This window comes from Oncorhynchus mykiss, unplaced genomic scaffold (assembly GCF_013265735.2).
Source record: "Oncorhynchus mykiss isolate Arlee unplaced genomic scaffold, USDA_OmykA_1.1 un_scaffold_235, whole genome shotgun sequence".
In the NCBI taxonomy this organism is placed as follows: Eukaryota; Metazoa; Chordata; class Actinopteri; order Salmoniformes; family Salmonidae; genus Oncorhynchus; species Oncorhynchus mykiss.
The window spans coordinates 9,602-81,690 of record NW_023493701.1 but is presented as its reverse complement, the minus strand read 5'-3'; the positions used below and the strand labels follow the sequence as shown (position 1 = coordinate 81,690).

General features: G+C 47.7%; 1 protein-coding gene across 1 annotated transcript; it reads right to left on the bottom strand.

Annotated features, from left to right (window-relative positions):
- Positions 1-33,456: 33,456 nt before the first annotated feature.
- On the bottom strand, positions 33,457-69,209 carry LOC118948632 (heparan sulfate glucosamine 3-O-sulfotransferase 3B1-like). The gene is made up of 2 exons (XM_036973367.1): positions 68,158-69,209; positions 33,457-34,517 (listed from the first exon to the last, which is right to left on the bottom strand). Exons 1-2 carry the CDS (start codon positions 68,742-68,744, stop codon positions 33,890-33,892), a joined length of 1,215 nt encoding a protein of 404 aa, XP_036829262.1. The 5' UTR covers positions 68,745-69,209; the 3' UTR covers positions 33,457-33,889.
- Positions 69,210-72,089: the final 2,880 nt, after the last annotated feature.

The window sequence follows — 72,089 nt, the reverse complement described above, 5'->3', positions numbered from 1 at the left end:
GTCATTATAGAAGCATGTCACAGGGCATTGAAGAGGACTACAGCTCCAGAGTAATAATGTCATTATAGAGGTATGTCACAGGGCTCTGAAGAGGACTACATCCCCAGAGTAATAATGTCATTATAGAGGCATGTCACAGGGCTCTGAAGAGGACTATAGCACCAGAGTAATAATGGCATTATAGAAGCATGTCACAGGGCTCTGAAGAGGACTACAGCCCCAGAGTAATAATGTCATTATAGAGGCATGTCACAGGGCTCTGAAGAGGACTACAGCCCCAGAGTAATAATGTAATTATAGAGGCATGTCACAGGGCTCTGAAGAGGACTACAGCCCCAGAGTAATAATGTCATTATAGAGGCATGTCACAGGACTCTGAAGAGGACTACAGCCCCAGAGTAATAATGTCATTATAGAGGCATGTCACAGGGCTCTGAAGAGGACCATAGCCCCAGAGTAATAATGTCATTATAGAGGCATGTCACAGGGCTCTGAAGAGGACTACAGCCCCAGAGTAATAATGTTGTTATAGAGGCATGTCACAGGACTCTGAAGAGGACTACAGCCCCAGAGTAATAATGTAATTATAGAGGCATGTCACAGGGCTCTGAAGAGGACTACAGCCCCAGAGTAATAATGTCATTATAGAGGCATGTCACAGGGCTCTGAAGAGGACTACAACCCCAGAGTAATAATGTCATTATAGAGGCATGTCACAGGGCTCTGAAGAGGACTACTGCCCCAGAGCAATAATGTCATTATAGATGCATGTCACAGGGCTCTGAAGAGGACCACAGCCCCAGAGTAATAATGGCATTATAGAGGCATGTAACAGGGCATTGAAGAGGACTACAGCTCCAGAGTAATAATGTCATTATAGAAGCATGTCACAGGGCTCTGAAGAGGACTACAGCCCCAGAGTAATAATGTCATTATAGAGGCATGTCACAGGGCTCTGAAGAGGACTACAGCCCCAGAGTAATAATGTCATTATAGAGGCATGTCACAGGGCTCTCAAGAGGACTACAGCCCCAGAGTAATAATGTTATTATAGAGGCATGTCACAGGGCTCTGAAGAGGACTACAGCCCCAGAGTAATAATGTCATTATAGAGGCATGTCACAGGGCTCTGAAGAGGACTACAACCCCAGAGTAATAATGTCATTATAGAGGCATGTCACAGGGCTCTGAAGAGGACTACAGCCCCAGAGCAATAATGTCATTATAGATGCATGTCACAGGGCTCTGAAGAGGACCACAGCCCCAGAGTAATAATGGCATTATAGAGGCATGTAACAGGGCATTGAAGAGGACTACAGCTCCAGAGTAATAATGTCATTATAGAAGCATGTCACAGGGATCTGAAGAGGACTACAGCCCCAGAGTAATAATGTCATTATAGAGGCATGTCACAGGGCTCTGAAGAGGACTACAGCCCCAGAGTAATAATGTCATTATAGAGGCATGTCACAGGGCTCTCAAGAGGACTACAGCCCCAGAGTAATAATGTTATTATAGAGGCATGTCACAGGGCTCTGAAGAGGACTACAGCCCCAGAGTAATAATGTAATTATAGAGGCATGTCACAGGGCTCTGAAGAGGACTACAGCCCCAGAGTAATAATGTCATTATAGAGGCATGTCACAGGGCTCTGAAGAGGACTACAGCCCCAGAGTAATAATGTAATTATAGAGGCATGTCACAGGGCTCTGAAGAGGACTACAGCCCCAGAGTAATAATGTCATTATAGAGGCATGTCACAGGGCTCTGAAGAGGACTACAGCCCCAGAGTAATAATGTCATTATAGAGGCATGTCACAGGGCTCTGAAGAGGACCACAGCCCCAGAGTAATAATGTCATTATAGAGGCATGTCACAGGGCTCTGAAGAGGACTACAGCCCCAGAGTAATAATGTTATTATAGAGGCATGTCACAGGGCTCTGAAGAGGACTACAGCCCCAGAGTAATAATGTAATTATAGAGGCATGTCACAGGGCTCTGAAGAGGACTACATCCCCAGAGTAATAATGTCATTATAGAGGCATGTCACAGGGCTCTGAAGAGGACTACAGCCCCAGAGTAATAATGTCATTATAGAGGCATGTCACAGGGCTCTGAAGAGGACTACAGCCCCAGAGCAATAATGTCATTATAGATGCATGTCACAGGGCTCTGAAGAGGACCACAGCCCCAGAGTAATAATGGCATTATAGAGGCATGTAACAGGGCATTGAAGAGGACTACAGCTCCAGAGTAATAATGTCATTATAGAAGCATGTCACAGGGCTCTGAAGAGGACTACAGCCCCAGAGCAATAATGTCATTATAGAAGCATGTCACAGGGCTCTGAAGAGGACTACAGCCCCAGAGTAATAATGTCATTATATAAGCATGTCACAGGGCATTGAAGAGGACTACAGCTCCAGAGTAATAATGTCATTATAGAGGCATGTCACAGGGCTCTGAAGAGGACTACAGCCCCAGAGTAATAATGTCATTATAGAAGCATGTCACAGGGCTCTGAAGGAGACTACAGCCCCAGAGTAATAATGTCATTATAGAGGCATGTCACAGGGCTCTGAAGAGGACTACAGCCCCAGAGCAATAATGTCATTATAGAAGCATGTCACAGGGCTCTGAAGAGGACTACAGCCCCAGAGCAATAATGTCATTATAGAGGCATGTCACAGGGCTCTGAAGAGGACCACAGCCCCAGAGTAATAATGTCATTTTAGAGGCATGTAACAGGGCATTGAAGAGGACTACAGCTCCAGAGTAATAATGTCATTATAGAAGCATGTCACAGGGCTCTGAAGAGGAATACAGCCCCAGAGTAATAATGTCATTATAGAAGCATGTCACAGGGCTCTGAAGAGGACTACAGCCCCAGAGTAATAATGTCATTATAGAAGCATGTCACAGGGCATTGAAGAGGACTACAGCTCCAGAGTAATAATGTCATTATAGAGGCATGTCACAGGGCACTGAAGAGGACTACAGCCCCAGAGTAATAATGTAATTATAGAGCCATGTCACAGGGCACTGAAGAGGACTACAGCCCCAGAGTAATAATGTAATTATAGAGGCATGTCACAGGGCTCTGAAGAGGACAACAGCCCCAGAGTAATAATGTCATTATAGAGGAATGTCACAGGGCTCTGAAGAGGACTACAGCCCCAGAGTAATAATGTCATTATAGAGGCATGTCACAGGGCTCTGAAGAGGACTACAGCCCCAGAGCAATAATGTCATTATAGATGCATGTCACAGGGCTCTGAAGAGGACCACAGCCCCAGAGTAATAATGTCATTATAGAGGCATGTAACAGGGCATTGAAGAGGACTACAGCTCCAGAGAAATAATGTCATTATAGAAGCATGTCACAGGGCTCTGAAGAGGACCACAGCCCCAGAGTAATAATGTCATTATAGAGGCATGTAACAGGGCATTGAAGAGGACTACAGCTCCAGAGTAATAATGTCATTATATAAGCATGTCAGAGGACTCTTAAGAGGACTACAGTCCCAGAGTAATAATGTCATTATAGAAGCATGTCACAGGGCATTGAAGATGACTACAGCTCCAGAGTAATAATGTCATTATAGAAGCATGTCACAGGGCTCTGAAGAGGACCACAGCCCCAGAGTAATAATGTCATTATAGAGGCATGTCACAGGGCTCTGAAGAGGACTACAGCCTCAGAGTAATAATGTCATTATAGAAGCATGTCACAGGGCATTGAAGAGGACTACAGCTCCAGAGTAATAATGTCATTATAGAGGCATGTCACAGGGCCCTGAAGAGGACTACAGCCCCAGAGTAATAATGTCATTATAGAGGCATGTCACAGGGCTCTGAAGAGGACTATAGCCCCAGAGTAATAATGTCATTATAGAAGCTTGTCACAGAGCTCTGAAGAGGACTACAGCCCCAGAGTAATAATGTAATTATAGAGGCATGTCACAGGGCTCTGAAGAGGACTACAGCCCCAGAGTAATAATGTCATTATAGAGGCATGTCACAGGGCTCTGAAGAGGACTACAGCCCCAGAGTAATAATGTCATTATAGAGGCATGTCACAGGGCTCTGAAGAGGACCACAGCCCCAGAGTAATAATGTCATTATAGAGGCATGTCACAGGGCTCTGAAGAGGACTACAGCCCCAGAGTAATAATGTTATTATAGAGGCATGTCACAGGGCTCTGAAGAGGACTACAGCCCCAGAGTAATAATGTAATTATAGAGGCATGTCACAGGGCTCTGAAGAGGACTACATCCCCAGAGTAATAATGTCATTATAGAGGCATGTCACAGGGCTCTGAAGAGGACTACAGCCCCAGAGTAATAATGTCATTATAGAGGCATGTCACAGGGCTCTGAAGAGGACTACAGCCCCAGAGCAATAATGTCATTATAGATGCATGTCACAGGGCTCTGAAGAGGACCACAGCCCCAGAGTAATAATGGCATTATAGAGGCATGTAACAGGGCATTGAAGAGGACTACAGCTCCAGAGTAATAATGTCATTATAGAAGCATGTCACAGGGCTCTGAAGAGGACTACAGCCCCAGAGCAATAATGTCATTATAGAAGCATGTCACAGGGCTCTGAAGAGGACTACAGCCCCAGAGTAATAATGTCATTATATAAGCATGTCACAGGGCATTGAAGAGGACTACAGCTCCAGAGTAATAATGTCATTATAGAGGCATGTCACAGGGCTCTGAAGAGGACTACAGCCCCAGAGTAATAATGTCATTATAGAGGCATGTCACAGGGCTCTGAAGAGGACTACAGCCCCAGAGCAATAATGTCATTATAGATGCATGTCACAGGGCTCTGAAGAGGACCACAGCCCCAGAGTAATAATGGCATTATAGAGGCATGTAACAGGGCATTGAAGAGGACTACAGCTCCAGAGTAATAATGTCATTATAGAAGCATGTCACAGGGCTCTGAAGAGGACTACAGCCCCAGAGCAATAATGTCATTATAGAAGCATGTCACAGGGCTCTGAAGAGGACTACAGCCCCAGAGTAATAATGTCATTATATAAGCATGTCACAGGGCATTGAAGAGGACTACATCCCCAGAGTAATAATGTCATTATAGAGGCATGTCACAGGGCTCTGAAGAGGACTACAGCCCCAGAGTAATAATGTCATTATAGAGGCATGTCACAGGGCTCTGAAGAGGACTACAGCCCCAGAGCAATAATGTCATTATAGATGCATGTCACAGGGCTCTGAAGAGGACCACAGCCCCAGAGTAATAATGGCATTATAGAGGCATGTAACAGGGCATTGAAGAGGACTACAGCTCCAGAGTAATAATGTCATTATAGAAGCATGTCACAGGGCTCTGAAGAGGACTACAGCCCCAGAGCAATAATGTCATTATAGAAGCATGTCACAGGGCTCTGAAGAGGACTACAGCCCCAGAGTAATAATGTCATTATATAAGCATGTCACAGGGCATTGAAGAGGACTACAGCTCCAGAGTAATAATGTCATTATAGAGGCATGTCACAGGGCTCTGAAGAGGACTACAGCCCCAGAGTAATAATGTCATTATAGAAGCATGTCACAGGGCTCTGAAGGAGACTACAGCCCCAGAGTAATAATGTCATTATAGAGGCATGTCACAGGGCTCTGAAGAGGACTACAGCCCCAGAGCAATAATGTCATTATAGAAGCATGTCACAGGGCTCTGAAGAGGACTACAGCCCCAGAGCAATAATGTCATTATAGAGGCATGTCACAGGGCTCTGAAGAGGACCACAGCCCCAGAGTAATAATGTCATTTTAGAGGCATGTAACAGGGCATTGAAGAGGACTACAGCTCCAGAGTAATAATGTCATTATAGAAGCATGTCACAGGGCTCTGAAGAGGAATACAGCCCCAGAGTAATAATGTCATTATAGAAGCATGTCACAGGGCTCTGAAGAGGACTACAGCCCCAGAGTAATAATGTCATTATAGAAGCATGTCACAGGGCATTGAAGAGGACTACAGCTCCAGAGTAATAATGTCATTATAGAGGCATGTCACAGGGCACTGAAGAGGACTACAGCCCCAGAGTAATAATGTCATTATAGAGCCATGTCACAGGGCACTGAAGAGGACTACAGCCCCAGAGTAATAATGTAATTATAGAGGCATGTCACAGGGCTCTGAAGAGGACAACAGCCCCAGAGTAATAATGTCATTATAGAGGAATGTCACAGGGCTCTGAAGAGGACTACAGCCCCAGAGTAATAATGTCATTATAGAGGCATGTCACAGGGCTCTGAAGAGGACTACAGCCCCAGAGCAATAATGTCATTATAGATGCATGTCACAGGGCTCTGAAGAGGACCACAGCCCCAGAGTAATAATGTCATTATAGAGGCATGTAACAGGGCATTGAAGAGGACTACAGCTCCAGAGTAATAATGTCATTATAGAAGCATGTCACAGGGCTCTGAAGAGGACCACAGCCCCAGAGTAATAATGTCATTATAGAGGCATGTAACAGGGCATTGAAGAGGACTACAGCTCCAGAGTAATAATGTCATTATATAAGCATGTCAGAGGACTCTTAAGAGGACTACAGTCCCAGAGTAATAATGTCATTATAGAAGCATGTCACAGGGCATTGAAGATGACTACAGCTCCAGAGTAATAATGTCATTATAGAGGCATGTCACAGGGCTCTGAAGAGGACTATAGTCCCAGAGTAATAATGTTATTATAGAGGCATGTCACAGGGCTCTGAAGAGGACTACAGCCTCAGAGTAATAATGTCATTATAGAAGCATGTCACAGGGCATTGAAGAGGACTACAGCTCCAGAGTAATAATGTCATTATAGAGGCATGTCACAGGGCCCTGAAGAGGACTACAGCCCCAGAGTAATAATGTCATTATAGAGGCATGTCACAGGGCTCTGAAGAGGACTATAGCCCCAGAGTAATAATGTCATTATAGAAGCTTGTCACAGAGCTCTGAAGAGGACTACAGCCCCAGAGTAATAATGTCATTATAGAGGCATGTCACAGGGCTCTGAAGAGGACTACAGCCCCAGAGTAATAATGTCATTATAGAGGCATGTCACAGGGCTCTGAAGAGGACTACATCTCCAGAGTAATAATGTCATTATAGAGGCATGTCACAGGGCTCTGAAGAGGACTACAGCCCCAGAGTAATAATGTTTTTATAGAGGCATGTCACAGGGCTCTGAAGAGGACTACAGCCCCAGAGTAATAGTGTAATTATAGAGGCATGTCACAGGGCTCTGAAGAGGACTACAGCCCCAGAGTAATAATGTCATTATAGAGGCATGTCACAGGGCTCTTAAGAGGACTACAGCCCCAGAGTAATAATGTCATTATAGAGGCATGTCACAGGGCTCTGAAGAGGACTACAGCCCCAGAGTAATAATGTCATTATAGAGGCATGTCACAGGGCTCTGAAGAGGACCACAGCTCCAGATTAATAATGTCATTATAGAGGCATGTCACAGGGCTCTGAAGAGGACTATAGCCCCAGAGTAATAATGTCATTATAGAAGCATGTCACAGGGCTCTGAAGAGGACTACAGCGTCAGAGTAATAATGTCATTATAGAAGCATGTCACAGGGCATTGAAGAGGACTACAGCTCCAGAGTAATAATGTCATTATAGAGGCATGTCACAGGGCACTGAAGAGGACTACAGTCCCAGAGTAATAATGTCATTATAGAGCCATGTCACAGGGCACTGAAGAGGACTACAGCCCCAGAGTAATAATGTAATTATAGAGGCATGTCACAGGGCTCTGAAGAGGACAACAGCCCCAGAGTAATAATGTCATTATAGAGGCATGTCACAGGGCTCTGAAGAGGACTACAGCCCCAGAGTAATAATGTCATTATAGAGGCATGTCACAGGGCTCTGAAGAGGACTACAGCCCCAGAGCAATAATGTCATTATAGATGCATGTCACAGGTCTCTGAAGAGGACCACAGCCCCAGAGTAATAATGTCATTATAGAGGCATGTAACAGGGCATTGAAGAGGACTACAGCTCCAGAGTAATAATGTCATTATAGAAGCATGTCACAGGGCTCTGAAGAGGACCACAGCCCCAGAGTAATAATGTCATTATAGAGGCATGTAACAGGGCATTGAAGAGGACTACAGCTCCAGAGTAATAATGTCATTATATAAGCATGTCAGAGGACTCTTAAGAGGACTACAGTCCCAGAGTAATAATGTCATTATAGAAGCATGTCACAGGGCATTGAAGATGACTACAGCTCCAGAGTAATAATGTCATTATAGAGGCATGTCACAGGGCTCTGAAGAGGACTATAGTCCCAGAGTAATAATGTCATTATAGAGGCATGTCACAGGGCTCTGAAGAGGACTACAGCCTCAGAGTAATAATGTCATTATAGAAGCATGTCACAGGGCATTGAAGAGGACTACAGCTCCAGAGTAATAATGTCATTATAGAGGCATGTCACAGGGCCCTGAAGAGGACTACAGCCCCAGAGTAATAATGTCATTATAGAGGCATGTCACAGGGCATTGAAGAGGACTACAGCTCCAGAGTAATAATGTCATTATAGAGGCATGTCACAGGGCTCTGAAGAGGACTACAGTCCCAGAGTAATAATGTCATTATAGAAGCATGTCACAGGGCTCTGACGAGGACTACAGCCCCAGAGTAATAATGTCATTATAGAAGCATGTCACAGGGCATTGAAGAGGACTACAGCTCCAGAGTAATAATGTCATTATAGAGGCATGTCACAGGGCTCTGAAGAGGACTACAGTCCCAGAGTAATAATGTCATTATAGAAGCATGTCAAAGTGCATCGAAGAGGACTACAGCTCCAGAGTAATGATGTCATTATAGAGGCATGTCACAGGGCTCTGAAGAGGACTACAGCCCCAGAGTAATAATGTCATTATAGAAGCATGTCACAGGGCTCTGAAGAGGACTACAGCCTCAGAGTAATAATGTCATTATAGAAGTATGTCACAGGGCATTGAAGAGGACTACAGCTCCAGAGTAATAATGTCATTATAGAGGCATGTCACAGGGCTCTGAAGAGGACTACAGCCCCAGAGTAATAATGTCATTATAGAAGCATGTCATAGGGCTCTGAAGAGGACTACAGCCTTCAGAGTAATAATGTCATTATAGAAGCATGTCACAGGGCATTGAAGAGGACTGCAGCTCCAGAGTAATAATGTCATTATAGAGGCATGTCACAGGGCTCTGAAGAGGACTACAGCCCCAGAGTAATAATGTCATTATAGAGGCATGTCACAGGGCTCTGAAGAGGACTACAGCCCCAGAGTAATAATGTCATTATAGAAGCATGTCAAAGGGCTCTGAAGAGGACTACAGCCCCAGAGTAATAATGTCATTATAGAGGCATGTCACAGGGCTCTGAAGAGGAATACATCTCCAGAGTAATAATGTCATTATAGAGGCATGTCACAGGGCTCTGAAGAGGACTACAGCCCCAGAGTAATAATGTTATTATAGAGGCATGTCACAGGGCTCTGAAGAGGACTACAGCCCCAGAGTAATAGTGTAATTATAGAGGCATGTCACAGGGCTCTGAAGAGGACTACAGCCCCAGAGTAATAATGTCATTATAGAGGCATGTCACAGGGCTCTTAAGAGGACTACAGCCCCAGAGTAATAATGTCATTATAGAGGCATGTCACAGGGCTCTGAAGAGGACTACAGCCCCAGAGTAATAATGTCATTATAGAGGCATGTCACAGGGCTCTGAAGAGGACCACAGCTCCAGATTAATAATGTCATTATAGAGGCATGTCACAGGGCTCTGAAGAGGACTATAGCCCCAGAGTAATAATGTCATTATAGAAGCATGTCACAGGGCTCTGAAGAGGACTACAGCGTCAGAGTAATAATGTCATTATAGAAGCATGTCACAACACATTGAAGAGGACTACAGCTCCAGAGTAATAATGTCATTATAGAGGCATGTCACAGGGCTCTGAAGAGGACTACAGCCCCAGAGTAATAATGTCATTATAGAGGCATGTCACAGGGCTCTGAAGAGGACTACAGCCCCAGAGTAATAATGTCATTATAGAAGCATGTCACAGGGCTCTGAAGAGGACTACAGCCTCAGAGTAATAATGTCATTATAGAAGCATGTCACAGGGCATTGAAGAGGACTACAGCTCCAGAGTAATAATGTCATTATAGAGGCATGTCACAGGGCTCTGAAGAGGACTACAGCCCCAGAGTAATAATGTCATTATAGAAGCATGTCATAGGGCTCTGAAGAGGACTACATCCTTCAGAGTAATAATGTCATTATAGAAGCATGTCACAGGGCATTGAAGAGGACTGCAGCTCCAGAGTAATAATGTCATTATAGAGGCATGTCACAGGGCTCTGAAGAGGACTACAGCCCCAGAGTAATAATGTCATTATAGAGGCATGTCACAGGGCTCTGAAGAGGACTACAGCCCCAGAGTAATAATGTCATTATAGAAGCATGTCAAAGGGCTCTGAAGAGGACTACAGCCCCAGAGTAATAATGTCATTATAGAGGCATGTCACAGGGCTCTGAAGAGGAATACATCTCCAGAGTAATAATGTCATTATAGAGGCATGTCACAGGGCTCTGAAGAGGACTACAGCCCCAGAGTAATAATGTTATTATAGAGGCATGTCACAGGGCTCTGAAGAGGACTACAGCCCCAGAGTAATAGTGTAATTATAGAGGCATGTCACAGGGCTCTGAAGAGGACTACAGCCCCAGAGTAATAATGTCATTATAGAGGCATGTCACAGGGCTCTTAAGAGGACTACAGCCCCAGAGTAATAATGTCATTATAGAGGCATGTCACAGGGCTCTGAAGAGGACTACAGCCCCAGAGTAATAATGTCATTATAGAGGCATGTCACAGGGCTCTGAAGAGGACCACAGCTCCAGATTAATAATGTCATTATAGAGGCATGTCACAGGGCTCTGAAGAGGACTATAGCCCCAGAGTAATAATGTCATTATAGAAGCATGTCACAGGGCTCTGAAGAGGACTACAGCGTCAGAGTAATAATGTCATTATAGAAGCATGTCACAGGGCTCTGAAGAGGACTACAGCCCCACCCCAGAGAAATAATGCCATTATAGAAGCATGTCACAGGGCTCTGAAGAGGAATACAGCCCCAGAGTAATAATGTCATTATAGAAGCATGTCACAGGGCTCTGAAGAGGACTACAGCCCCAGAGTAATAATGTCATTATAGAAGCATGTCACAGGGCATTGAAGAGGACTACAGCTCCAGAGTAATAATGTCATTATAGAGGCATGTCACAGGGCTCTGAAGAGGACTACAGCCTCAGAGTAATAATGTCATTATAGAAGCATGTCACAGGGCATTGAAGAGGACTACAGCTCCAGAGTAATAATGTCATTATAGAGGCATCTCACAGGGCTCTGAAGAGGACTACAGTCCCAGAGTAATAATGTCATTATAGAAGCATGTCAAAGGGCATTGAAGAGGACTACAGCTCCAGAGTAATAATGTCATTATAGAGGCATGTCACAGGGCTCTGAAGAGGACTACAGCCCCAGAGTAATAATGTCATTATCGAAGCATGTCACAGTGCTCTGAAGAGGACTACAGCCTCAGAGTAATAATGTCATTATAGAAGCATGTCACAGGGCATTGAAGAGGACTACAGCTCCAGAGTAATAATGTCATTATAAAGGCATGTCACAGGGCTCTGAAGAGGACTACAGCCCCAGAGTAATAATGTCATTATAGAAGCATGTCACAGGGCTCTGAAGAGGACTACAGCCTCAGAGTAATAATGTCATTATAGAAGCATGTCACAGGGCATTGAAGAGGACTACAGCTCCAGAGTAATAATGTCATTATAGAGGCATGTCACAGGGCTCTGAAGAGGACTACAGCCCCAGAGTAATACTGTCATTATAGAGGCATGTCACAGGGCTCTGAAGAGGACTACAGCCTCAGAGTAATAATGTCATTATAGAAGCATGTCACAGGGCATTGAAGAGGACTACAGCTCCAGAGTAATAATGTCATTATAGAGGCATGTCACAGGGCTCTGAAGAGGACTACAGTCCCAGAGTAATAATGTCATTATAGAAGCATGTCAAAGGGCATTGAAGAGGACTACAGCTCCAGAGTAATAATGTCATTATAGAGGCATGTCACAGGGCTCTGAAGAGGACTACAGCCCCAAAGTAATAATGTCATTATAGAAGCATGTCACAGGGCTCTGAAGAGGACTACAGCCTCAGAGTAATAATGTCATTATAGAAGCATGTCACATGGCATTGAAGAGGACTACAGCTCCAGAGTAATAATGTCATTATAAAGGCATGTCACAGGGCTCTGAAGAGGACTACAGCCCCAGAGTAATAATGTCATTATAGAAGCATGTCACAGGGCTCTGAAGAGGACTACAGCCTCAGAGTAATAATGTCATTATAGAAGCATGTCACAGGGCATTGAAGAGGACTACAGCTCCAGAGTAATAATGTCATTATAGAGGCATGTCACAGGGCTCTGAAGAGGACTACAGCCCCAGAGTAATAATGTCATTATAGAGGCATGTCACAGGGCTCTGAAGAGGACTATAGCCCAAGAGTAATAATGTCATTATAGAAGCATATCACAGGGCTCTGAAGAGGACTACAGCCCCACCCCAGAGAAATAATGCCATTATAGAAGCATGTCACAGGGCTCTGAAGAGGAATACAGCCCCAGAGTAATAATGTCATTATAGAAGCATGTCACAGGGCTCTGAAGAGGACTACAGCCCCAGAGTAATAATGTCATTATAGAAGCATGTCACAGGGCATTGAAGAGGACTACAGCTCCAGAGTAATAATGTCATTATAGAGGCATGTCACAGGGCTCTGAAGAGGACTACAGCCTCAGAGTAATAATGTCATTATAGAAGCATGTCACAGGGCATTGAAGAGGACTACAGCTCCAGAGTAATAATGTCATTATAGAGGCATCTCACAGGGCTCTGAAGAGGACTACAGTCCCAGAGTAATAATGTCATTATAGAAGCATGTCAAAGGGCATTGAAGAGGACTACAGCTCCAGAGTAATAATGTCATTATAGAGGCATGTCACAGGGCTCTGAAGAGGACTACAGCCCCAGAGTAATAATGTCATTATCGAAGCATGTCACAGTGCTCTGAAGAGGACTACAGCCTCAGAGTAATAATGTCATTATAGAAGCATGTCACAGGGCATTGAAGAGGACTACAGCTCCAGAGTAATAATGTCATTATAAAGGCATGTCACAGGGCTCTGAAGAGGACTACAGCCCCAGAGTAATAATGTCATTATAGAAGCATGTCACAGGGCTCTGAAGAGGACTACAGCCTCAGAGTAATAATGTCATTATAGAAGCATGTCACAGGGCATTGAAGAGGACTACAGCTCCAGAGTAATAATGTCATTATAGAGGCATGTCACAGGGCTCTGAAGAGGACTACAGCCCCAGAGTAATAATGTCATTATAGAGGCATGTCACAGGGCTCTGAAGAGGAATATAGCCCCAGAGTAATAATGTCATTATAGAAGCATGTCACAGGGCCCTGAAGAGGACTACAGCCCAGAGTAATAACGTCATTATAGAGGCATGTCACAGGGCTCTGAAGAGGACTACAGACCCAGAGTAATAATGTCATTATAGAGGCATGTCACAGGGCTCTGAAGAGGACTACAGCCCCAGAGCAATAATGTCATTATAGATGCATGTCACAGGGCTCTGAAGAGGACCACAGTCCCAGAGTAATAATGTCATTATAGAGGCATGTAACAGGGCATTGAAGAGGACTACAGCTCCAGAGTAATAATGTCATTATAGAAGCATGTCACAGGGCTCTGAAGAGGACTACACCCCCAGAGTAATAATGTCATTATAGAAGCATGTCACAGGGCTCTGAAGAGGACTACAGCCCCAGAGTAATAATGTCATTATAGAGGCATGTCACAGGACTCTGAAGAGGACTACAGCCCCAGAGTAATAATGTCATTATAGAGGCATGTCACGGGGCTCTGAAGAGGACTACAGCCCCAGAGTAATAATGTCATTATAGAGGCATGTCACAGGGCTCTGAAGAGAACTACAGCCCCAGAGTAATAATGTCATTATAGAGGCATGTCACAGGGCTCTGAAGAGGACTACAGCCCCCGAGTAATAATGTAATTATAGAGGCATGTCACAGGACTCTGAAGAGGACTACAGCCCCAGAGTAATAATGTCATTATAGAGGCATGTCACGGAGCTCTGAAGAGGACTACAGCCCCAGAGTAATAATGTCATTATAGAGGCATGTCACAGGGCTCTGAAGAGGACTACAGCCCAAGAGTAATAATGTCATTATAGAGTTATGTAACAGGGCATTGAAGAGGACTACAGCTCCAGAGTAATAATGTCATTATAGAGGCATGTCACAGGGCTCTGAAGAGGACTACAGCCCCAGAGTAATAATGTCATTATAGAGGCATGTCACAGGACTCTGAAGAGGACTACAGCCCCAGAGTAATAATGTCATTATAGAGGCATGTCACGGGGCTCTGAAGAGGACTACAGCCCCAGAGTAATAATGTCATTATAGAGGAATTTCACAGGGCTCTGAAGAGGACTACAGCCCCAGAGTAATAATGTCATTATAGAGGCATGTCACGGGGCTCTGAAGAGGACTACAGCCCCAGAGTAATAATGTCATTATAGAGGCATGTCACAGGGCTCTGAAGAGGACTACAGCCCAAGATAATGGTGACATACTGTAAGACAACAGAGGTACAAGGCAGGCGGGTCACGCCAGCAAACAGTCATGGTGGTTGTGGGACTGAGAACACAGAATAATATTAGTAATGGAACTGCCTTGCCTGGTGGACATACACTCTGTCTCCTCTGTTTTCACATTCGATGTGTGTTTGTGTGTGTGTGTGTGTGTGTGTGTGTGTGTGTGTGTGTGTGTGTGTGTGTGTGTGTGTGTGTGTGTGTGTGTGTGTGTGTGTGTGTGTTTATTTGTTTTATTTTGTTTATTAACTAGGCAAGTCAGTCTTCTTTACAATGGACTCCCGATCATGACCGGATGTGATACAGCCTGGATGTTTTTGTGACAGCCCTCAACCCTCAGCCCTCAATCCTCAGCCCTCAACCCCCAGCCCTCAGCCCTCAGCCCCCAGCCCCCAGCCCCCAGCCCTCAACCCTCAACCCTCAACCCTCAACCTCAAACCCCAGCCCTCAACCCTCAACCCTCAACCCTCAGACCTCAGCCCCCAGCCCCCAGCCCCCAGCCCTCAACCCCCAGCCCTCAACCCTCTACCCTCAACCCTCAGACCTCAGCCCCCAGCCCCCAGCCCCCAGCCCTCAACCCCCAGCCCTCAACCCTCTACCCTCAACCCTCAGACCTCAGCCCTCAGCCCCCAGCCCTCAGCCCTCAGCCCTCAGCCTTCAACCCTCAGCCCTCAGCCCTTAGCCCCCAGCCTTAAACCCTCAGCCCTCAACCCTCAGACCTCAGCCCTTAGCCCTTAGCCCTCAGCCCTCAGCCCTCAGCCCTCCCTCAGCCCCCAGCCCTCAGCCCAACCCTGGCATGGCTTTCATTAAAGACATGCGGTATGCATTTTGGACTGAACAGTTAAAAGACAAAGAACAGAAGAGGAGAGTTGTCTCATGGAAAATGTGTTCCAGTAGGCGTGACCATGACACATGTATGGATCCTGTTGGATATCCTGAACTCAGCTCGGGGCGGCAGGGTAGCCTAGTGGTTAGAGCGTTGGACTAGTAACCGGAAAAGTTGCGAGTTCAAACCCCCGAGCTGACAAGGTACAAATCTGTCGTTCTGCCCCTGAACAGGCAGTTAACCCACTGTTCCCAGGCCGTCATTGAAAATAAGAATTTGTTCTTAACTGACTTGCCTGGTTAAATAAAGGTAAAAAAAAAAAATAAAATAAATAAATAAATAAATAAATAAATAAATAAATGATGATGATGATGATGATGTACATCCCAGATGAATGATATGTGCTGTACATAGATACACTGTGCACTATAATCTTCATCCAGAAATGCAATAGGTATTTATATCAGACGTTGACATCAGTTTATGAAAATGGTTATGTGCTACTCATCAATGTGGTATGCCTGGGTTATGAATGTGGTATCATGTGGACCTAGGTACCCATCAAGTGTGGGCCTAGCTACCCATCAAGTCTGGGCCTAGGTACACATCAAGTCTGGGCCTAGGTACCCATCAAGTGTGGGCCTAGGTACCCATCAAGTCTGGGCCTAGGTACCCATCAAGTCTGGGCCTAGGTACACATCAAGTGTGGGCCTTGGTACCCATCAAGTGTGGGCATAGGTACCCATCAAGTGTGGGCCTAGGAACCCATCAGTATGGGCCTTGGTACCCATCAAGTGTGGGCCTAGGTACCCATCAAGTGTGGACCTAGGTACACATCAAGTATAGGTACCAAGTTTGGGTTCCTGTTTAAGGAGTGCAGCCATACAGCTGTAATAACTGAGATTCCTTCCTGTTTAAGGAGTGCAGCCATACAGCTGTAATAACTTTTCTGGCAGGCTGAAGTGCTGTCTGCACACCCAGGATCTACAAGGATAAAATACTCAAACGTGACCAATAGAAAGGTGAGGTGGAGGGACTTGGTTCAACCATCCACCATGACGAAAACAATGATAATATGGTGGGTGTGGTGTTCTCCCTGATAGGCTAATTCACCAGCCAATCACTTATCATTCCTCCAGTGTATAACCCAGGGATTGTACATTTAAATGTTAAAACCCTCTCGGGAAGTGAAAATTCAAATCCCAAACCCTGCTGGTCCTAGACAATGGGCCTGCTGGTCCTAGACAATGGGCCTGCTGGTCCTAGACAATGGGCCTGCTGGTCCTAGACATCATCCCAATCCCAAAGTGTGCTGGTCCTAGACAATGTCAATGGTCTGGCTGGTATTAACAGGGATTAGGGCATGGCTAGTCTCATTGGTTCAGCCATCAATCTTCAGTCACGTAATTCATTTAAAACCCAGAAGATTGTACATTTTAAACCCATGTGCCTTGTCTTCTGAGGGAGTTACAGTAACACCCCAATCCCATTTAGTGCTAGTCCTAGACAATATTTGCTTCCCAAATGGCACCCTATTCCCTACATAGTGCACTATGGCACTATGGGCCTTTTCAAACTACATAGGGAAGAGGTTGCCATTTAATGCCAATGGGCCTGATGAATGAACAAGGATTAGGATTGGGATTAGCCTTGTCAGCACATATGTTACTGACACCCCCAGCGCACAACCCCCACTCAGATTAGCACGGCATGGCCTTTCCTTCCAGATTAGGATTAGGCCATTTAAACAATGGCAAGGACAAAAGAGGTGGAAGACAAAGCCCACAGCACTGGGAGACAATGTCGTATTACTGTAACACTTGAAACTGTGGATTCCTTTACCAGAGGGGGATGAATCTCTCTGTGTGAGAGAGTGTGTGATCATATCAGCCTCTCCTTGAAGAAATATGTGTTTTTCATTATAGAAAATGGGGGGGGGGGGGGTATAAACATTAAAAGTGGGTCATTCACCTGAGTTATTTTTCCATTTACTTAAGATTTACCAGCTGATGAGTCAGATGAGGGGGTCTGGAAAAGTGAACAGTCCTTTACAGTGTCTGGCTGATCAGTAAGATGAGGAGGTCTGGAAAGAGAACAGTCCTTTACACTGTCTGGCTGATCAGTAAGATGAGGAGGTCTGGAAAGAGAACAGTCCTTTACAGTGTCTGGCTGATGAGTAAGATGAGGAGGTCTGGAAAGAGAACAGTCCTTTATAGTGTCTGGCTGATGAGTCAGACGAGGGGGTCTGGAAAGAGAACAGTCCTTTATAGTGTCTGGCTGATGAGTCAGATGAGGAGGTCTGGAAAGAAAACAGTCCTTTATAGTGTCTGGCTGATGAGTCAGGCGAGGGGGTCTGGAAAGAGAACAGTCCTTTACACTGTCTGGCTGATGAGTAAGATGAGGAGGTCTGGAAAGAGAACAGTCCTTTATAGTGTCTGGCTGATGCGTCAGACGAGGGGGTCTGGAAAGAGAACAGTCCTTTATAGTGTCTGGCTGATCAGTAAGATGAGGAGGTCTGAAAAGAGAACAGTCCTTTACACTGTCTGGCTGATGAGTCAGACGAGGGGGTCTGGAAAGAGAACAGTCCTTTATAGTGTCTGGCTGATGAGTCAGATGAGGAGGTCTGGAAAGAGAACAGTCCTTTATAGTGTCTGGCTGATGAGTCAGATGAGGAGGTCTGGAAAGAGAACAGTCCTTTATAGTGTCTGGCTGATGAGTCAGATGAGGAGGTCTGGAAAGAGAACAGTCCTTTACACTGTCTGGCTGATGAGTCAGATGAGGGGGTCTGGAAAGAGAACAGTCCTTTACACTGTCTGGCTGATGAGTCAGATGAGGGGGTCTGGAAAGAGAACAGTCCTTTACACTGTCTGGCTGATGAGTCAGATGAGGAGGTCTGGAAAGAGAACAGTCCTTTATAGTGTCTGGCTGATGAGTCAGATGAGGAGGTCTGGAAAGAGAACAGTCCTTTACACTGTCTGGCTGATGAGTCAGATGAGGGGGTCTGGAAAGAGAACAGTCCTTTACACTGTCTGGCTGATCAGTCAGATGAGGAGGTCTGGAAAGAGAACAGTCCTTTACACTGTCTGGCTGATGAGTCAGATGAGGAGGTCTGGAAAGAGAACAGTCCTTTACAGTACATTCTGAAAGTGATGGTTTGAGAGGGGTTTCAACACGTTCATGTCAGAAGAAAACCAGTGTTCCCTGGGCCAAGGACTCAAGACCTCCAGACTGAACCGTGTCATCCTGCTCTCAGCTATTTTGTTCACGTTTCAGGTTCTGTAGGAGAAGTGCACATTGAAGGTCATCTGCAAGCCTTTCCTAACCTGTTGAATTGATATGTTTATAGAGCAATAGAGTCGTTCTCAAAGGGACAAGGAGCGTTTATAAAACAGTTGTCAATACTTAACTCTGTTCAAGGTCTGCAGAAAACATGTACATGAAACATCTTCACCAACCCTTAACCTTAACTAACCTATTGAATCCATTGAATCAATATCTACAGATGTAGGATCTTCATTTGAGCCAGTTTGCTACAGCGTGAAAATAATCCTGCAGCAACACGAAATGTGAATTATTATGTGGAATTATAATGAATGGACATTTTTGGTAGGGGGTGATACATTTTTACGTTAGGTTAAATCAAGTCTGACACTTTAAAGTGAAAATTGCAAACTTTAGAAGCCACTTTATACCTTTGAATACACTACAAGTTTTCAGCAACAAAAAAGTTATCAAATGATGATACTACATCTGTGTAAAGCTGCACAGTGGCTCTTAAAGGGATGAAAACCGCACTAGAGCAGTCCTCAAGAGGTCAACAATGACAAGTACTTGAATGTGTCCATGAGCATCTACCAGAGCACTCAAGTGTTCCCGTTGCAGAATACTGTACATTGACCCAGCGAGCAAAAACAGGTTGCGATGACGTTATTGTGAGGTATTTGGTGACATCATGGTCATGTTGTATAATGGTTGTATGAGGATGTTTTTTTTTTTGTTGTCACGTTGACAATGTCCAGGGATGTTCCACTCAAAATAGAAACTATGAACCATATCAGAGGTCCCCAGTATATTGGTCTGTCTCTGAATGGTGTCAGTCAGCCACACACTACAAACCTTGTAAAGTCCTAAAGCACTGAGACTACAATGACATATTCCTGAAGAACACTGATCTCTCATCTCATTTCCTCTGTCTTCTTTACTACTTACTTACTCTAAATCTGCTTCCCTCACTCTAAACACTACCTTCCCTGGTCCTTACTGTGCCATGATACAAACACTACCTTCCCTGGTCCTTACTGTGTCATGATACAAACACTACCTTCCCTGGTCCTTACCTTGTCATGACAAACACTACCTTCCCTGGTCCTTACCGTGCCATGACACAAACACTACCTTCCAAATCAAATCAAATCAAATTTTATTTGTCACATACACATGGTTAGCAGATGTTAATGCGAGTGTAGCGAAATGCTTGTGCTTCTAGTTCCGACAATGCAGTAATAACAAGTAATCTAACTAACAATTCCAAAACTACTGTCTTGTACACAGTGTAAGGGGATAAAGAATATGTACATAAGGATATATGAATGAGTGATGGTACAGAGCAGCATAGGCAAGATACAGTAGATGGTATCGAGTACAGTATGTACAAATGAGATGAGTATGTAAACAAAGTGGCATAGTTTAAAGTGGCTAGGGATACATGTATTACATAAGGATACAGTCGATGATATAGAGTACAGTATATACGTATGCATATGAGATGAATAATGTAGGGTAAGTAACATTATATAAGGTAGCATTGTTTAAAGTGGCTAGTGATATATTTACATCATTTCCCATCAATTCCCATTATTAAAGTGGCTGGAGTTGAGTCAGTGTCAGTGTGTTGGCAGCAGCCACTCAGTGTTAGTGGTGGCTGTTTAACAGTCTGATGGCCTTGAGATAGAAGCTGTTTTTCAGTCTCTCGGTCCCAGCTTTGATGCACCTGTACTGACCTCGCCTTCTGGATGATAGCGGGGTGAACAGGCAGTGGCTCGGGTGGTTGATGTCCTTGATGATCTTTATGGCCTTCCTGTGACATCGGGTGGTGTAGGTGTCCTGGAGGGCAGGTAGTTTGCCCCCGGTGATGCGTTGTGCAGACCTCACTACCCTCTGGAGAGCCTTACGGTTGAGGGCAGTGCAGTTGCCATACCAGGCGGTGATACAGCCCGCCAGGATGCTCTCGATTGTGCATCTGTAGAAGTTTGTGAGTGCTTTTGGTGACAAGCCAAATTTATTCAGCCTCCTGAGGTTGAAGAAGCGCTGCTGCGCCTTTTTCACGATGCTGTCTGTGTGAGTGGACCAATTCAGTTTGTCTGTGATGTGTATGCCGAGGAACTTAAAACTTGCTACCCTCTCCACTACTGTTCCATCGATGTGGATAGGGGGGTGTTCCCTCTGCTGTTTCCTGAAGTCCACAATCATCCCCTTAGTTTTGTTGACGTTGAGTGTGAGGTTATTTTCCTGACACCACACTCCGAGGGCCCTCACCTCCTCCCTGTAGGCCGTCTCGTCGTTGTTGGTAATCAAGCCTACCACTGTTGTGTCGTCCGCAAACTTGATGATTGAGTTGGAGGCGTGCGTGGCCACACAGTCGTGGGTGAACAGGGAGTACAGGAGAGGGCTCAGAACGCACCCTTGTGGGGCCCCAGTGTTGAGGATCAGCGGGGAGGAGATGTTGTTGCCTACCCTCACCACCTGGGGGCGGCCCGTCAGGAAGTCCAGTACCCAGTTGCACAGGGCGGGGGTCGAGACCCAGGGTCTCGAGCTTGATGACGAGCTTGGAGGGTACTATGGTGTTGAATGCCGAGCTGTAGTCGATGAACAGCATTCTCACATAGGTATTCCTCTTGTCCAGATGGGTTAGGGCAGTGTGCAGTGTGGTTGAGATTGCGTCGTCTGTGGACCTATTTGGGCGGTAAGCAAATTGGAGTGGGTCTAGGGTGTCAGGTAGGGTGGAGGTGATATGGTCCTTGACTAGTCTCTCAAAGCACTTCATGATGACGGATGTGAGTGCTACGGGGCGGTAGTCGTTTAGCTCAGTTACCTTAGCTTTCTTGGGAACAGGAACAATGGTGGCCCTCTTGAAGCATGTGGGAACAGCAGACTGGTATAGGGATTGATTGAATATGTCCGTAAACACACCGGCCAGCTGGTCTGCGCATGCTCTGAGGGCGCCGGCTGGGGATGCCGTCTGGGCCTGCAGCCTTGCGAGGGTTAACACGTTTAAATGTCTTACTCACCTCGGCTGCAGTGAAGGAGAGACCGCATGTTTTCGTTGCAGGCCGTGTCAGTGGCACTGTATTGTCCTCAAAGCGGGCAAAAAAGTTATTTAGTCTGCCTGGGAGCAAGACATCCTGGTCCGTGACTGGGCTGGATTTCTTCCTGTAGTCCGTGATTGACTGTAGACCCTGCCACATGCCTCTTGTGTCTGAGCCGTTGAATTGAGATTCTACTTTGTCTCTGTACTGGCGCTTAGCTAGTTTGATAGCCTTGCGGAGGGAATGGCTGCACTGTTTGTATTCGGTCATGTTACCAGACACCTTGCCCTGATTAAAAGCAGTGGTTCGCGCTTTCAGTTTCACACGAATGCTGCCATCAATCCACGGTTTCTGGTTAGGGAATGTTTTAATCGTTGCTATGGGAACGACATCTTCAACGCACGTTCTAATGAACTCGCACACCGAATCAGCGTATTCGTCAATGTTGTTATCTGACGCAATACGAAACATCTCCCAGTCCACGTGATGGAAGCAGTCTTGGAGTGTGGAGTCAGCTTGGTCGGACCAGCGTTGGACAGACCTCAGCGTGGGAGCCTCTTGTTTTAGTTTCTGTCTGTAGGCAGGGATCAACAAAATGGAGTCGTGGTCAGCTTTTCCGAAAGGGGGGCGGGGCAGGGCCTTATATGCGTCGCGGAAGTTAGAGTAACAATGATCCAAGGTCTTTCCACCCCTGGTTGCGCAATCGATATGCTGATAAAATTTAGGGAGTCTTGTTTTCAGATTAGCCTTGTTAAAATCCCCAGCTACAATGAATGCAGCCGCCGGATAAATCGTTTCCAGTTTGCAGAGAGTTAAATAAAGTTCGTTCAGAGCCATCGATGTGTCTGCTTGGGGGGGGATATATACGGCTGTGATTATAATCGAAGAGAATTCTCTTGGTAGATAATGCGGTCTACATTTGATTGTGAGGAATTCTAAATCAGGTGAACAGAAGGATTTGAGTTCCTGTATGTTTCTTTCATCACACCATGTCACGTTGGCCATGAGGCATACGCCCCCGCCCCTCTTTTTACCAGAAAGATGTTTGTTTCTGTCAGCGCGATGCGTGGAGAAACCCGTTGGCTGCACCGCTTCGGATAGAGTCTCTCCAATGAGCCATGTTTCAGTGAAGCAAAGGACGTTACAGTCTCTGATGTCCCTCTGGAATGCTACCCTTGCTCGGATTTCATCAACCTTGTTGTCAAGAGACTGGACATTGGCAAGAAGAATGCTAGGGAGTGGTGCACGGTGTGCCCGTCTCCGGAGTCTGACCAGAAGACCGCCTCGTTTCCCTCTCTTTCGGAGTCGTTTTTTTGGGTCGCTGCATAGGATCCACTCCGTTGTCCTGTTTGTAAGGCAGAACACAGGATCCGCGTCGCGAAAAACATATTCTTGGTCGTACTGATGGTGAGTTGACGCTGATCTTATATTCAGTAGTTCTTCTCGACTGTATGTAATGAATCCTAAGATGACCTGGGGTACTAATGTAAGAAATAACACGTAAAAAAACAAAAAACTGCATAGTTTCCTAGGAACGCGAAGCGAGGCGGCCATCTCTGTCGGCGCCGGAAGTCCGGCGCCTTACTGTGCCTTACTGTGCCATGACACAAACACTACCTTCCCTGGTCCTTACTGTGTCATGATACAAACACTACCTTCCCTGGTCCTTACCGTGTCATGATACATACATTACCTTCCCTGGTCCTTACCGTGTCATAATACAAAACACAACCTTACCTGGTCCATACCGTGTCATGATACAAACACAACCTTACCTGGTCCTTACCGTGTCATGATACAAACACTACCTTCCCTGGTCCTTACCTGGTCATGATACAAACACTACCTTCCCTGGTCCTTACCGTGTCATGATACAAACACAACCTTACCTGGTCCTTACCGTGTCATGATACAAACACTACCTTCCCTGGTCCTTACCGTGTCATGATACCAACACTACCTTCCCTGGTCCTTACCATGTCATGACACAACACTACCTTCCCTGGTCCTTACCATGTCATGATACCAACACTACCTTACCTGGTCCTTACCGTGTCATGATACAAGCACTACCTTCCCTGGTCCTTACCGTGTCATGACACAAACACTACCTTCCCTGGTCATTACCGTGCCATGATACAAACACTACCTTACCTGGGCCTTACCATGCCATGATACCAACACTACCTTACCTGGTCCTTACCGTGTCATGACACAAACACTACCTTCCCTGGTCCTTACTGTGCCATGATACAAACACTACCTTCCATAGTCCTTACTGTGTCATGATACAACACTACCTTCCCTGGTCCTTACCATGTCATGATACCAACACTACCTTCCCTGGTCCTTACCGTGCCATGATACAAACACTACCTTCCCTGGTCCTTACCGTGTCATGACACAAACACTACCTTCCCTGGTCCTTACTGTGCCATGATACAAACACTACCTTCCATAGTCCTTACTGTGTCATGATACAACACTACCTTCCCTGGTCCTTACCTGGTCATGATACAAGCACTACCTTCCCTGGTCCTTACCGTGTCATGATACCAACACTACCTTCCCTGGTCCTTACCATGTCATGACACAACACTACCTTCCCTGGTCCTTACCATGTCATGATACCAACACTACCTTACCTGGTCCTTACCGTGTCATGATACAAGCACTACCTTCCCTGGTCCTTACCGTGTCATGACACAAACACTACCTTCCCTGGTCATTACCGTGCCATGATACAAACACTACCTTCCCTGGTCCTTACCATGTCATGATACAAACACTACCTTCCCTGGTCCTTACCGTGCCATGATACAAACACTACCTTCCCTGGTCCTTACTGTGTCATGATACAAACACTACCTTCCCTGGTCCTTACCGTGTCATGACACCAACACTACCTTCCCTGGTCCTTACCGTGTCATGATACAAACTCTACCTTCCCTGGGCCTTACCGTGTCATGACACAACACTACCTTCCCTAGTCCTTACTGTGTCATGACACCAACACTACCTTCCCTGGTCCTTACCGTGTCATGATACAAACACTACCTTACCTGGTGGTCCTTACCATGTCATGACACAACACTACCTTCCCTAGTCCTTACCGTGTCATGACACCAACACTACTTTCCCTGGTCCTTACCGTGTCATGATACAAACACTACCTTCCCTGGTCCTTACCGTGTCATGACACCAACACTACCTTCCCTGGTCCTTACCGTGTCATGATACAAACACTACCTTCCCTGGTCCTTACCGTGTCATGACACCAACACTACCTTCCCTGGTCCTTACCGTGTCATGACACCAACACTACCTTCCCTGGTCCTTACCTGGTCATGACACCAACACTACCTTCCCTGGTCCTTACCGTGTCATGACACAACACTACCTTCCCTGGGCCTTACCGTGTCATGACACCAACACTACCTACCCTGGGCCTTACTGTGTCATGACACCAACACCACCTTCCCTGGTCCTTACCGTGTCATGACACCAACACTACCTCCCCTGGTCCTTACCGTGTCAGGACACAACACTACCTTCCCTGGGCCTTACCGTGTCATGACAACAACACTACCTTCCCTGGTCATGACACCAACACTACCTTACCTGGTCCTTACCTGGTCATGACACCAACACTACCTTCCCTGGTCCTTACCGTGTCATGACACCAACACTACCTTACCTGGGCCTTACCGTGTCATGATACAAACACTACCTTCCCTGGTCCTTTCCGTGTCATGATACAAACACTACCTTCCCTGGTCCTTACCCTGGTCCTTACCTGGTCATTACACCAACACTACCTTCCCTGGTCCTTACCGTGCTAGAACACCTGCTCTGCTCTACGACCTAACCAGATGGCCTCTGCCCTGTAGGCCTGTAATCTCTACATCTTAAAGCCACTTTAGCTAAGTCAACTCTAATAAGGCCAAGTGTATTAAGGGACCTTGAGCATTCGTTAAGTTACTAACTCCATTATACACTACCACTGGATTGGCCAACTTCCTTTGGCTCAGAGCCCATGTGACTTCAACAGAGGAGGGATGGAGAACCTACACAAGTTGTCTGGAGGCAAGGAGTGCCATCAACCTAGATTCAAACCCTGGTCTCCTGCAGGCCATACAACCTGGGATTGAAGGCTTTAAATCTATTTAAACCACAGGTTTTCTGTGTGCCGTAGGATTGTGTTTGTCCTCTGAGCTAAAGCCAAGGCGATAGCTCGTAAAGCTAACACCAGTCTTCAGATCTCAGCCTTGCATTTTAACAACAGGGAGTTGTTTATTAAAGTGTTAAAGTATTACAGTATCCCATAAAATCAACATCATGTTCTGTTCTACTGGATTGTTCTGTTTCTCTGCTCCTGCTCCGAAGCTACATCAGTACCCCCTGGTAGGAAGTCAGGCCAAGTGGTTGTCTTTCATACTGCCAATCTGCCAGGTGTCTGTTCTGTAGAGTGTGTGTCAATGTGTGTGTGTGTGTGTGTGTGTGTGTGTGTGTGTTGCCAGATCCTGTGGTTTCGATCCAAACAACAGCCTGAGTACAACTCCAGCTGGGAGTACAGCAATTATACACACAGATAACCCCTCCAATCAGTCTCTCTCTCACACACACACACACACACACACACACACACACACACACACACACACACACACACACACACACACACACACACACACACACACACTGCACTTTCAGAATTGCAGAGGGGGGCTGCCTCCTTAAGGAGCTGGCTGCTAGCCTAGTAACCTGACAGACTTATTATTCCCTTGCTGCAGGTGTGTGCAGCACACCAAACACACACACACACACACAAACACAGGGTTGTGTGAGAGGAACTGAACTGGCGTTTACCTCAACTAACATTCTCATTCAGTTCCTACAGGCCTCCAAAGCCTGCCTCTGGGTTCAGAGACAATGATATAGCATACATACTGTACTCATCCATACAGGTACTATATATATACTGTCCAAATCCATACAGGTACAATACATATATACTGTACTCATCCATGCAGGTACTATATAGACAGTATATCAATTCAATTCAATTCAAGGGCTTTATTGGCATGGGAAACGTGTTAACATTGCCAAAGCAAGTGAGGTAGATAATATATAAAGTGAATATCTATATATCTATATATCTACCTATATATACACTGCTCAAAAAAGTAAAGGAAACACTTAAACAACACAATGTAACTCCAAGTCAATCACACTTCTGTGAAATCAAACTGTCCACTTAGGAAGCAACACCGATTGACAATACATTTCACATGCTGTTGTGCAAATGGAATAGACAGCAGGTGGAAATTATAGGCAATTAGGAAGACACTCCCAATAAAGGAGTGGTTCTGCAGGTGGTGACCACAGACCACTTCTCAGTTCCTATGCTTACTGGCTGATGTTTTGGTCACTTTTGAATGCTGGCGGTGCTTTCACTCTAGTGGTAGCATGAGATGGAGTCTACAACCCACACAAGTGGCTCAGGTAGTGCAGCTCATCCAGGATGGCACATCAATGCGAGCTGTGGCAAGAAGGTTTGCTGTGTCTGTCAGCGTAGTTTCCAGAGCATGGAGGCGCTACCAGGAGACAGGCCAGTACATCAGGAGATGTGGAGGAGGCCGTATGAGTGCAACAACCCAGCAGCATGGCCGCTACCTCCGCCTTTGTGCAAGGAGGAGCAGGAGGAGTACTGCCAGAGCCCTGCAAAATGACCTCCAGCAGGCCACAAATGTGCATGTGTCTGCTCAAATGGTCAGAAACAGACTCCATGAGGGTGGTATGAGGGCCCGACGTCCACAAGTGGGGGTTGTGCTTACAGCCCAACACCGTGCAGGACGTTTGGCTATTGCCAGAGAACACCAAGATTGGCAAATTCTCCACTGGCGCCCTGTGCTCTTCACAGATGAAAGCAGGTTCACACTGAGCACATGTGACAGACGTGACAGAGTCTGGAGACGCCGTGGAGAATGTTCTGCTGCCTGCAACATCCTCCAGCATGACCGGTTTGGCGGTGGGTCAGTCATGGTGTGGGGTGGCATTTCTTTGGGGGGCCGCACAGCCCTCCATGTGCTCGCCAGAGGTAGCCTGACTGCCATTAGGTACCGAGATGAGATCCTCAGACCCCTTGTGAGACCATATGCTGGTGCGGTTGGCCCTGGGTTCCTCCTAATGCAAGACAATGCTAGACCTCATGTGACTGGTGTGTGTCAGCAGTTCCTGCAAGAGGAAGGCATTGATGCTATGGACTGGCCCGCCTGTTCCCCAGACCTGAATCCAATTGAGCACATCTGGGACATCATGTCTTGCTCCATCCACCAACGCCACGTTGCACCACAGACTATCCAGGAGTTGGCAGATGCTTTAGTCCAGGTCTGGGAGGAGATCCCTCAGGAGACCATCCGCCACCTCATCAGGAGCATGCCCAGGCATTGTAGGGAGGTCATATAGGCACGTGGAGGCCACACACACTACTGAGCCTCATTTTGACTTGTTTTAAGGACATTACATCAAAGTTGGATCAGCCTGTAGTGTGGTTTTCCACTTTAATTTTGAGTGTGACTCCAAATCCAGACCTCCATGGGTTGATAAATTTGATTTCCATTGATAATTTTTGTGTGATTTTGTTGTCAGCACATTCATCTATGTAAAGAAAAAAAGTATTTAATAAGAATATTTCATTCATTCAGATCTAGGATGTGTTATTTTAGCGTTTTAGTGTATATATACTGTGTATATACTGTATATATACTGTATATATATGGTACTTGTCCTTACAGGTATTTTATAAATATATATAATGAACTCATCCATACAGATATTATATATATACTGTACTCATCCATACAGATATTATATATATACTGTACTCATCCATACAGGTATTATATATATACTGTACTTGTCCTTACAGGTATTTTATAAATATATATAATGAACTCATCCATACAGGTACTAGTATACATGCCTCCAGTATTTATGCTGCAGTAGTTTATGTGTCGGGGGGCTAGGGTCAGTTTGTTATATCTGGAGTACTTCTTCTGTCTTATCCGGTGTCCTGTGTGAATTTAAGCATACTCTCTCTAATTCTCTCTTTCTTTCTCTCTCTTGGAGGACCTAAGCCCTAGGACCATGCCTCAGGACTACCTGGCATGATGACTCCTTGCTGTCCCCAGTCCACCTGGCCGTGCTGCTGCTCCAGTTTAAACTGTTCTGCCTATGGAATGTTCACCGGACGTGCTACCTGTCCCAGACCTATTATTTGACCATGCTGGTCATTTATGAACATTTGAACATCTTGGCCGTGTTCTGTTATAATCTCCGGCCACTTCTCATAGCCTGGTTTCTCTCTAGGTTTCTTCCTAGGTTTTGGCCTTTCTAGGGAGTTTTTCATAGCCAACGTGCTTCAACACCTGCATTGCTTGCTGTTTGGGGTTTTAGGCTGGGTTTCTGTACAGCACTTTGAGATATCAGCTGATGTACGAAGGGCTTTATAAATACATTTGATTTGATTTGATTTTAGTACACTTACATACAGATACAGATGATCAATTCCCTCCAACACAAACCCATTCACAGGGAATTCGAAGAAATGACAGATCGAAAAACTGAACAATCGTGTTGACCTGACATTACTTCTTTACAGTATCAGGTGTTATCAACTAATAGGCTCTCCTCATTTACAGTGTCAGGTGTTATCAAATATCAGGCTCTCCTTCTTTACAGTATCAGGGGTTATCAAATATCAGGTTCTCCTCATTTACAGTGTCAGGGGTTATCAACTATCAGGTTCTCCTCATTTACAGTATCAGGGGTTATCAGATATCAGGCTCTCCTTCTTTACAGTATCAGGGGTTATCAAATATCAGGCTCTCCTTCTTTACAGTATCCGGTGTTATCAAATATCAGGTTCTCCTCATTTACAGTGTCAGGGGTTATCAACTATCAGGTTCTCCTCATTTACAGTGTCAGGGGTTATCAGATATCAGGCTCTCCTTCTTTACAGTGTCAGGGGTTATCAACTATCAGGCTCTCAGAGGAATGGCAGTGTTTTGATCATCTGTCTCTTCTCCTGCTTAGAGAGGGACCTGACACATGATGCTGTGACCATGGCGACAAGCGTGGTAGTGTTCCATTGAGGCGCTAACGCTAACACTAATGCTAACTGCGCTCATTAACCTGTCTGTATAATGAGGTTCAAGGAAGCGTCAGACAACCCCTCTGGTGCCACTGTGCTCAGTGCTAAGGGCTCCAATGACGTAGTCACCGAAGACAATGAGGAGAAATGACAGGGGCTTTATAAGTTGGTCATAAGCTGGTTATAAGACTGTATAATTTGTTTATAATGTAGTTATAACACATGTCAAAGGTGTAGTGTAGTTTTATGACAATGTGACATTCAGAGGATCATTTCATTTTGGTAAAATAGATATATTCCTTACTTCAAAGAAATAACCACAATGACGCTATTTTACTCACAACGGCCTCATTTACATCTTTGTAAAATGGAAACTATACAGCAAAATAGTTGGATTTGTTCATGTATGTATACAGATTTTTTATCAATACATTATCATCATACTTGATGGGTAGAAACATTGTCATTGGCGTATCTCTCTGTATAGGGATGAATAAAACTCACCCATACACAGACTTAGGAGAAAGGAATTGTGAGCCCTGAATAGCAAGACGTTGGTCACGATTCAATCCAAGGGTCGCTACAGCGCTGCACACTGTCACAGAGGTAATGTTCCCACTTTCACAGAGGTGACCTTCAAGGTAAACCTCTGTTAACGTTGGCTCAGCTGGAAATTACTTTCTGATGTCAAGAGCACTGCAACGTGCGATCGGATTGAATCGCAGCCTTTGAATTTCAATTTCAACAACAATAACACAACAATGCACCATTGAATTCCCAAAAAATGTGGTCTGATCCAACAGCTGTCCTGTTGACTTTACCTAACAGGACTACAGAGGGCTGTGGTGATAACATCTGATCCAACAGCTGTCCTGTTGACTTTACCTAACAGGACTACAGAGGGCTGTGGTGATAACATCTGATCCAACAGCTGTCCTGTTAACTTTACCTAACAGGACTACAGAGGGCTGTGGTGATAACATCTGATCCAACAGCTGTCCTGTTAACTTTACCTAACAGGACTACAGAGGGCTGTGGTGATAACATCTGATCCAACAGCTGTTAACTTTACCCATGATAACAGCTGATCCAACAGCAGTCCTGTTAACTTTACCCAACAGGACTACAGAGGGCTGTGATGATAACATTATACTGTATCATGGTCAGCTCATCATCCCTGTATAGAGTCATTACACAAGCCAACCTCACTGTTAGCAAAGAACGGATTACAAACATGAAAATGCGGTGTCATCTCATCAAAAAGACTGCACATTTAAAGGTTGGAGTTTAGGTCGGGTCAACTGGCTTCAACAAGCAGAGGAACTAGGAGGGGTGCTAAAGACTATGACAGTAACGTAAAGCTTCCTAAATAGCTTGCCCCTTTCAGAAGAGCCTTGAATCCGGAACATAAAATCCATCATGTTAAATGTGTAGTGGTCACAAGGTCCCAACATACGTTGTTGACTCCTTTTGACAGATCCTTGTTTCATAGCAGGAGAGTCCAGAGACAGCACTGTGACATCACTCAGCTGTAATGTGACATCACTCAGCTGCACTGTGACATCACTCAGCTGTAATGTGACATCACTCAGCTGTAATGTGACATCACTCAGCTGCACTGTGATATCACTCAGCTGCACTGTGACATCACTCAGCTGTAATGTGATATCACTCAGCTGCACTGTGACATCACTCAGCTGCACTGTGACATCACTCAGCTGTAATGTGACATCACTCAGCTGCACTGTGACATCACTCAGCTGCACTGTGACATCACTCAGCTGTAATGTGACATCACTCAGCTGCACTGTGACATCACTCAGCTGCACTGTGACATCACTCAGCTGTAATGTGACATCACTCAGCTGCACTGTGACATCACTCAGCTGCACTGTGACATCACTCAGCTGCACTGTGATATCACTCAGCTGTAATGTGACATCACTCAGCTGTAATGTGACATCACTCAGCTGCACTGTGACATCACTCAGCTGCACTGTGACATCACTCAGCTGCACTGTGATATCACTCAGCTGTAATGTGACATCACTCAGCTGCACTGTGACATCACTCAGCTGCACTGTGACATCACTCAGCTGTAATGTGACATCACTCAGCTGCACTGTGACATCACTCAGCTGTAATGTGACATCACTCAGCTGCACTGTGACATCACCCAGCTGTAATGTGACATCACTCAGCTGTAATGTGGCATCACTCACGTGTAATTGATGTGATGATGAGTTATTACTGTATTGATATAGCTGTCATAGTGACACTGGAAGGGCATCCCAAATGGTTCCCTGTTTCCCTAAATGCCCCATGGGTCCTGGTCATAAGTAGTGAACGATTAAGTGAGCAGGGAGCCATTTGGGACAAAGGACTGACGGGATCAGCTGGGGTTCTATATATTGATCTGGTGGATGAAGTGGGCCCACAGGCCTCTGGAGGTCAGGCTGATCTTAAGGAGGTTGATTTGGACTCCTTGAGTGGTTTTTAAACATATTTTAAAAACAAAGAGGCTATAGAGATGCCTCCGTGTTCAATGACCCAACACTAATTCTCTGGTCGTTACAGTATTTGTACGTCCTCATTCTACCAACCTTTGTGATTGAACCGTTTTTGCTGAGATGGTGTGGTATTCGTACAGTCATGTTAAAAAGCAACGTGGTAAAGGTAGGGAGAATGAGCTAATGCAGCATTATAAAGTCATTGCATTTATATGAAGGGAAACAATAGCTCTAGCCTAACCCTGTTGGTCGAGTGCTGCTACCCGTAACAAAATTGTGCTGTTATATTTTCATTGCCACAATTCCTGCACATGTATTTTTTCTGAGGTAATTTCAAGATTACAAAATGCCCTTCAAACGAAGATTTAAAAAACAGGAATGTAAAGATGTGTGATGATCCTCAACAAACATGGATAGGCAGCTCAGTGAGTTCATAATATCCTAGAAATAAATTATCATAAAATAGACTTCTGTACTTTTTACACACGCTGCCTTATATACACAGTATAACAATATCTCCAAAGTGTTACAATTACAACCTAAAACCCCGCAAAGAAAAATACAACATCTCTGTCTGAAAGGGCACCATAACACCTCAGTAGTGCACTGCATTTCTCCAGGGTAGCCTAGTGGTTAGAGTGTTGGACTAGTAACCGGAAGGTTGCGAGTTCAAACCCCCGAGCTGACAAGGTACAAATCTGTCGTTCTGCCCCTGAACAGGCAGTTAACCCACTGTTCCCAGGCCGTCATTGAAAATAAGAATTTGTTCTTAACTGACTTGCCTGGTTAAATAAAGGTAAAATAAAAAAAATAAAAAATAAAATTTGAACAGAATAGTGTACAACAACCTCAATAATGCACTACTATTGACCAGGGTAGTGCGCTACATAGGGAAGAGGGTGCCATTTTGTCCAATATTATAGTGCACTACTATTGACCAGGGTAGTGCGCTACATAGGGAAGAGGGTGCCATTTTGTCCAATATTATAGTGCACTACTATTGACCAGGGTAGTGCGCTACATAGGGTAGAGGGTACCATTTTGTCCAATATTATAGTGCACTACTATTGACCAGGGTAGTGCGCTACATAGGGAAGAGGGTGCCATTTTGTCCGATATTATAGTGCACTACTATTGACCAGGGTAGTGCGCTACATAGGGAAAAGGGTGCCATTTTGTCCAATGTTATAGTGCACTACTATTGACCAGGGTAATGCGCTACATAGGGAATAGGGTTCCATTTCGGATTCACTCAATGTCTCCGTCGCTCAGCTCCATGAACCCCATCCAAAGTCATGTCCCGTCATCTGATAAAACCTCCTGTTGAAAGGTCGATAAAAGTCCCTCAGCCTCTGTACCACCTCAGGGTCAATATTAGGATGAATCCTTCCTTTGGTTTTCCCCAGACAGTGAGGTTTACTATTCCCCTCCGGCCTCTTCAGACAGGGGAAGCCCTTGGCTGGGTTGAAGTGAAAGTGTTTGTGACCAACCACCCTCCTGAGCCCCAGGAAGTCCTGTACGCGTGTCATCTCCCCGGCTGGGTCGGAGATCAACCTCTCCCCGCTGACGAAGAGGAGCTGATCCTTGGGGAAGTACTGCAGCCAGCGTTCTAGGTGCTTGGCATACATCCCGATCTGGACGGCGCTCCAGGACGTGTCGATGAGACCCGTAGTTCTGTTCTTGAAGACGAGGCTCTCAAAGGAGGGGATGTCAGGTTTCTTGGAGCGGGTCTGAGTGTAGTCTGAGATGGCCCTGGTGACGGGGTCTCGGACCACCACAATCAGCCTGGTGTCTGGGGACATGGTGTGGATACGGGCGGGGACGTCTTTAGTGACGTAGTAGCTGGGGGTCTTCTCCATGGTGATCTGACCCTCCTGAGTCTCAGGCATACGGTCTCTAAGGAGAGGAGAGATGGAGAGGTTTGTTATTATATACACAGGATAAAGACAGGACTGTGAAGCACTCCATGAGATGGAGAGGTGGAGAGGTGGAGGGGTGGAGAGGTGGAGAGGTGGAGAGATGGAGAGGGTGGAGAGGTGGAGAGGTGGAGACATGGAGAGGTGAAGAGGTGGAGAGGTGGAGACATGGAGACATGGAGAGGTGGAGAGGTGGAGACATGGAGAGGTGGAGAGGTGGAGAGATGGAGAGATGGAGACGTGGAGAGGTGGAGAGATGGGGAGATGGAGAGGTGGAGAGGTGGAGAGAAGGAGAGGTGGAGAGGTGGAGAGATGGAGGGGTGGAGAGGTGGAGACATGGAGAGATGGAGAGATGGAGAGGTGGAGACATGGAGAGATGGAGAGGTGGAGAGATGGAGAGATGGAGAGGTGGAGAGATGGAGAGATGGAGAGGTGGAGAGAAGGAGACATGGAGAGAGGGAGACATGGAGAGATGGAGACATGGAGAGAGGGAGACATGGAGAGATGGAGAGTTGGAGAGTTGGAGACATGGAAAGATGGAGAGTTGGAGAGGTAGAGAGATGGAGAGTTGGAGAGGTGGAGAGATGGAGAGGTGGAGACATGGAGAGATGGAGAGATGGAGACATGGAGAGATGGAGACATGGAGAGGTGGAGACATGGAGAGATGGAGAGGTGGAGACATGGAGAGATGGAGACATGGGGAGATGGAGACATGGAGAGGTGGAGACATGGAGACATGGAGAGGTGGAGAGGTGGAGAGAGGGAGACATGGAGAGGTGGACAGGTGGAGAGGTGGAGAGAGGGAGACATGGAGAGGTGGAGACATGGAGAGGTGGAGAGGTGGAGTGGTGGAGAGGTGGAGACATGGAGAGGTGGAGAGATGGAGAGGTGGAGACATGGAGAGGTGGGGAGATGGAGAGGTGGAGAGGTGGAGAGGTGGAGAGGTGGAGACATGGACAGATGGAGAGGTGGAGAGGTGGAGACATGGAGAGGTGGAGAGGTGGAGAGGAGGAGAGGTGGAGACATGGAGAGGTGGAGAGGTGGAGAGGTGGAGAGATGGAGAGGTGGAGAGGTGGAGAGGGAGAGGTGGAGAGGTGGAGAGGTGGAGAGGTGGAGAGGTGGAGACATGGAGAGGTGGAGAGGTGGAGACATGGAGAGGTGGAGAGGTGGAGAGGTGGAGACATGGAGAGGTGGAGAGGTGGAGAGATGGAGAGGTGGAGAGATGTAGAGGTGGAGAGATGGAGAGTTGGAGACGTGGAGAGGTGGAGACATGGAGAGGTGGAGAGGTGGAGAAATGGAGAGGTGGAGAGGTGGAGACATGGAGAGTTGGAGACGTGGAGAGGTGGAGAGGTGGAGACATGGAGAGGTGGAGAGGTGGTGAGATGGAGAGGTGGAGAGATGGAGAGATGGGGAGATGGAGAGGTGGAGAGGTGGAGACATGGAGAGCTGGAGACATGGAGAGGTGGAGACATGGAGAGATGGACAGGTGGAGACATGGAGAGATGGAGAGGTGGAGACATGGAGAGATGGAGACATGGAGAGATGGAGAGGTGGAGACATGGAGAGATGGAGAGATGGAGAGATGTAGAGTTGGAGACATGGAGAGATTGAGACATGGAGAGGTAGAGACATGGAGAGATGGAGAAGTGGAGAGGTGGAGAGGTGGAGACATGGAGAGATGGGGAGATGGGGAGATGGAGAGATGGAGACGTGGAGACATGGAGAGGCGGAGACATGGAGAGATGTAGAGTTGGAGAGGTGGAGAGGTGGAGACATGGAGAGGTGGAGAGGGGGAGAGGTGGAGAGGTGGAGACATGGAGAGATGGAGAGGTGGAGACATGGAGAGGTGGAGAGGTGGGGAGATGGAGAGGTGGAGAGGTGGAGAGGTGGAGAGGTGGAGACATGGAGAGGTGGAGAGGTGGAGAGATGTAGAGGTGGAGAGATGGAGAGTTGGAGACGTGGAGAGGTGGAGACATGGAGAGGTGGAGAGGTGGAGAAATGGAGAGGTGGAGACATGGAGAGTTGGAGACGTGGAGAGGTGGAGAGGTGGAGACATGGAGAGGTGGAGAGGTGGTGAGATGGAGAGGTGGAGAGGTGGAGACATGGAGAGATGGAGAGGTGGAGAGGTGGAGACATGGAGAGGTGGAGACATGGAGAGGTGGAGACATGGAGAGATGGACAGGTGGAGAGGTGGAGAGGTGGAGAGGTGGAGAGGTGGAGAGAGGGAGACATGGAGAGGTGGACAGGTGGAGAGGTGGAGAGGTGGAGTGGTGGAGAGGTGGAGACATGGAGAGGTGGAGAGATGGAGAGGTGGAGACATGGAGAGGTGGGGAGATGGAGAGGTGGAGAGGTGGAGAGGTGGAGAGGTGGAGACATGGACAGATGGAGAGGTGGAGAGGTGGAGACATGGAGAGGTGGAGAGGTGGAGAGGAGGAGAGGTGGAGACATGGAGAGGTGGAGAGGTGGAGAGGTGGAGAGATGGAGAGGTGGAGAGGTGGAGAGGGAGAGGTGGAGAGGTGGAGAGGTGGAGAGGTGGAGACATGGAGAGGTGGAGAGGTGGAGACATGGAGAGGTGGAGAGGTGGAGAGGTGGAGACATGGAGAGGTGGAGAGGTGGAGAGATGGAGAGGTGGAGAGATGTAGAGGTGGAGAGATGGAGAGTTGGAGACGTGGAGAGGTGGAGACATGGAGAGGTGGAGAGGTGGAGAAATGGAGAGGTGGAGAGGTGGAGACATGGAGAGTTGGAGACGTGGAGAGGTGGAGAGGTGGAGACATGGAGAGGTGGAGAGGTGGTGAGATGGAGAGGTGGAGAGATGGAGAGATGGGGAGATGGAGAGGTGGAGAGGTGGAGACATGGAGAGCTGGAGACATGGAGAGGTGGAGACATGGAGAGATGGACAGGTGGAGACATGGAGAGATGGAGAGGTGGAGACATGGAGAGATGGAGACATGGAGAGATGGAGAGGTGGAGACATGGAGAGATGGAGAGATGGAGAGATGTAGAGTTGGAGACATGGAGAGATTGAGACATGGAGAGGTAGAGACATGGAGAGATGGAGAAGTGGAGAGGTGGAGAGGTGGAGACATGGAGAGATGGGGAGATGGGGAGATGGAGAGATGGAGACGTGGAGACATGGAGAGGCGGAGACATGGAGAGATGTAGAGTTGGAGAGGTGGAGAGGTGGAGACATGGAGAGGTGGAGAGGGGGAGAGGTGGAGAGGTGGAGACATGGAGAGATGGAGAGGTGGAGACATGGAGAGGTGGAGAGGTGGGGAGATGGAGAGGTGGAGAGGTGGAGAGGTGGAGAGGTGGAGACATGGAGAGGTGGAGAGGTGGAGAGATGTAGAGGTGGAGAGGTGGAGACATGGAGAGTTGGAGACGTGGAGAGGTGGAGAGGTGGAGACATGGAGAGGTGGAGAGGTGGTGAGATGGAGAGGTGGAGAGGTGGAGACATGGAGAGATGGAGAGGTGGAGAGGTGGAGACATGGAGAGGTGGAGACATGGAGAGGTGGAGACATGGAGAGATGGACAGGTGGAGAGGTGGAGAGGTGGAGAGGTGGAGAGGTGGAGAGAGGGAGACATGGAGAGATGGAGACATGGAGAGGTGGAGACATGGAGAGATGGAGAGGTGGAGACATGGAGAGATGGAGACATGGGGAGATGGAGACATGGAGAGGTGGAGACATGGAGACATGGAGAGGTGGAGACATGGAGAGGTGGAGAGGTGGAGAGGTGGAGAGGTGGAGAGGTGGAGAGAGGGAGACATGGAGAGGTGGACAGGTGGAGAGGTGGAGAGGTGGAGTGGTGGAGAGGTGGAGACATGGAGAGGTGGAGAGATGGAGAGGTGGAGACATGGAGAGGTGGGGAGATGGAGAGGTGGAGAGGTGGAGAGGTGGAGAGGTGGAGACATGGACAGATGGAGAGGTGGAGAGGTGGAGACATGGAGAGGTGGAGAGGTGGAGAGGAGGAGAGGTGGAGACATGGAGAGGTGGAGAGGTGGAGAGGTGGAGAGATGGAGAGGTGGAGAGGTGGAGAGGGAGAGGTGGAGAGGTGGAGAGGTGGAGAGGTGGAGAGGTGGAGACATGGAGAGGTGGAGAGGTGGAGACATGGAGAGGTGGAGAGGTGGAGAGGTGGAGACATGGAGAGGTGGAGAGGTGGAGAGATGGAGAGGTGGAGAGATGTAGAGGTGGAGAGATGGAGAGTTGGAGACGTGGAGAGGTGGAGACATGGAGAGGTGGAGAGGTGGAGAAATGGAGAGGTGGAGAGGTGGAGACATGGAGAGTTGGAGACGTGGAGAGGTGGAGAGGTGGAGACATGGAGAGGTGGAGAGGTGGTGAGATGGAGAGGTGGAGAGATGGAGAGATGGGGAGATGGAGAGGTGGAGAGGTGGAGACATGGAGAGCTGGAGACATGGAGAGGTGGAGACATGGAGAGATGGACAGGTGGAGACATGGAGAGATGGAGAGGTGGAGACATGGAGAGATGGAGACATGGAGAGATGGAGAGGTGGAGACATGGAGAGATGGAGAGATGGAGAGATGTAGAGTTGGAGACATGGAGAGATTGAGACATGGAGAGGTAGAGACATGGAGAGATGGAGAAGTGGAGAGGTGGAGAGGTGGAGACATGGAGAGATGGGGAGATGGGGAGATGGAGAGATGGAGACGTGGAGACATGGAGAGGCAGAGACATGGAGAGATGTAGAGTTGGAGAGGTGGAGAGGTGGAGACATGGAGAGGTGGAGAGGGGGAGAGGTGGAGAGGTGGAGACATGGAGAGATGGAGAGGTGGAGACATGGAGAGGTGGAGAGGTGGGGAGATGGAGAGGTGGAGAGGTGGAGAGGTGGAGAGGTGGAGACATGGAGAGGTGGAGAGGTGGAGAGATGTAGAGGTGGAGAGATGGAGAGTTGGAGACGTGGAGAGGTGGAGACATGGAGAGGTGGAGAGGTGGAGAAATGGAGAGGTGGAGACATGGAGAGTTGGAGACGTGGAGAGGTGGAGAGGTGGAGACATGGAGAGGTGGAGAGGTGGTGAGATGGAGAGGTGGAGAGGTGGAGACATGGAGAGATGGAGAGGTGGAGAGGTGGAGACATGGAGAGGTGGAGACATGGAGAGGTGGAGACATGGAGAGATGGACAGGTGGAGAGGTGGAGAGGTGGAGAGGTGGAGAGGTGGAGAGAGGGAGACATGGAGAGGTGGACAGGTGGAGAGGTGGAGAGGTGGAGTGGTGGAGAGGTGGAGACATGGAGAGGTGGAGAGATGGAGAGGTGGAGACATGGAGAGGTGGGGAGATGGAGAGGTGGAGAGGTGGAGAGGTGGAGAGGTGGAGACATGGACAGATGGAGAGGTGGAGAGGTGGAGACATGGAGAGGTGGAGAGGTGGAGAGGAGGAGAGGTGGAGACATGGAGAGGTGGAGAGGTGGAGAGGTGGAGAGATGGAGAGGTGGAGAGGTGGAGAGGGAGAGGTGGAGAGGTGGAGAGGTGGAGAGGTGGAGACATGGAGAGGTGGAGAGGTGGAGACATGGAGAGGTGGAGAGGTGGAGAGGTGGAGACATGGAGAGGTGGAGAGGTGGAGAGATGGAGAGGTGGAGAGATGTAGAGGTGGAGAGATGGAGAGTTGGAGACGTGGAGAGGTGGAGACATGGAGAGGTGGAGAGGTGGAGAAATGGAGAGGTGGAGAGGTGGAGACATGGAGAGTTGGAGACGTGGAGAGGTGGAGAGGTGGAGACATGGAGAGGTGGAGAGGTGGTGAGATGGAGAGGTGGAGAGATGGAGAGATGGGGAGATGGAGAGGTGGAGAGGTGGAGACATGGAGAGCTGGAGACATGGAGAGGTGGAGACATGGAGAGATGGACAGGTGGAGACATGGAGAGATGGAGAGGTGGAGACATGGAGAGATGGAGACATGGAGAGATGGAGAGGTGGAGACATGGAGAGATGGAGAGATGGAGAGATGTAGAGTTGGAGACATGGAGAGATTGAGACATGGAGAGGTAGAGACATGGAGAGATGGAGAAGTGGAGAGGTGGAGAGGTGGAGACATGGAGAGATGGGGAGATGGGGAGATGGAGAGATGGAGACGTGGAGACATGGAGAGGCGGAGACATGGAGAGATGTAGAGTTGGAGAGGTGGAGAGGTGGAGACATGGAGAGGTGGAGAGGGGGAGAGGTGGAGAGGTGGAGACATGGAGAGATGGAGAGGTGGAGACATGGAGAGGTGGAGAGGTGGGGAGATGGAGAGGTGGAGAGGTGGAGAGGTGGAGAGGTGGAGACATGGAGAGGTGGAGAGGTGGAGAGATGTAGAGGTGGAGAGGTGGAGACATGGAGAGTTGGAGACGTGGAGAGGTGGAGAGGTGGAGACATGGAGAGGTGGAGAGGTGGTGAGATGGAGAGGTGGAGAGGTGGAGACATGGAGAGATGGAGAGGTGGAGAGGTGGAGACATGGAGAGGTGGAGACATGGAGAGGTGGAGACATGGAGAGATGGACAGGTGGAGAGGTGGAGAGGTGGAGAGGTGGAGAGGTGGAGAGAGGGAGACATGGAGAGGTGGACAGGTGGAGAGGTGGAGAGGTGGAGTGGTGGAGAGGTGGAGACATGGAGAGGTGGAGAGATGGAGAGGTGGAGACATGGAGAGGTGGGGAGATGGAGAGGTGGAGAGGTGGAGAGGTGGAGAGGTGGAGACATGGACAGATGGAGAGGTGGAGACATGGAGAGGTGGAGAGGTGGAGAGGTGGAGACATGGAGAGGTGGAGAGGTGGAGAGATGGAGAGGTGGAGAGATGTAGAGGTGGAGAGATGGAGAGTTGGAGACGTGGAGAGGTGGAGACATGGAGAGGTGGAGAGGTGGAGAAATGGAGAGGTGGAGAGGTGGAGACATGGAGAGTTGGAGACGTGGAGAGGTGGAGAGGTGGAGACATGGAGAGGTGGAGAGGTGGTGAGATGGAGAGGTGGAGAGATGGAGAGATGGGGAGATGGAGAGGTGGAGAGGTGGAGACATGGAGAGCTGGAGACATGGAGAGGTGGAGACATGGAGAGATGGACAGGTGGAGACATGGAGAGATGGAGAGGTGGAGACATGGAGAGATGGAGACATGGAGAGATGGAGAGGTGGAGACATGGAGAGATGGAGAGATGGAGAGATGTAGAGTTGGAGACATGGAGAGATTGAGACATGGAGAGGAAGAGACATGGAGAGATGGAGAAGTGGAGAGGTGGAGAGGTGGAGACATGGAGAGATGGGGAGATGGGGAGATGGAGAGATGGAGACGTGGAGACATGGAGAGGCGGAGACATGGAGAGATGTAGAGTTGGAGAGGTGGAGAGGTGGAGACATGGAGAGGTGGAGAGGGGGAGAGGTGGAGAGGTGGAGACATGGAGAGATGGAGAGGTGGAGACATGGAGAGGTGGAGAGGTGGGGAGATGGAGAGGTGGAGAGGTGGAGAGGTGGAGACATGGAGAGGTGGAGAGGTGGAGAGATGTAGAGGTGGAGAGATGGAGAGTTGGAGACGTGGAGAGGTGGAGACATGGAGAGGTGGAGAGGTGGAGAAATGGAGAGGTGGAGACATGGAGAGTTGGAGACGTGGAGAGGTGGAGAGGTGGAGACATGGAGAGATGGAGAGGTGGAGAGGTGGAGACATGGAGAGGTGGAGACATGGAGAGGTGGAGACATGGAGAGATGGACAGGTGGAGACATGGAGAGGTGGAGAGATGGAGAGATGGAGAGGTGGAGAGGTGGAGGGAAGGAGAGGTGGAGAGGTGGAGAGATGGAGAGGTGGAGAGGTGGAGACATGGAGAGATGGAGAGGTGGAGACATGGAGAGATGGAGAGGTGGAGACATGGAGAGATGGAGAGGTGGAGACATGGAGAGATGGAGAGGTGGAGAGATGGAGAGATGGAGAGAAGGAGAGGTGGAGAGGTGGAGAGATGGAGAGGTGGAGAGGTGGAGACATGGAGAGATGGAGAGGTGGAGAGGTGGAGACATGGAGAGGTGGAGACATGGAGAGGTGGAGACATGGAGAGATGGACAGGTGGAGAGGTGGAGAGGTGGAGAGGTGGAGAGGTGGAGAGAGGGAGACATGGAGAGGTGGACAGGTGGAGAGGTGGAGAGGTGGAGTGGTGGAGAGGTGGAGACATGGAGAGGTGGAGAGATGGAGAGGTGGAGACATGGAGAGGTGGGGAGATGGAGAGGTGGAGAGGTGGAGAGGTGGAGACATGGACAGATGGAGAGGTGGAGAGGTGGAGACATGGAGAGGTGGAGAGGTGGAGAGGAGGAGAGGTGGAGACATGGAGAGGTGGAGAGGTGGAGAGGTGGAGAGATGGAGAGGTGGAGAGGTGGAGAGGGAGAGGTGGAGAGGTGGAGAGGTGGAGAGGTGGAGACATGGAGAGGTGGAGAGGTGGAGACATGGAGAGGTGGAGAGGTGGAGAGGTGGAGACATGGAGAGGTGGAGAGGTGGAGAGATGGAGAGGTGGAGAGATGTAGAGGTGGAGAGATGGAGAGTTGGAGACGTGGAGAGGTGGAGACATGGAGAGGTGGAGAGGTGGAGAAATGGAGAGGTGGAGAGGTGGAGACATGGAGAGTTGGAGACGTGGAGAGGTGGAGAGGTGGAGACATGGAGAGGTGGAGAGGTGGTGAGATGGAGAGGTGGAGAGATGGAGAGATGGGGAGATGGAGAGGTGGAGAGGTGGAGACATGGAGAGCTGGAGACATGGAGAGGTGGAGACATGGAGAGATGGACAGGTGGAGACATGGAGAGATGGAGAGGTGGAGACATGGAGAGATGGAGACATGGAGAGATGGAGAGGTGGAGACATGGAGAGATGGAGAGATGGAGAGATGTAGAGTTGGAGACATGGAGAGATTGAGACATGGAGAGGTAGAGACATGGAGAGATGGAGAAGTGGAGAGGTGGAGAGGTGGAGACATGGAGAGATGGGGAGATGGGGAGATGGAGAGATGGAGACGTGGAGACATGGAGAGGCGGAGACATGGAGAGATGTAGAGTTGGAGAGGTGGAGAGGTGGAGACATGGAGAGGTGGAGAGGGGGAGAGGTGGAGAGGTGGAGACATGGAGAGATGGAGAGGTGGAGACATGGAGAGGTGGAGAGGTGGGGAGATGGAGAGGTGGAGAGGTGGAGAGGTGGAGAGGTGGAGACATGGAGAGGTGGAGAGGTGGAGAGATGTAGAGGTGGAGAGGTGGAGACATGGAGAGTTGGAGACGTGGAGAGGTGGAGAGGTGGAGACATGGAGAGGTGGAGAGGTGGTGAGATGGAGAGGTGGAGAGGTGGAGACATGGAGAGATGGAGAGGTGGAGAGGTGGAGACATGGAGAGGTGGAGACATGGAGAGGTGGAGACATGGAGAGATGGACAGGTGGAGAGGTGGAGAGGTGGAGAGGTGGAGAGGTGGAGAGATGGAGAGATGGAGAGGTGGAGAGGTGGAGGGAAGGAGAGGTGGAGAGGTGGAGAGATGGAGAGGTGGAGAGGTGGAGACATGGAGAGATGGAGAGGTGGAGACATGGAGAGATGGAGAGGTGGAGACATGGAGAGATGGAGAGGTGGAGACATGGAGAGATGGAGAGGTGGAGAGATGGAGAGATGGAGAGAAGGAGAGGTGGAGAGGTGGAGAGATGGAGAGGTGGAGAGGTGGAGACATGGAGAGATGGAGAGGTGGAGACATGGAGAGATGGAGAGGTGGAGAGATGGAGAGATGGAGAGGTGGAGAGATGGAGCGATGGAGAGATGGAGAGGTGGAGAGAAGGAGACATGGAGAGAGGGAGACATGGAGAGATGGAGACATGGAGAGAGGGAGACATGGAGAGATGGAGAGTTGGAGAGTTGGAGACATGGAAAGATGGAGAGTTGGAGAGGTGGAGAGATGGAGAGATGGAGAGATGGAGAGTTGGAGAGCTGGAGAGATGGAGAGGTGGAGACATGGAGAGATGGAGACATGGAGAGATGGAGACATGGAGAGGTGGAGACATGGAGAGGTGGAGACATGGAGAGATGGAGACATGGGGAGATGGAGACATGGAGAGGTGGAGACATGGAGACATGGAGAGGTGGAGACATGGAGAGGTGGAGAGGTGGAGAGGTGGAGAGAGGGAGACATGGAGAGGTGGACAGGTGGAGAGGTGGAGAGGTGGAGTGGTGGAGAGGTGGAGAGGTGGTGAGATGGAGAGGTGGAGAGGTGGAGACATGGAGAGATGGGGAGATGGAGACATGGAGAGATGGAGAGCTGGAGACATGGAGAGATGGAGACATGGAGAGGTGGAGAGGTGGAGACATGGAGAGATGGAGAGATGTAGAGTTGTAGAGTTGGAGAGATTGAGACATGGAGAGGTAGAGACATGGAGAGATGGAGAGGTGGAGAGGTGGAGAGGTGGAGAGATGGAGAGGTGGAGAGGTGGAGACATGGAGAGTTGGAGACGTGGAGAGGTGGAGAGGTGGAGACATGGAGAGGTGGAGAGGTGGTGAGATGGAGAGGTGGAGAGGTGGAGACATGGAGAGATGGAGAGGTGGAGAGGTGGAGACATGGAGAGGTGGAGACATGGAGAGGTGGAGACATGGAGAGATGGACAGGTGGAGACATGGAGAGGTGGAGAGATGGAGAGATGGAGAGGTGGAGAGGTGGAGGGAAGGAGAGGTGGAGAGGTGGAGAGATGGAGAGGTGGAGAGGTGGAGACATGGAGAGATGGAGAGGTGGAGACATGGAGAGATGGAGAGGTGGAGACATGGAGAGATGGAGAGGTGGAGACATGGAGAGATGGAGAGGTGGAGAGATGGAGAGATGGAGAGAAGGAGAGGTGGAGAGGTGGAGAGATGGAGAGGTGGAGAGGTGGAGACATGGAGAGATGGAGAGGTGGAGACATGGAGAGATGGAGAGGTGGAGAGATGGAGAGATGGAGAGGTGGAGAGATGGAGCGATGGAGAGATGGAGAGGTGGAGAGAAGGAGACATGGAGAGAGGGAGACATGGAGAGATGGAGAGATGGAGACATGGAGAGAGGGAGACATGGAGAGATGGAGAGTTGGAGAGTTGGAGACATGGAAAGATGGAGAGTTGGAGAGGTGGAGAGATGGAGAGATGGAGAGATGGAGAGTTGGAGAGCTGGAGAGATGGAGAGGTGGAGACATGGAGAGATGGAGACATGGAGAGATGGAGACATGGAGAGGTGGAGACATGGAGAGGTGGAGACATGGAGAGATGGAGACATGGGGAGATGGAGACATGGAGAGGTGGAGACATGGAGACATGGAGAGGTGGAGACATGGAGAGGTGGAGAGGTGGAGAGGTGGAGAGAGGGAGACATGGAGAGGTGGACAGGTGGAGAGGTGGAGAGGTGGAGTGGTGGAGAGGTGGAGAGGTGGTGAGATGGAGAGGTGGAGAGGTGGAGACATGGAGAGATGGGGAGATGGAGACATGGAGAGATGGAGAGCTGGAGACATGGAGAGATGGAGACATGGAGAGGTGGAGAGGTGGAGACATGGAGAGATGGAGAGATGTAGAGTTGTAGAGTTGGAGAGATTGAGACATGGAGAGGTAGAGACATGGAGAGATGGAGAGGTGGAGAGGTGGAGAGGTGGAGAGATGGAGAGGTGGAGAGGTGGAGACATGGAGAGATGGGGAGATGGGGAGATGGAGAGATGGAGACGTGGAGACATGGAGAGGTGGAGACATGGAGAGATGTAGAGTTGGAGAGGTGGAGAGGTGGAGACATGGAGAGGTGGAGAGGGGGAGAGGTGGAGAGGTGGAGACATGGAGAGTTGGAGAGGTGGAGACATGGAGAGGTGGAGAGGTGGTGAGATGGAGAGGTGGAGAGGTGGAGAGGTGGAGACATGGAGAGGTGGAGAGGTGGAGAGATGTAGAGGTGGAGAGATGGAGAGTTGGAGACGTGGAGAGGTGGAGACATGGAGAGGTGGAGAGGTGGAGAAATGGAGAGGTGGAGAGGTGGAGACATGGAGAGTTGGAGACGTGGAGAGGTGGAGAGGTGGAGACATGGAGAGGTGGAGAGGTGGAGACATGGAGAGATGGGGAGAAGGAGAGGTGGAGAGGTGGAGACATGGAGAGGTGGAGACATGGAGAGGTGGAGACATGGAGAGATGGACAGGTGGAGACATGGAGAGGTAGAGAGGTGGAGACATGGAGAGATGGAGACATGGAGAGATGGAGACATGGAGAGATGTAGAGATGTAGAGTTGGAGACATGGAGAGATTGAGACATGGAGAGGTAGAGACATGGAGAGATGGAGAGGTGGAGACATGGAGAGATGGAGAGATGGAGAGATGTAGAGTTGGAGACATGGAGAGATGGAGAGGTGGAGACATGGAGAGATGGAGAGGTGGAGAGATGGAGAGATGGAGAGGTGGAGAGATGGAGCGATGGAGAGATGGAGAGGTGGAGAGAAGGAGACATGGAGAGAGGGAGACATGGAGAGATGGAGAGATGGAGACATGGAGAGAGGGAGACATGGAGAGATGGAGAGTTGGAGAGTTGGAGACATGGAAAGATGGAGAGTTGGAGAGGTGGAGAGATGGAGAGATGGAGAGATGGAGAGTTGGAGAGCTGGAGAGATGGAGAGGTGGAGACATGGAGAGATGGAGACATGGAGAGATGGAGACATGGAGAGGTGGAGACATGGAGAGGTGGAGACATGGAGAGATGGAGACATGGGGAGATGGAGACATGGAGAGGTGGAGACATGGAGACATGGAGAGGTGGAGACATGGAGAGGTGGAGAGGTGGAGAGGTGGAGAGAGGGAGACATGGAGAGGTGGACAGGTGGAGAGGTGGAGAGGTGGAGTGGTGGAGAGGTGGAGAGGTGGTGAGATGGAGAGGTGGAGAGGTGGAGACATGGAGAGATGGGGAGATGGAGACATGGAGAGATGGAGAGCTGGAGACATGGAGAGATGGAGACATGGAGAGGTGGAGAGGTGGAGACATGGAGAGATGGAGAGATGTAGAGTTGTAGAGTTGGAGAGATTGAGACATGGAGAGGTAGAGACATGGAGAGATGGAGAGGTGGAGAGGTGGAGAGGTGGAGAGATGGAGAGGTGGAGAGGTGGAGACATGGAGAGTTGGAGACGTGGAGAGGTGGAGAGGTGGAGACATGGAGAGGTGGAGAGGTGGTGAGATGGAGAGGTGGAGAGGTGGAGACATGGAGAGATGGAGAGGTGGAGAGGTGGAGACATGGAGAGGTGGAGACATGGAGAGGTGGAGACATGGAGAGATGGACAGGTGGAGACATGGAGAGGTGGAGAGATGGAGAGATGGAGAGGTGGAGAGGTGGAGGGAAGGAGAGGTGGAGAGGTGGAGAGATGGAGAGGTGGAGAGGTGGAGACATGGAGAGATGGAGAGGTGGAGACATGGAGAGATGGAGAGGTGGAGACATGGAGAGATGGAGAGGTGGAGACATGGAGAGATGGAGAGGTGGAGAGATGGAGAGATGGAGAGAAGGAGAGGTGGAGAGGTGGAGAGATGGAGAGGTGGAGAGGTGGAGACATGGAGAGATGGAGAGGTGGAGACATGGAGAGATGGAGAGGTGGAGAGATGGAGAGATGGAGAGGTGGAGAGATGGAGCGATGGAGAGATGGAGAGGTGGAGAGAAGGAGACATGGAGAGAGGGAGACATGGAGAGATGGAGAGATGGAGACATGGAGAGAGGGAGACATGGAGAGATGGAGAGTTGGAGAGTTGGAGACATGGAAAGATGGAGAGTTGGAGAGGTGGAGAGATGGAGAGATGGAGAGATGGAGAGTTGGAGAGCTGGAGAGATGGAGAGGTGGAGACATGGAGAGATGGAGACATGGAGAGATGGAGACATGGAGAGGTGGAGACATGGAGAGGTGGAGACATGGAGAGATGGAGACATGGGGAGATGGAGACATGGAGAGGTGGAGACATGGAGACATGGAGAGGTGGAGACATGGAGAGGTGGAGAGGTGGAGAGGTGGAGAGAGGGAGACATGGAGAGGTGGACAGGTGGAGAGGTGGAGAGGTGGAGTGGTGGAGAGGTGGAGAGGTGGTGAGATGGAGAGGTGGAGAGGTGGAGACATGGAGAGATGGGGAGATGGAGACATGGAGAGATGGAGAGCTGGAGACATGGAGAGATGGAGACATGGAGAGGTGGAGAGGTGGAGACATGGAGAGATGGAGAGATGTAGAGTTGTAGAGTTGGAGAGATTGAGACATGGAGAGGTAGAGACATGGAGAGATGGAGAGGTGGAGAGGTGGAGAGGTGGAGAGATGGAGAGGTGGAGAGGTGGAGACATGGAGAGATGGGGAGATGGGGAGATGGAGAGATGGAGACGTGGAGACATGGAGAGGTGGAGACATGGAGAGATGTAGAGTTGGAGAGGTGGAGAGGTGGAGACATGGAGAGGTGGAGAGGGGGAGAGGTGGAGAGGTGGAGACATGGAGAGTTGGAGAGGTGGAGACATGGAGAGGTGGAGAGGTGGTGAGATGGAGAGGTGGAGAGGTGGAGAGGTGGAGACATGGAGAGGTGGAGAGGTGGAGAGATGTAGAGGTGGAGAGATGGAGAGTTGGAGACGTGGAGAGGTGGAGACATGGAGAGATGGAGAGGTGGAGAAATGGAGAGGTGGAGAGGTGGAGACATGGAGAGTTGGAGACGTGGAGAGGTGGAGAGGTGGAGACATGGAGAGGTGGAGAGGTGGAGACATGGAGAGATGGGGAGAAGGAGAGGTGGAGAGGTGGAGACATGGAGAGGTGGAGACATGGAGAGGTGGAGACATGGAGAGATGGACAGGTGGAGACATGGAGAGGTAGAGAGGTGGAGACATGGAGAGATGGAGACATGGAGAGATGGAGACATGGAGAGATGTAGAGATGTAGAGTTGGAGACATGGAGAGATTGAGACATGGAGAGGTAGAGACATGGAGAGATGGAGAGGTGGAGACATGGAGAGATGGAGAGATGGAGAGATGTAGAGTTGGAGACATGGAGAGATTGAGACATGGAGAGGTGGAGACATGGAGAGATGGAGAGGTGGAGAGGTTAGTATTGGGCTAAGGCACATATAGCACTTTGTGGTTCAAGAGTTACAGCCTGGGACCATGCAGCATCCAGGCTATAGTTTAGGAGTTACAGCCTGGGACCATTAAGCATCCAGGCTATAGTTCAGGAGTTATAGCCTGGGACCATGCAGCAGCCAGGCTATAGTTCAGGAGTTATAGCCTGGGACCATGCAGCATCCAGGCTATAGTTTAGGAGTTACAGCCTGGGACCATGCAGCATCCAGGCTATAGTTCAGGAGTTACAGCCTGGGACCATGCAGCATCCAGGCTATAGTTCAGGAGTTATAGCCTGGGACCATGCAGCAGCCAGGCTATAGTTTAGGAGTTACACCCTGGGACCATGCAGCATCCAGGCTATAGTTTAGGAGTTACACCCTGGGACCATGCAGCAGCCAGGCTATAGTTTAGGAGTTACACCCTGGGACCATGCAGCAGCCAGGCTATAGTTCAGGAGTTATAGCCTGGGACCATGCAGCAGCCAGGCTACAGTTCAGGAGTTATAGCCTGGGACCATGCAGCATCCAGGCTATAGTTTAAGAGTTACACCCTGGGACCATGCAGCAGCCAGGCTATAGTTTAGGAGTTACACCCTGGGACCATGCAGCATCCAGGCTACAGTTCAGGAGTAGTCAGACTGTGCATTCAGGTCAGATAACTCACGGAGACATAAAGGATCAAGCGTTGTGGAACAGGAATGCTGATCTAGGATCAGATCCCCCTGTCTATGTAATCTTATTCATTATGATATAAAGGTCAAAACTGATTACGGTCAATGTATGTATGAATGTATATCTGTCTGTCTGTCTGTCTGTCTGTCTGTCTGTCTGTCTGTCTGTCTGTCTGTCTGTCTGTCTGTCTGTCTGTCTGTCTGTCTGTCTGTCTGTCTGTCTGTCTGTCTGTCTGTCTGTCTGTCTGTCCAGTCCCTCTTACTGAGCTGACCTGACTCTTTTAGATAATAAATTAGCCAGTTAACTGCAGCCCCAGACTAGGGTAATGACCAGGGCTCAGGGTAATGGCTAAAGTGGGCCACCAGAGATTTCAACTGAGCCTAAACACATAGGCATTAGGGGTATTAGTCCTTGTAGTGCATTAGAAGGATAGGAAAGGAGGGAGGGAGATAGGGGTAGTAGACTAGTGAGGGGTAGTAGACTAGTGCTTAGTGACTTAGAGGGGTAAGGGAGGAGGGAGGGTTGGAGGGAGGGGAGGAGGGAGTGTAGGAGAGAGGGTAGGAGGAAGTGGAGAAGGGATGGGAGGGGAGGGGAGGAAGGAGGGGAGGAGGGAAGGGAGGGGAGGAGGCAGGGTAGTGGAGAAAAGAGGAAGACAGATAGATAACATTACATTAGTAGAGTCACTAACATTAGGAGATAGTTGGTAGTATATATCTAATACTACTATAGTACAGTCACTAACATTAGGAGATGGTTGGTAGTATATATCTAATACTACTATAGTACAGTGACTAACATTAGGAGATGGTTGGTAGTATATATCTAATACTACATTAGTACCGTCACTAACATTAGGAGATGGTTGGTAGTATATATCTAATACTACTGTAGTACAGTCACTAACATTAGGAGATGGTTGGTTGGTAGTATATATCTAATACTACTATAGTACAGTCACTAACATTAGGAGATGGTTGGTTGATAGTATATGTCTCGTAAGTAGAGTTATCACTATTTTTTAACAATGACGAACACAGTTATAAATACTACTAAACTACTACTTTGTCAAAAGTAAGGTATTTGCTGATCTCCTTCTGAATGTGTGTAACCAACTACTGCAGAAACAGGCATGGTAAAGCCCTAGCTGAGCACTGCTGACTGGAGCCTTGGGGTGGGTCCTTGACCTATGGGGATCGCTCCTTTTGGAAAGACCTCATTACTCCAAGGCAAACACACAGGGGGTTGCTCTTTCCTTCTGTCGCAATCACAGAAATCAACAAAACCCTCTTCCCCATTAGTCTCTCGATACATCTCTCTCCACTACACTCATACGTTTCCATCTCCCTCTCTCCCTATTACTATGTGAGGTGTGAACAAAACACCAACCACTACAGCTCGCTTTCAGCATCACTGCAACACTTCTGCAATTATATGCCGTATCTCTTGGATACACAAGCGGAGTGCATTTTGTCAAGGCCCTGGGGGAGTCACAGAGAAACTTACTACCAATCAAAATGCACACTTAGTCCCAGAGCAAAACAAACCTGGATGGAAGATGGATGAATAATGCATTAGATAGATATGAGAGAGAGAGATAGAGAGAGAGAGAGAGAGAGAGAGAGAGAGAGAGAGAGAGAGAGAGAGAGGGAGAGAGAGAGAGAGAGAGAGAGAGAGAGAGAGAGAGGGAGAGAGAGAGAGACAGCGACAGAGAGAGAGAGAGAGAGAGACAGCGAGAGAGAGAGAGAGAGAGAGAGAGAGAGAGAGAGAGAGAGAGCGAGAGAGAGAGAGAGAGACAGCGAGAGAGAGAGAGAGAGAGAGAGAGAGAGAGAGAGAGAGAGAGAGAGAGAGAGAGAGAGAGAGAGAGAGAGAGAGAGAGAGAAATTAGGGTTTTCTATACAAATTGTTTGAAAGCGGTGTTGGGGTTAAATCATACGACATTATAAAATCCATGTACACACACAACAAGTGTTGTTAAAATTGGCAAAAAACACACACATTTCTTTCCACAAGGCTGTGGGGTGAGACAGGTATGCAGCTCAACCTACTAAATAAAATTCTACTATTTGCTGATGATCTGGTGCTTCTGTCCCCAAACAAGGAGGGCCTACAGCAGCACTTAGATATTCTGCACAGATTCTGTCAGACCTGGGCCCTGACAGTAAATCTCAGTAAGACCAAAAATAATGGTGTTCCAAAAAAGGTCCAGTTGCCAGGACGACAAATATAAATTCCATCTCGACACCATTGCCCTAGAGCACACAAAAAACTATACATAAAAAGGAACAGAACATTTTACACACTAAATAGGATGTCTAAAAACAGTTACAGAACCCATTGCCCTTTCTGTTTGTGAGGTCTGGGGTCCGCTCACTGACCAATCATTTACCAAATGTGACAAACACCAAATGGAGACTCTGCATGCAGAATTCTGCAAAAACATCCTCCGTGTACAACGTAGAGCACCAAATCATGCATGCAGAGCAGAATTAGGCCAATACCCGCTAATTATCAAAATCCAGAAAAGAGTAATTAAATTATACAACCACCTAAAATGAAGTGATTCTCAAAACTTCCATAACAAAGCTATCACCTACAGAGAGATGAACCTGGAGAAGAGTCGCCTAAGCAAGCTGGTCCTGGGGCTCTGTTCACAAACACAAACACACCCCACAGAGCACCAGGACAGCAGCACAATTAAAACCAACCAAATCACGAGAAAACAAAAATATAATTACTTGACACACTGGAAAGAATTAACAAAAAAACTGAGCAAACTAGAATTATATTTGGCCCTAAACAGAGAGTACATAGTGGCAGAATACTGACCACTGAGACTGACCCAAAATGAAGGCTTTGACTATGTACAGACTCAGTAAGCATAGCTTTACTATTGAGAGAGGCTCCTGAAGGCAGCCCTGGCTCTCAAGAGAAGACAGGCTATGTGCACACTGCCCACAAGGTGGAAACTGAGCTGCACTTCCTAACCTCCTGACAAATATATGATCATATTAGAGACACATATTTCCCTCAGTTTACACAGACACCCAAATAAATTTTAAAAAGCCCTTTGAATTTAATTTAATTGAGAGGGAGAGAAGAGAGAGTAAGATAGAGAGGAGAGAAAGAGAGAGAATGAGAACGAGAGAGAGAAATAATAGAGATGAGAAAGAGAGACAAAGACAAAGCGAAAGAGAAGAACAGAGAGACAGAGAGGGAACACCGTCTCAGGCTAGAGGAGTGAAGAAGAGTGCCCTTGGGGGCAGATTAACAATCTTTCACAATTGTTTCTGTGATAATAAACTAGATTGCCTGGAGGAACCAATAGGTTGCAAAGCATCTTCCTCTATCAGCCAATAGAGATGTAACATACACTTCCTGTCCTCCTCCTCCTGCTCTTCCTCCTCCTCCTCCTCTTCCTCCTCCCGAACCACTAGATAACTCCTAGCTCCAGCCCCTAATCACTGTGTGTCTGTGTGAGCTGTGAAACTGCTGTGTTGTGTCTGCTGGTCTGTCAGGTGACTTCATTAACCAATCTCCTTCTAGACAGAAGCTGTTTGAAGCTGCTGGTCTGTCAGGTGACTTCATTAACCAATCTCCTTCTAGACAGAGGCTGTTTGAAGCTGCTGGTCTGTCAGGTGACTTCATTAACCAATCTCCTTCTAGACAGAGGCTGTTTGAAGCTGCTGGTCTGTCAGGTGACTTCATTAACCAATCTCCTTCTAGACTTAGGCTGTTTGAAGCTGCTGGTCTGTCAGGTGACTTCATTAACCAATCTCCTTCTAGACAGAGGCTGTTTGAAGCTGCTGGTCTGTCAGGTGACTTCATTAACCAATCTCCTTCTAGACAGAGGCTGTTTGAAGCTGCTGGTCTGTCAGGTGACTTCATTAACCAATCTCCTTCTAGACAGAGGCTGTTTGAAGCTGCTGGTCTGTCAGGTGACTTCATTAACCAATCTCCTTCTAGACAGAGGCTGTTTGAAGCTGCTGGTCTGTCAGGTGACTTCATTAACCAATCTCCTTCTAGACTTAGGCTGTTTGAAGCTGCTGGTCTGTCAGGTGACTTCATTAACCAATCTCCTTCTAGACAGAGGCTGTTTGAAGCTGCTGGTCTGTCAGGTGACTTCATTAACCAATCTCCTTCTAGACAGAGGCTGTTTGAAGCTGCTGGTCTGTCAGGTGACTTCATTAACCAATCTCCTTCTAGACAGAGGCTGTTTGAAGCTGCTGGTCTGTCAGGTGACTTCATTAACCAATCTCCTTCTAGACAGAGGCTGTTTGAATCTGCTGGTCAATGTTGATATCTGTTGCTATCAGGGAACAGGTTCAAAGGTAGGAATTTACTTCCCTGACTGACTGGCTGTATGGAGCTTGTTGGGCTTGGCTGTTGCTGTCGGCTGACTTGGGGTGTGGTGTATAGTCATGTACTTTTATCTCTACATTTATATCCAAATAAAACTTTACTTACATAACTGGTCCATTGTAATCTGAATGAGGTGAGCACAGGCTTTCAATAACTTATTAACAACAATCATGATTAGAATTTAAACAGACACGATTCACCAGGACTATAGGGTCTACTACTATCTACCAGAGGGGAGGATTCACCAGGACTATAGAGTCCATTACTGTCTACCAGCTCAGAGGGGAGGATTCACCAGGACTATAGGGTCTACTACTATCTACCAGCTCAGAGGGGAGGATTCACCAGGACTATAGGGTCTACTCCTATCTACCAGCTCAGAGGGGAGGATTCACCAGGACTATAGGGTCTACTACTATCTACCAGCTCAGAGGGGAGGATTCACCAGGACTATAGTGTCTACTACTATCTATCAGCTCAGAGGGGAGGATTCACCAGGACTATAGTGTCTACTACTATCTACCAGCTCAGAGGGGAGGATTCACCAGGACTATTGTGTCCACTACTATCTATCAGCTCAGAGGGGAGGATTCACCAGGACTATTGTGTCCACTACTATTTACCAGCTCAGAGGGGAGGATTCACCAGGACTATAGGGTCTACTACTATCTACCAGCTCAGAGAGGAGGATTCACCAGGACTATAGTGTCCATTACTGTCTACCAGCTCAGAGGGGAGGATTCACCAGGACTATAGGGTCTACTACTATCTACCAGCTCAGAGGGAGGATTCACCAGGACTATAGGGTATACTACTATCTACCAGCTCAGAGGGAGGATTCACCAGGACCATAGGGTCTACTACTGTGGGAACCACTCCTCTCCTCAGACCACCAGACACGGGATAAGAGGTGATGGTATGCAGACACTCAGAACAATCTGGCAACATTTCTGTTAGACAAGTTCCAGACATGAATCAAAGAGAACAGCTTCTTAGAAGGAACGATGAGGCCGTTCTTTGGTCGTAGATACCGGTGGGACGTTCTCTTATCAACTGTGTAAAAGACGTTCTCATCACTCTCTCTCTCTCTCTCTCTCTCTCTCTCTCTCTCTCTCTGTCTCTCTCTCTCTGCACTCAGTGCCTTCTTCACTGTGCTCTGATGTCTCAATATCTCTAGAGCATTCCTGTCAACACAGATAATGCAGAGAAAGGTTTTCCCATGCTCTCCTCCCCTCCTTTTCTATCCACTCCTCGACTCTTCTCATACCAGCAATATGCAGCAGCAGGAATCAAGGCCACCTTATTAACAGTTGGAAGATGGCCCAGGTCTAGAGAGAAGATGAGAGGAGAAGGGCGGAGAAGAGGCCCAGGTCTAGAGAGAAGATGAGAGGAGAAGGGCGGAGAAGAGGCCCATGTCTAGAGAGAAGATGAGAGGAGAAGGGCGGAGAAGAGGCCCAGGTCTAGAGAGAAGATGAGAGGAGAAGGGCGGAGAAGAGGCCCAGGTCTAGAGAGAAGATGAGAGGAGAAGGGCGGAGAAGAGGCCCAGGTCTAGAGAGAAGATGAGAGGAGAAGGGCGGAGAAGAGGCCCAGGTCTAGAGAGAAGATGAGAGGAGAAGGGCGGAGAAGAGGCCCATGTCTAGAGAGAAGATGAGAGGAGAAGGGCGGAGAAGAGGCCCAGGTCTAGAGAGAAGATGAGAGGAGAAGGGCGGAGAAGAGGCCCAGGTCTAGAGAGAAGATGAGAGGAGAAGGGCGGAGAAGAGGCCCAGGTCTAGAGAGAAGATGAGAGGAGAAGGGCGGAGAAGAGGCCCAGGTCTAGAGAGAAGATGAGAGGAGAAGGGCGGAGAAGAGGCCCATGTCTAGAGAGAAGATGAGAGGAGAAGGGCGGAGAAGAGGCCCAGGTCTAGAGAGAAGATGAGAGGAGAAGGGCGGAGAAGAGGCCCAGGTCTAGAGAGAAGATGAGAGGAGAAGGGCGGAGAAGAGGCCCAGGTCTAGAGAGAAGATGAGAGGAGAAGGGCGGAGAAGAGGCCCAGGTCTAGAGAGAACATGAGAGGAGAAGGGTGGAGAAGAGGCCCAGGTCTAGAGAGAAGGTGAGTGGAGAAGGGCAGAGAAGAGGCGTAATGTGTATGCCCTCCTCTGGTTTTTCATTTTAGTCATTTAACAGGCACTCTCATCCAGAGAGACTTACAGGGTCAATTAGGGTTAAGTGCCTTGCTCAAGGGCACATGAACAGATGTTTTACCTAGTTGGCTGGGGATTCGAACCAGCAACCTTTCGGGTTAGCTACTTGCCACCCATAGATCTGTCACTTTCAGCCTTGCGCTACCGCATAGCAGTTTTATCACTCTCTGTCTTCCTGCTGTTAACAGAACAACAGAACCAACACCTCTGTCAGGGTGGCAAGGATGGATCAATTACAGTTATACATTTTGACCATTTAGCAGACTGTCTTATCCAGAGCGACTTACAGTCAGCAAAATAAATATTCAGCAAAATGTGACAAAATATTCTGCGAAATAAACTTCTTCCTGCCCAAAACTATATGTTCCTGCTAGGTGATTTGTTTGATAAATTACTTTGGTAATTCAACTCATGGCTCTATCCTAGCTGCTGCAGGGATGTGCAGGTCTACAGTCTGACAGGATCTGATCAGTAATAACATTAGAGATGGACAATAGTCTGACAGGACCTAATCATTAATAACATCAGAGATGTACAGGTCTAGAGAACTAAACAACAACTCCAGGAGGATAGAGAAGGAGAGAACTAAACAACAACTCCAGGAGGACAGAGAAGGAGAGAACTAAACAACTCCAGGAGGACAGAGAAGGAGAGAACTAAACAACCCCAGGAGGACAGAGGAGAGAACTAAACAACTCCAGGAGGACAGAGAAGGAGAGAACTAAACAACTCCAGGAGGACAGAGAAGGAGAGAACTAAACAACTCCAGGAGGACAGAGAAGGAGAGAACTAAACAACAACTCCAGGAGGATAGAGAAGGAGAGAACTAAACAACTCCAAGAGGACAGAGAAGGAGAGAACTAAACAACAACTCCAGGAGGATAGAGAAGGAGAGAACTAAACAACAACTCCAGGAGGATAGAGAAGGAGAGAACTAAACAACTCCAGGAGGACAGAGAAGGAGAGAACTAAACAACAACTCCAGGAGGATAGAGAAGGAGAGAACTAAACAACTCCAGGAGGACAGAGAAGAAGAGAACTCCAGGAGGACAGAAAAGGAGAGAACTAAACAACTCCAGGAGGACAGAGAAGGAGAGAACTAAACAACTCCAGGAGGACAGAGAAGGAGAGCACTAAACAACTCCAGGAGGACAGAGAAGGAGAGAACTAAACAACAACTCCAGGAGGATAGAGAAGGAGAGAACTAAACAACAACTCCAGGAGGATAGAGAAGGAGAGAACTAAACAACTCCAGGAGGACAGAGAAGGAGAGAACTAAACAACAACTCCAGGAGGACAGAGAAGGAGAGAACTAAACAACTCCAGGAGGACAGAGAAGGAGAGAAATAAACAACAACTCCAGGAGGACAGAGAAAGAGAGAACTAAACAAGTCCAGGAGGACAGAGAAGGAGAAAACTAAACAACTCCAGGAGGACAGAGAAGGAGAGAACTAAACAACAACTCCAGGAGGACAGAGAAGGAGAGAACTAAACAACAACTCCAGGAGGATAGAGAAGGAGAGAACTAAACAACTCCAGGAGGACAGAGAAGGAGAGAACTAAACAACAACTCCAGGAGGATAGAGAATGAGAGAACTAAGCAACAACTCCAGGAGGACAGAGAACTAAACAACACCTCCAGGACAATAGAGAACTAAATAACAACTCCAGGAGGATAGAGAAGGAGAGAACTAAACAACAACTCCAGGAGGACAGAGAAGGAGAGAACTAAACAACTCCAGGAGGACAGAGAAGGAGAGACCTAAACAACAACTCCAGGAGGATAGAGAAGGAGAGAACTAAACAACAACTCCAGGAGGATAGAGAAGGAGAGACCTAAACAACTCCAGGAGGACAGAGAAGGAGAGAACTAAACAACAACTCCAGGAGGACAGAGAAGGAGAGAACTAAACATCAACTACAGGAGGATAGAGAAGGAGAGAACTAAACAACAACTCCAGGAGGACAGAGAACTAAACAACAACTCCAGGAGGACAGAGAAGGAGAGAACTAAACAACAACTCCAGGAGGATAGAGAAGGAGAGACCTAAACAACTCCAGGAGGACAGAGAAGGAGAGAACTAAACAACAACTCCAGGAGGACAGAGAAGGAGAGAACTAAACATCAACTACAGGAGGATAGAGAAGGAGAGAACTAAACAACAACTCCAGGAGGACAGAGAACTAAACAACAACTCCAGGAGGACAGAGAAGGAGAGAACTAAACAACTCCAGGAGGACAGAGAACTAAACAACAACTCCAGGAGGACAGAGAAGGAGAGAACTAAACAACTCCAGGAGGACAGAGAAGGAGAGAACTAAGCAACTCCAGGAGGATAGAGAAGGAGAGAACTAAACAACAAGTCCAGGAGGACAGATAAGGAGAGAACTAAACAACTCCAGGAGGACAGAGAAGGAGAGAACTAAACAACTCCAGGAGGACAGAGAACTAAACAACAACTCCAGGAGGACAGAGAAGGAGAGAACTAAACAACTCCAGGAGGACAGAGAAGGAGAGAACTAAACAACTCCAGGAGGACAGAGAAGGAGAGAACTACACAACTGAACTGAACCACAATGTGTCCATGTTCTTCTAAGTGTCTGACAAAGTGCTGTGGTCTGATGACCTCCTATAAAACCCCCGGGTTTTACCACCTGAAATGACAGTTTCCATCCCTGATTGATAATAGTTTGATGAGAGATTAACTTTAGTTTTCCAGCTATTGAGCTCCAAGAAGTAAAAGTAGGTCTTAACCAATACCGTTCACACAGCTGCGTCAGCTAAAAGTCAACTATTTCGGGAATGTTCAGAAACAAATGTCAGCATATTTCAATACCTACTGTAGCCCTACACACCCCCCGTTGGGCCCGTTCCTCATTCTCAACAGATGTTCTGTTCTTCTCCTGCCTATCAATATGCTGATGCATTGAATTTAGCTGGGAAGGATCTACATGGATGGCTTTCCTGCTTCTTAAACCATTATTATTCCCCTGTGTCCATAAAAACTACTAAGGGTTTGTAGTCAGCAAAAAGAAAACCAAATGTACTTGTATGAACTAGCTGAAGGGAAATGTAACTTCTCCCTCTGAAAGACCTCAGGAGGAGAGTCAACTTTCAGAACAGAATAGAGAACACTGAGGCTCAGTGTTAACAATCTGTCCATCCTGCTGGCCTCAGAGTTCCAGAACCCAGAGTTCCAGAACCCAGAGTTCCAGAACCCAGAGTTCCATTTGCAGGCAACATTCTGAAGGATTCAAGTTGAAAAAGCACTTTCCCGCTCCTGAGGGACATTTGCATACAACGTAAAGTGAAGAGAAACTACGTTTCACTCTAATGGCCCTGTTCTATTATCACTAGGGTTAATATAAACCCCAGGGGTTCCTCTGCTCCTCTTTCAGACAGCTGTACACCCCCACCGCCACTGCAGATTCTAAAGACTCACTTTCAATTTACTGCCCTCTCTCTGGCTGCGTCCCCAACGGCACTCTATTTCCTAGAAAAGGCACTACTTTTGACCAGGGCCTATAATGCTCTGGTCAAATGTAGTGCATTATATAGGGGATAGGGTGCTAATTGGGACTCAACTCCATCATTGGGGCGGCAGGGTAGCCTAGTGGTTAGAGTGTTGGACTAGTAACCGAAAGGTTGCAAGTTCAAACCCCCGAGCTGACAAGGTGAAAATCTGTCGTTCTGCCCCTGAACAAGGCAGTTAACCCACTGTTCCTAGACCGTCATTGAAAATAAGAATTTGTTCTTAACTGACTTGCCTGGTTAAATAAAGGTCAAATAAAAATATTCTCTGCATACCTATCCCAAACCCAGGTCCCACCAAGTTCCCACCCAGCTCCGACCCAGGTCCCACCAAGTTCCCACCCAGCTCCGACCCAGGTCCCACCAAGTTCCCACCCAGCTCCGACCCAGGTCCCACCAAGTTCCCACCCAGCTCCGACCAAGCTCTCACCAAGCTCCGACCCAGCTCTCACCAAGCTCCGACCCAGCTCTCACCAAGCTCCGACCCAGCTCTCACCAAGCTCCGACCAAGCTCTCACCAAGCTCCGACCCAGCTCCCACCAAGCTCCGACCCAGCTCCTCACCAAGCTCCGACCAAGCTCTCACCAAGCTCCGACCCAGCTCTCACCAAGCTCCGACCAAGCTCTCACCAAGCTTCGACCCAGCTCTCACCAAGCTCCGACCAAGCTCTCACCAAGCTCCGACCCAGCTCTCACCAAGCTCCCACCCAGCTCCGAACCAGATCCCACAGAGCTCCGACCCAGCTCTCACCAAGCTCCCACCCAGCTCCGACCCAGCTCTGACCCAGCTCCGACCCAGCTCCCAAGCAGCTCTGTTTGGGGTTAGAATAACTGTTTCCCTTCCTCTGACAGTCAGTGAGATAGCAAGCTGACGAGAACAGAAAAACCCCACACTATCATATTTCAACAGAATGGGTTCGTTTTCCAGGATCACTTCATGCCTTTTGATTCCAGCAGCATGTGGTGCCCAGATGTTCTACTCTCTAAATTCATAGTATCAAGAAGAGAATAAGTCAAGAAGTCTAACTGGGAATTAAAACAGTGACTTATAGAGAAAGGAGGAGGAAGGTTGGAATGGAAAAGAACATTCCCACGGCCTTTGGGAGTTCCCTCCTCCCGCGCTCCCTCCTCCCGCGCTCCCACCCTCCTGTATGTGTGAGCGTGCAGCCTACAATTTGTCTGGCAGCTCCTGTCTTTCTGCCTCTTGGTGTAAGCAGGTCTATATTCTGTGAAAGCGTGGCCAACTGGCTATATCTGTGGCCGGAGTCCCCGCTGCGCCAGGCCTAGGCCATAGAAATAGAAGGACTAGATGAGAATCCCCTTTCAAGGCGACCATATTGTGTGTTGTAGTTATTCTATGTGTATGGCCTCTCCTCTCTGTGTGGCTCTAGACTGCAGGGTGGGGGGCTTCTACAGCACTGTTGGACCAACAGTGTGGAGATGTGGGCAGCAGAGATCAATGCCTCCACGGGGGACGGGCCTGAACCAGGCCACCCAGCAGAGCTGCTCCTCAGCCCCCTCTCTCCCCTCCCCTGCACCTCCTCTCCCCAAGCACAGTGGTGGAGGCTTTACGAGAGTTAGTCAAGCCACACCATACCCTCTCCCTGTCCATCCCCTCCTAAGGATAAAGTTAGGACCAACACTGAAATAACTGACCTCATGGTAAGAGGACTATCCTCCATGGTGAACGAGTTGGGCCTGCTCTAGTAACCCTGAATAACTGGCACCCTTTCTGATCATCTAGAATGTTTTAACAGTAAGTTTACTGGTTGGTATGTGGATGACCATGTGACCTCGGCCCTCCCTCCCTCCACTGTGACTTCACTAAAAAACAGAGTAGAGGGAGATGACTCTGTTGATCCAGGGTGGTGACGGTCACTAGTGATGGTCATTAGTACAGAGACCTCTGGGGTCTGACTGGGGTCTGAATGGTCTGGCTGGGCGTTACTCAAGCTGAGGGGTTTTAATTAACCTAACAACCACTCCAGGCAATCAGATACAGGGTTCTTTCATTACATCCTACATATACAAATGCACTGTGTTTCCCCACTGTGGATACTTACCGTAGGCCTACACATTCATGAACCTGCAGCTCTAATGTGTTTAGAAATACCAGTTCTGAGCCAGAGGATGAGCTTTTGCATGTTCACCTTTAGCTAACATAAATAGGTCAGATGTCACTCAGACGTTTACTGTCTTCCAGCTCTTTATCTCCGCCAATAGCCTCCAGTTTCTATGATCAACACAGATCCTACTACATCAGTTTGCCGTTCTGATCGAGTCATGAAATATGATGCTTAAAGACTCCAGAAACCACCAGAGGAAGAAACTGTCTGTTCCTTGTTGAATGTCATCTCTTCTCTTCTCAGTCAGTGAAGAGGCACTAAAGACCCCCCCCCCCCCCCTGTCCCCGTCACAGTGCGTTGGTCAACCTCAACACAAGTGTCCTAACACTGTCTGGAAACTCTTGGAGCAGCTGAACCCAGAAGGCCTTTTGAACGTAGCTCCCCTGACTTCCTCCATTGTAGAGTTATGAATAGAGGTTGATGAAGACAGCGTTGAACTAGTAGCATTAAGGAGCCGTTGACATTGACTGCTAATCTCCATGGCCCAAGTCCATTTAGATGGCTCAATTTAGATGGCTCAATTTAGATGGCTCAATTTAGATGGCTCAAGTCCATTTAGATGGCTCAATTTAGATGGCTCAAGTCCATTTAGATGGCTCGAGTCTATTTAGATGGCTCAATTTAGATGGCTCAAGTCCATTTAGATGGCTCGATTTAGATGGCTCGATTTAGATGGCTCAAGTCCATTTAGATGGCTCAAGTCCATTTAGATGGCTCCTCAAAGAAACCAACAAAGGTACACGTTTCAACGTTGACAAAGTGTCTCATCTGCTGTTTTTCAGTCTTCAATTAAAAACCTCAGAATTCCTGAAATGATGTAACTTTACATATCACTCTGATACTCTACGGAGGTCCTGTCAACGACTGAATCAGGAACAGATTATAGTTGTTTAGAACAGAGAGAGGCCTGTTGTGATGCTGTGGGTTACAACAGGTCTAGCTAACACTGGGAACTCACTGAGATGCACTGAGAGGTTGATCATTACAACCACACATTGTTGAACACTGGGCAAACTGTTCACTGTTCCTATAGCTTTGGATCCCTGGAAGTTGAAATTAACTCATTGTCTGTGTCCCAAGTGGCACCCTATGCCCTACATAGTGTGATATGAGCTCTATGAGCTCCGGTCGGAAGTAGTGCTCTATATAGGGAATAGGGTGTCATTTGGGAACCAAGCATGGTTAAAGCTGTGTTGTCGTAAAGGGAATCACAGCCTAAGAATCAATCCCTGGAACCGGGAGCACTCAATTGAATTACGATGCTTCTGGCTGCTAGGGGATGATGTCATTATTTAGTCTGTTTACTCCTGGCAGTAAACCATGTGCTGTTTGGGTCTAAACTCCAGAAGAAAAACTGAATAGAAGCTCTATAATGTTTCTCTGAGCTCGAGAAGGAACTGTCAAGCTGAATGGAAGCTATAGAGTGTTTGTCTGAGCTCTAAAAGGAACTGTCAAACTGAATGGAAGCTGTAGAATGTTTGTCTGACCTCTAGAAGGAACTGTCAAACTGAATGGAAGCTGTAGAATGTTTGTATGACCTCTAGAAGGAACTGTCAAACTGAATGGAAGCTGTAGAATGTTTGTCTGAGCTCCAGAAGGAACTGTCAAACTGAATGGAAGCTGTATAATGTTTGTCTGAGCTCCAGAATTAACTGTCAAACTGAATGGAAGCTGTAGAACGTTTGTCTGACCTCTAGAAGGAACTGTCAAACTGAATGGAAGCTGTAGAATGTTTGTCTGAGCTCCAGAAGGAACTGTCAAACTGAATGGAAGCTGTAGAATGTTTGTCTGAGCTCTAGAAGGAACTGTCAAACTGAATGGAAGCTGTAGAATGTTTGTCTGACCTCTAGAAGGAACTGTCAAACTGAATGGAAGCTGTAGAATGTTTGTCTGACCTCTAGAAGGAACTGTCAAACTGAATGGAAGCTGTAGAATGTTTGTCTGAGCTCTAGAAGGAACTGTCAAACTGAATGGAAGCTGTAGAATGTTTGTCTGAGCTCTAGAAGGAACTGTCAAACTGAATGGAAGCTGTAGAATGTTTGCCTGAGCTCCAGAAGGAACTGTCAAACTGAATGGAAGCTGTAGAATGTTTGTCTGACCTCTAGAAGGAACTGTCAAAATTAATTGGAAGTGGTAGAATGTTTGTCTGACCTCTAGAAGGAACTGTCAAACTGAATGGAAGCTGTAGAATGTTTGTCTGAGCTCCAGAAGGAACTGTCAAACTGAATGGAAGCTGTAGAATGTTTGTCTGACCTCTAGAAGGAACTGTCAAACTGAATGGAAGCTGTAGAATGTTTGTCTGAGCTCCAGAAGGAACTGTCAAACTGAATGGAAGCTGTAGAATGTTTGTCTGACCTCTAGAAGGAACTGTCAAACTGAATGGAAGCTGTAGAATGTTTGTCTGAGCTCCAGAAGGAACTGTCAAACTGAATGGAAGCTGTAGAATGTTTGTCTGCCCTCTAGAAGGAACTGTCAAACTGAATGGAAGCTGTAGAATGTTTGTCTGAGCTCCAGAAGGAACTGTCAAACTGAATGGAAGCTGTAGAATGTTTGTCTGACCTCTAGAAGGAACTGTCAAACTGAATGGAAGCTGTAGAATGTTTGTCTGAGCTCCAGAAGGAACTGTCAAACTGAATGGAAGCTGTAGAATGTTTGTCTGACCTCTAGAAGGAACTGTCAAACTGAATGGAAGCTGTAGAATGTTTGTCTGACCTCTAGAAGGAACTGTCAAACTGAATGGAAGCTGTAGTGTTTGTCTGAGCTCCAGAAGGAACTGTCAAACTGAATGGAAGCTGTAGAATGTTTGTCTGACCTCTAGAAGGAACTGTCAAACTGAATGGAAGCTGTAGAGTGTTTGTCTGAGCTCCAGAAGGAACTGTCAAACTGAATGGAAGCTGTAGAGTGTTTGTCTGAGCTCCAGAAGGAACTGTCAAACTGAATGGAAGCTGTAGAATGTTTGTCTGACCTCTAGAAGGAACTGTCAAACTGAATGGAAGCTGTAGAATGTTTGTCTGAGCTCCAGAAGGAACTGTCAAACTGAATGGAAGCTGTAGAATGTTTGTCTGCCCTCTAGAAGGAACTGTCAAACTGAATGGAAGCTGTAGAATGTTTGTCTGAGCTCCAGAAGGAACTGTCAAACTGAATGGAAGCTGTAGAATGTTTGTCTGACCTCTAGAAGGAACTGTCAAACTGAATGGAAGCTGTAGAATGTTTGTCTGAGCTCCAGAAGGAACTGTCAAACTGAATGGAAGCTGTAGAATGTTTGTCTGACCTCTAGAAGGAACTGTCAAACTAAATGGAAGCTGTAGAATGTTTGTCTGACCTCTAGAAGGAACTGTCAAACTGAATGGAAGCTGTAGTGTTTGTCTGAGCTCCAGAAGGAACTGTCAAACTGAATGGAAGCTGTAGAATGTTTGTCTGACCTCTAGAAGGAACTGTCAAACTGAATGGAAGCTGTAGAGTGTTTGTCTGAGCTCCAGAAGGAACTGTCAAACTGAATGGAAGCTGTAGAGTGTTTGTCTGAGCTCCAGAAGGAACTGTCAAACTGAATGGAAGCTGTAGAATGTTTGTCTGACCTCTAGAAGGAACTGTCAAACTGAATGGAAGCTGTAGAATGTTTGTCTGAGCTCCAGAAGGAACTGTCAAACTGAATGGAAGCTGTAGAATGTTTGTCTGACCTCTAGAAGGAACTGTCAAACTGAATGGAAGCTGTAGAATGTTTGTCTGACCTCTAGAAGGAACTGTCAAACTGAATGGAAGCTGTAGTGTTTGTCTGAGCTCCAGAAGGAACTGTCAACTGAATGGAAGCTGTAGAATGTTTGTCTGACCTCTAGAAGGAACTGTCAAACTGAATGGAAGCTGCAGAATGTTTGTCTGACCTCTTGAAGGAACTGTCAAACTGAATGGAAGCTGTAGAATGTTTGTCTGAGCTCCAGAAGGAACTGTCAAACTGAATGGAAGCAGTAGAATGTTTGTCTGAGCTCCAGAAGGAACTGTCAAACTGAATGGAAGCTGTAGAATGTTTGTCTGACCTCTAGAAGGAACTGTCAAACTGAATGGAAGCTGTAGAATGTTTGTCTGAGCTCCAGAAGGAACTGTCAAACTGAATGGAAGCAGTAGAATGTTTGTCTGAGCTCCAGAAGGAACTGTCAAACTGAATGGAAGCTGTAGAATGTTTGTCTGAGCTCCAGAAGGAACTGTCAAACTGAATGGAAGCTGTAGAATGTTTGTCTGAGCTCTAGAAGGAACTGTCAAACTGAATGGAAGCTGTAGAATGTTTGTCTGAGCTCTAGAAGGAACTATCAAAATGAATGGAAGCTGTAGAATGTTTGTCTGACCTCTAGAAGGAACTGTCAAACTGAATGGAAGCTGTAGAATGTTTGTCTGACCTCTAGAAGGAACTGTCAAACTGAATGGAAGCTGTAGAATGTTTGTCTGAGCTCTAGAAGGAACTGTCAAACTGAATGGAAGCTGTAGAATGTTTGTCTGAGCTCTAGAAGGAACTGTCAAACTGAATGGAAGCTGTAGAATGTTTGTCTGAGCTCTAGAAGGAACTGTCAAACTGAATGGAAGCTGTAGAATGTTTGTCTGAGCTCTAGAAGGAACTGTCAAACAAGTCAGTTTCTATGTGTCATTTAAGGTGCGTAATTGAATATGGGCCCTTTTATTAGGCCCATATCAGCCCTAGTCCCAAATGGCACCCTATTCCCACTTCTTTTGACCACAGCCTATGTGTGCCATTTGGGACTCTCCCTATGACTCAGGACTATACTTTATATGGAGTGTTTGATTACACCAAGGTGGTGTTTAGATTGTATTGGGTTGGTAGTCAGCTGTTAGAGTGATACATTCCTCAGTTCACACTCATCACACTGTGAGGAGAGACTTCTAGCTTCATTATAACTTTATTATAGCTTTATTGGCCCAATGAAAAATGTGTTTTATTTTCACCTTGAACAGGATATACATTCATAAACACATTCCATTGGATACCCATAGTGTCTGCACATTCATGGTACAGTTTTTCAGAACTACTGTAGGTCTATATTCACCAACCACATGAGCCACAGTGAATGGTCACTACTTTAATTAACTTAACTACAGGCACTGGTTACTTTAACTAATTGTTACCATTGTGTGGCGTAGGCCTATTTATATTCTATGTGTGTATGTGTGTGTGTGTGAGTGTGAGTGTGAGTGTGTGAGTGTGAGTGTGAGTGTGTGTGTGTGTGTGTGTGTGTGTGTGTGTGTGTGTGTGTGTGTGTGTGTGTGTGTGTTTAAATCCATGCTAATCAACCTGGTTATTTTTTTCCACTCAGCACAATGGCCATATGTCCATCTAATCGTAGTGTTGCGTGTTATCTTAGAGGTGTGTTTAAAGACACTGCGTGCATTAGTCCTCCAGTAGCTCTGTGAAGAGACGTAGAGGCCAGCAAACATAATATTCTAAACGGAGATGTTCTTCCCTGACAGCCTTGAGGTTTTGTTTGATGTTCTCTGTGAGTCTCTAAAATAACGGTGTTTCTCAGAAACCCATTAATCGACCAGACAACCTATGACATGTGTATGTGTTATAGACTGAATAGTAGCCTAGAAATGAAGATGGGATACAAAATAAATTAAATTAAATAGATGGGCTCAATTAAAGGGCAAATTATGAATTATTTTAGTAGTATATACATAATTCGTTTATGTTCTGATCAGTTAACGTTATTAAGTGTATGAAATGTACCTGTACCACTCTAGCCCCTTGTCATAGTTCCGATCAAAGAAGTGCGGCTCGGCCCCAACAGCTCTAATGTCGGGATGCACGCGGAGGAACTCCAGCAGCGCCCGTGTGCCTCCCTTCTTCACCCCGATGATAATCGCCTGGGGCAACTTCTTACTCTCCACCGGCCCTGACTCGTTGAAGAGACTTGACACGACATTATTATCCAACGTCCTCTGCTCGCTTCGAATCTCATCCCAGTCCTCCCCTCCTCTGCTGTCCAAATCACTCTCATTATTTAACACGTCCCTGGATGATGCGCCGAATAACGGATCTAAAGAATCTAACGGATCTTCTTGGTGTTCGGATTCCAAGTCCCCTTCGTTTTGGAGTCGGGGTTGAGTTCTGTTAGGGTCAACTGTTTCGAGATGTTGTGAATGTTTACTGCTGGCTGTACCGACCATCAGACTTGGCATGGTTGAACAGTATCCGACGCAGCAATATATCATATACACCCACAGGGACAACATGATGCAGAAAACAAAGAGTTTATTCCTCACGTGGGATGATGAGACAAAATGCAGGTTCTGATATATTGGGCTATATTCCATAGGACAGTCGGGCGAGACGAGTCATAATCCAAAAACGCATATTGGCTAAAGTTATTCGCTCCTCTTCCACTGCAAAAATCCTGGTGACATAATTCCACAACTTGCCTATACGCTGTTTATAACGGACTTCTTATTATTTAGTGATGAATTAATCTAATTTCCAGCTCCATTGATACGCAATTCCAAACGAAACGAAAAGATACTCCGGTCAGGTGTGTCCGCGCCCTGTGCGTAAAAACAAAGTATCGGTGGTTGTCTCCCATCACTTGGCCAACAGGCGTGTGAGCGAGAGGGAGCGCACTACGGCGAATAGATGAGTAGGCTACATCCCATTCATCCCGTTTAGGCTTGGGGCGTATGATTGACAGTAGAGCCGACCAATCCTAGAAGACTGTAGTGAGAGATAATTATCTGTTGCTTTATTTCCAATGAGGAGTTATAGGCCAATAAACCCTTCACACATCATGGCTACGTGCGTAATAGTCACCTTATAATGTAGGCTGATTATAACTGTGTTATAAGTGTTTCGTGTTTAATATTTAAAACTTGAAAATATGATAGACTTTTTTTTTACATGAAATAATTTTAAAAATCTACATTTCAATTGTTATTTATTTACTTTACTTTAACAGGCTGGAATTGTTGAAGGAAATCAACTTATGTCACTGGCGAAGTAGCCGCATCCTCTATCCAACCCGCTGAAATGCAAAAGCAAATATTATGATAGCGTTTTAAACGTCCTTTTATACACCCCAAACATATGGATAACATGGCAGCATCGAACACAACATCTGTTTACTGCCGTTGGAATTTAGCATCAGAATATCTACCGCTAGAACAAGTGCTTTTCTGCATGACCAGACGAGACAATAGTCTTATGCGGAGAGATCAGCACGAGCACACGACGTTCTGAAAGGACGTGGCACGACGCGGGCAGATGTCCTGAATCTCCTGCGGTTCCAGGCTGAATGGCTAGTTTGTAAAGTTGCATTCTTTCACTGCGCAACAGCGATAGGGTGTCACGGGTTGTAACTACTCGACTTAAGGCGGTTTCTGTACCCTCCTGCCAGCCGGTAGTCAAGATGCGCGTGTATTGTACAGTATAACAAGTATAGGCTACAAGTGGTGTGTGTGCAAGCCCACGTGCCTGCGCCAGTGAGTCTGTCTGTGTCTGTGAGTGTGTGTGTGTGTGTGTGTGTGTGCTTGCGTTGATGTGTGTGTGTGTGTGTGTTTGCGTCCATGTGTGTGTGTGTGGTGTGTGTGCTTGTGTCCATGCGTGTGTCTGTGTGTGTGTGTGGTGTGTGTGTACCTCTTCTTGTGTGTGTGTGTGTGTGTGTGTGTACCTCTTCTTGTGTGTGTGTGTGTACCTCTTCTTGTGTGTGTGTGTACCTCTTCTTGTGTGTGTGTGTGTACCTCTTCTTGTGTGTGTACCTCTTCTTGTGTGTGTGTGTGTGTGTACCTCTTCTTGTGTGTGTGTGTGTGTACCTCTTCTTGTGTGTGTATGTGTGTGTGTGTGTGTGTACCTCTTCTTGTGTGTGTACCTCTTCTTGTGTGTGTGTGTGTGTGTGTACCTCTTCTTGTGTGTGTACCTCTTCTTGTGTGTGTATGTGTGTGTGTGTGTGTGTACCTCTTCTTGTGTGTGTACCTCTTCTTGTGTGTGTGGGCAGGGAAGGTCAGGGGGCAGCCATTGTGTTCAGATGGATTATGAAGATTACTGAAGAGCTTGCCATGTCAGTCAGTCTCACCAGAACCACCACAGTGACACTGTAATCCCCTTATCTCATCACACACACTCACACACAAGGCTAGATAGGGGGAGGGTCTGTGTGTCCTTGTGTGCATGCGTGTGTGTGCTCTGTGTTTATCTGAATCCATACACCCAGGCATGTTCCAACAGAAAACCCATTTTCTTCAGGAAGTTGGAAACAGTTTTCTCAGCAGGATTACTGGAGATGACTTTGACTGTTATAAAGCAGGAGTCAGACAGTTATATGGTATATGTTTGATAATGGCCCCAAAAAATGGGTTAACAGAGTTGTAGTCATTTACATCTTCCATCAGATTACAGTAAATGGACACATTAAAGGAGTCCTGGTCCTTCACATCTTCCATCAGATTACAGTAAATGGACACATTAAAGGAGTCCTGGTCCTTCACATTTTCAGATTACAGTAACTGGACACATTTAAGGAGTCATGGTCCGTTACATCTTCAGATTACAGTAAATGGACACATTGAAGGAGTCCTGGTCCTTTACATCTTCCATCAGATTACAGTAAATGGACACATTAAAGGAGTCCTGGTCCTTTACATCTTCCATCAGATTACAGGTTACCGGTTGAGGTGGGGTACCGGTTGAGGTAGAGGTGGAGATGGGGGTGGGGTACCGGTGGAGGTGGGGGTGGGGTACCGGTGGAGGTGGGGTACCGGTTGAGGTAGAGGTGGAGGTGGGGTACCGGTGGAGGTAGAGGTGGGGTACCGGTGGAGGTGGGGGTGGGGTACCGGTGGAGGTAGAGGTGGGATACCGGTGGAGGTAGAGGTGGAGGTGGGGGTGGGGTATCGGTGGAGGTAGAGGTGGGGTACCGGTGGAGGTGGGGGTGGGGTACCGGTGGAGGTGGGGTACCGGTGGAGGTAGAGGTGGGGTGGGGTACCGTTGGAGGTAGAGGTGGGGGTGGGGTACCGGTGGAGTTGGAGGTGGGGGTGGGGGTACCGGTGGAGGTGGAGGTGGGGGTGGGGGTACCGGTGGAGGTGGAGGTGGGGGTGGGGGTACCGGTGGAGGTGGACGAAGACCAAGAACAAGGAGAGTAATCTCTGATGAAATTCGGGCGACTGTGGTGGACCATGTGGTCAACCATGGTTTGACTTTGAGAGAGGCTGGGCAGAGAGTGCAGCCCAATCTGAGCCACTTCACCTGGCCATCCATCAGCTGAACGTTCCCAAATGAGAATAGATATGTACAGCAGACATTGGACCTCTCTACTACTTTTACTACTTGACAGTAGTGCAACATAAAGCACAGTAAAGACGGTAGATTCCAATACATACTGTAAGGGGAAACAAAGTCAATGTTTCATGTATTACTGTATGTAATGAAATAAGGGAGCTATACTACTTTGCAACATGTTTATCTTGTATACTGTATTACTGTAGTGTTTACTGTACTGGATGCTATTTTGTGTTTGTAGAACTGAAAGACGACCACCACGTGGTGGTAGAACACGTCTGTTTACAGACCGACAGGAAGCTGCCATTGTGCAAATGGTAGATGAAAATAATACCATAAAACTGTGGGAATATGTAAAATATTCAATTTAGCGAAGACGAGGAGGAGGGGAAGGAACATCA

Excerpts from the sequence above, each read along its gene's own strand:
- LOC118948632 (XM_036973367.1), bottom strand. The coding sequence starts at position 68,744 with ATGGAATATAGCCCAATATATCAGAACCTGCATTTTGTCTCATCATCC. Across the intron at positions 34,518-68,157 it reads AAGGGGCTAGAGTGGTACAG|AGACCGTATGCCTGAGACTC; the intron begins GTACATTTCATA and ends TCCTCTCCTTAG.